The 70103-nt window shown below is 53.9% G+C and overlaps 2 protein-coding genes across 2 annotated transcripts; one reads left to right on the top strand and one right to left on the bottom strand.

Annotated features, from left to right (window-relative positions):
* Window positions 1-15959: 15959 nt before the first annotated feature.
* Window positions 15960-32208, bottom strand: CIMAP2 (ciliary microtubule associated protein 2). The gene is made up of 9 exons (XM_075539889.1): window positions 32159-32208; window positions 31283-31370; window positions 30630-30794; window positions 30312-30434; window positions 24611-24748; window positions 24334-24477; window positions 22707-22868; window positions 19813-19938; window positions 15960-16097 (listed from the first exon to the last, which is right to left on the bottom strand). Exons 1-9 carry the CDS (start codon window positions 32206-32208, stop codon window positions 15960-15962), a joined length of 1134 nt encoding a protein of 377 aa, XP_075396004.1.
* A 4925-nt stretch (window positions 32209-37133) lies between these two features.
* Window positions 37134-62481, top strand: TTC22 (tetratricopeptide repeat domain 22). The gene is made up of 7 exons (XM_075539882.1): window positions 37134-37700; window positions 53441-53496; window positions 53674-53789; window positions 55149-55267; window positions 56952-57113; window positions 61126-61278; window positions 61957-62481. Exons 1-7 carry the CDS (start codon window positions 37134-37136, stop codon window positions 62479-62481), a joined length of 1698 nt encoding a protein of 565 aa, XP_075395997.1.
* The last annotated feature ends 7622 nt before the right edge of the window (window positions 62482-70103 follow it).

The following is a 70103-nucleotide window of genomic DNA, read 5'->3' as shown; positions in this document are numbered from 1 at the left end:
ACAAAAAATACTAAAGACCTTTATAAGCATAATTATAAAACCCTATTACAGGAAACTAAAAGTGACCTTCACAAATGGATGAAGCTCCCCTGCTCATGGTTAGGTAGGCTGAACATAGTAAAGATGACAGTTCTTCCTAAAGCACTCTACAAGTTCAATGCTATACCAATCCAATTACCATCAACCTTCTTCAAAGAATTGGAAAAACTGACCACCAACTTCATATGGAGAGGGAAGAAACCCAGAATTAGCAGAGAACTCCTCAAGAAGAAGGACACAATTGGAGGACTCGCCCTACCTGATTTTAATGCCTACTACACAGCTACAGTGGTCAAAACAGCATGGTACTGGCACAATGATAGACACTCAGACCAGTGGAAAAGAATAGAAAGCCCAGGAGTAAAATCATCAGCATATAGACAACTGATCTTCGACAAGGGTCCCAAAAACGTCAAGTGGGAAGCAGATGCCCTCTTTAATAAGTGGTGCTGGAAACAATGGATATCCACATGTAGAAAGTTGAAACAAGATGTCTACCTCACCCCATGCACAAGAATACACTCAAGGTGGATCACAGATCTAGAAGTCAAACCCCAAACCATCAGGACCATTAAGGAGGGAATCGGGACTAATCTCAGAGCACTGGCCCAGGGAGCACATAGGCTCACTGCAACAGGGAAGGTGACACACACAGGTGATCTGGAAATCGACAAATGGGATCTAATAAGAATAAAACACCTGTGCACCTCGAAAGACTTTGCCAAGAGGGTGACAAGGCAACCCACAGACTGGGAGAAGATTTTTAGTAATGACACGTCAGACAAAGGGCTCATTACTAAAATCTATAACACCATCATGACCTGCAAAAAGAGGAAAACAGTTAACCCCCTAAGGAAGTGGGCAAAAGAAATGAGAAGAACTTTCACTAGAGAGGAGATCAATATGGCCAATAAATATATGAGAAAGTGCTCGAAGTCCCTTGCCATAAGAGAAATGCAAATCAAAACAACCATGAGATACCACCTAACACCCCTGAGGCTAGCCCAGATCAGTAAATCAGAGAGCAACAAGTGTTGGAGGGGCTGTGGTGAAGTAGGAACCCTCCTCCACTGCTGGTGGTCGTGCAGATTTGTACAGACACTGTGGAAAGCAATCTGGCGATACCTAAAGAAAATGGAAATTGATCTACCTTACGACCCAGCCATCCCTCTACTGGGCATATACCCGGTTGAAGCAGCAAATAAAACACGACCAGTCATATGCGCTCCAATGTTTATTGCGGCACAATTCACAATAGCAAAGACTTGGAAACAGCCTAAGTTTCCAACGATAGACGAGTGGATTAGCAAACTTTGGCACATACACACAATGGAGTATTATGCAGCACTAAAAAGCACCGATGAGCACATGAAACACGTTATTTCATGGGAAGAGCTGGAAGGAATTATGTTAAGCGAGGTAAGCCAGACCCAAAGAGACAGGTACAACATGAGTCCCCTGAGGTAAGTACAATCAGCATGACAGAAATGGGGCATTAATCCACCCAAGGGGAGGGTATGGTTTATATCTCCACAGGGAAAGTGGGACCAGACTTCAACCCAGTGTCGCAAGGTGTGAATGCAATATCCCGGCGTGGAGGAGGGAACCGGTGGAGAGGTCTGGGAGGCTGGCCCCAGCACCATAAATTAAGTGGATTCCTGCCCCTCCCCCGAAAAGAATTTGTTCCAAAGGACGACATTGACTCTGCAGCTATGGGAGATGGACATATTTGATCAGAGCACACGGGAGCAGATGAAGGGGCAGGAGGAGAGAGTGGAGCACAGCCTGGCCCACCAGGCCGTGATGATGATGTTCCTGAGTAGAGCAGCCAGTCCACAGAGAGAACAACATGGCTGGCCCCACTATGAGACATGATGCCCCTCCGTGACTAAGGGCGATACAGGGGACAGCACCGGAGACACAGTGTGGGAACTGCACCTGACCTGATCCCACCACACCGAGGCAAATCACTGGGGGAGTGCAGCGGAACAGCAAGGGAATGGAGTGGCAAGGTCCCCAGGGAATGCTGAAAGTGGACTTTGGGGCCAGGGCGTGGTGCCCCAACAGACTGGACTGGAAAACGCTCCTAAGGGCCAGCAAAGATCCCTGAACTAACTACAAGCTTTTCTCTTGTGAACTGTTTTGTTCTGTTCTTTTTCAGTGGTTTGTTTTGTTGTCTGGTTGTATACTGTTGCTTTGTGTTCCTCTGTCTAGTTTTCGTGCATGTTAGTGACTCCACAGGTCTGTCTGAATAGGACAGGCTGGATGAACTATCTGGATGAAAAACAACGGGACCGACAGTTCCGGGGGGACTTGGGGTGGGGGGTAGGGGGGGTAAGGAAGTGGTGTTAACAAACCCAGGGACAAGGGAAAAACATGGGACCCCAAATGGTAGAGAAGGGGGAGTGGCAGGCCTGGTGGGAAATGATCAAGGGTAAGGTTGCTTAGAGAAGAGGTATACTCTAGCCCAGGTGGCGATGAAGCATGGTAGTAGGGCAGGAGGAAGGTCAAGGGAGATGGAGGAAAGAGCTAGGAGTCAAAGGGCATTCATGGAGGTCTAGACAAAGACATGTACATGCAAATATATATAGGAGGTTGGGGAAATAGATCTTTGTGTCTATATTTATAGGTCAAGTATTAAGGTGGCGGAAGGACCTTGGGCCTCTACTCAAACACTCCCTCTATGCATGAATACCTTCTTTTATTAAATTGGAACTCTATGATGCTCACTCTCCCGACACAACAGCTGAAGCCAAAATGGGTGAACAAGTAAATGTGGTGAAGAAAGCTGATGGTGCCCGGCTATCAAAAGAGATAGTGACTGGGGTCTTAAAGGCTTGAAGATAAACAAGCGGCCATCTAGCTCAGAAGCAACAAAGTCCACATGGAAGAACACACCAGCCTGTGTGATCGAGTGGTCCCAAAGGGATCAGTTACCAGGCATCAAAGACCAAAAAATCATATCATTGACTGCACACCTCCATGATAGGATCGCTGAAGACAAATGGGTGCACAAGCAAATGTGGTGAAGAAAGCTGATGGTGCCCGGCTATCAAAAGAGATAGTGTCTGGGGTCTTAAAGGCTTGAAGGTGAACAAGCGGCCATCTAGCTCAGAAGCAAATAAGCCCACATGGAAGAAGCACACCGGCCAGTGCGATCACGAGGTGCCCAAGGGACCAGATACAAGGCATCATGCAAAAAAAAAAAAGATATAAGTGTGTGTATGTATGTGTATATATGTGTATATGTATATATGTATGTGTATATATATATTATATTAAATGAAGGGGGAAGTGCAGAGTGGAGACCCAAGGCCCAAGTGTCGGCCGATGGAGATCCCCTCATAGAGGGGCTTAGGAGAGGAGATGGGTAAATTAGGGTGTGAGGTAGTATCGATGAAGAACACAGCTTTCCCCCAGATCCTGGATGCTTCCTCCCCCCAACTACCATGATCCGAATTCTACCTTGCAGGGCTGGATAGGACAGAGGCTGTACACTGGTACATATGAGGGCTGGAGGTACAGGGAATCCAGGGTGGATGATACCTTCAGGACCAAGGGTGTGAGGGACGATGCTGGGAGAGTGGAGGGTGAGTGGGTTGGAAAGGGGGAACTGATTACAAGGATCCACATGTGACCTCTTCCCTGGGGGAGGGACAGCAGGGAAGGGGGGAAGGGAGACTCCGGATAGGGCAAGATATGACAAAATAACGAGGTATAAATTACCAAGGGCATATGAGGGAGGGGGGAAAGGGGAGGGAGGGGGGGAAAAAAAAGAGGACCTGATGCAAGGGGCTTAAGTGGAGAGCAAATCCCTTGAGAATGATTGGGGCAGGGAATGTATGGATGTGCTTTATACAATTGATGTATGTATATGTATGGATTGTGGTAAGAGTTGTTTGAGTCCCTAATAAAATGTAAAAGAAGAAAAGAGAAAAAAATGATTAGGGCAAAGACTGTACAGATGTGCTTTATACAATTGATGTATGTATATGTATGAACTGTGAAAAGAATTGTATCAGCCCCAATAAAATGTTTAAAAAAAAAAGAATGCAAAAAAAAACAAAAAAAAAGATTCTTGGTTGGCTATTTGTTCTTTCTTTCAAGGTTTTGTATATATTTTTCCATTTCATTCTTGCCTGCGTGGTTTTTCATTTAAAATCCAAGTCTATTCTTTTTGGTTTTTCTTTACAGGTAATTTTTTCTTTTTCCTCTTGAGTTGTTCTTGGGGTATTTTCTTTTCAACATTCTTACTGGCATATAATTCACACATCATATAATTCAATAGCTCACTCACATCAAAAAGAGTTGCACAATCATCACTACAATCAGTTTTATGACATTTCCTTCATTTTTGTACTCATTAGCTCCCTATTTCCCCCCAACCTTCTTTGCCACACCCCCAAGAAATCATTAATCCAGACTCTGTCTCTATAGATTTACCTAGCCTGGCATTCATATACAGGAAAACATTTTAAAAAACAAAACAAAAACAAACTAACATCAATAACAAAGTAAACGAGAATAAAACTTTGATCGTAAAGAAAGCAGAAAATATTTTTAAAAACTAGAAAAGAATTCATATGGATCATGAGAGTCTTTTTGCTGCTCCAGCAGCTGTCTTTGATGTTATCGCAGTTAATGTGTCCTGATTGTCACATCATCAGGTCTCCTTATATGAGAGAGAACTAAAAAGGCTAACTTTCCCATGTAGGAGTTAAAGTCCTCTTGGCTGGAAGCCCAGGATCCTTGTGGTTTGGCATGAAGCAAAAGGTAAGGCTTAGGGAGTGAGGGGTGAGAAAGATTAGCTGTAATTACATAATCCAGAAGGAGGCTTTGCAAGTTTCACACACATGCCCTCCCTCTTGTGCAAGGCAGACAGGACAGTGACACACTGTTCAAGGTGACTTGCATGTCGTAACTAGGGCCCCCTCCCAAACTGGATATGGAGGAGAGGTTGAAGTACAGGGCCAGCCCCAAGCCCCGGGTTTCTGATGCAAGCCTCAGGTGGGCACATGTAAAACAGGAAAGTAGCCGGCCAAATACACTTTCCATTTCTGCTGCACTTCTGGTTCCCCATGACCGGCCTGGGGTGGTGCTGTTGTTAGCTGGCCTCAAGTACTCTTTCGCATGCATGGGAGGCCATTGAAAAGGCCATGGCTGGGGTCAGGTGCACTTTTGTCCTCAAAGGAACAGCCTAGCCTTTCCACACTTTAAGAAGTCTTGTGCAGTGTGCTGCTAGATCTCTTGACCGCTGCTTCCACGGGCATTGATGGTGGATCCAGGAAAAACAAAGTCCTTGGCAACTTCCATTTTTTCCATCTCTTAGCTCCTGTGAATAGTGCAACAATGGACGCTGGTGAATACGCATGTTTTGAAGCCATTCTAAGAGTGGGATTGCTGAGTGTAGTTCAGTCTTATGGCTCTTCTCGGTGTAATCTTTACCACTGTCACCAAGAGACTGGGTTTAAAGCAACAACCAGCTGCCACCGAGTTGTTCTGACTCCTATAAACCCTGTAGGATAGAGCCGAACTGTCCCTTGGGGTTTCCTGGACTATTAATCTCTCTGGGAGCAGACCGTTTCATCGTTCTCCTAAGGAACACGTGGTGACTTGAACCACCAGCCCTTTGGTCAACAGCTCAACGCATAACTCCCCGCACCACCAGTGTTCCTTCGGGACTGGGTAGGACTCTGCAAATGTGAGGTGTTTGTGACCCTCCAGGGACGTAAATAGCTTGCTAATAATGTAAATAAGGTATACGGAACCCATGAAAGGTGGACTCATGCAAATGAGATAGATGGAACCATCAGGAGATGATTGGTCAGTTTTGCTATCCCATTAGGCTTAAAATGAGCTGTCCCTGAGGAGTGAATGGGTCTCTCGTGATCATGAAGAAGAAGAGTCAGCCCTTTGGGCTCTCTGAGCAGCACTATGGCGGCCGGTAGGAGCAAGAGGTGACAAAAGGTGGCCAACAAGGAGCCAAGAAGCAAGGGACGGATCTATTTTCTAGGAGACATTGGTAGCAGGTGGAAGCACCAGCTGTGTTCAGTGGAGCTGAAGGGAGTCCTGCTGATCTGCAGAATGAGGAAGCTGCATTCAGAAAACTCAAACTCATCACTGAGGATGTTCAAGACCAAAGCTGCCTGACCAACTTCAATGACATGGATCTCATGACTGACAAAATGTGCTTCATGCTAAAAAGAAAAAAGGCAGACCATGACTGAAGGTCATGTTGATGTCAAGACTATGGATGGCTATCTGCTCCACCTGTTCTGCGTTGGCTTTTCTAAAAAGCACAACACTTAGTTTCGGAAGACCTCTTATGCTCACACCGTGACCAGGTACGCCAAATCCAGATGAAAATGATGGACATTATGACCCGAGAGGTGCAGCAAAGACGCGAAAGAAGTGGTCAATAAATTGATCCCATGACGAGTTAGTTTGTCACCGAAATGAAAATGCCCAAGTTTGAATTGGGAGAACTCACGGAGGTGATGGTTCTGGAAAAGCTACTGGCGATGAGACAGGTGCGAATGTGGAACAAGCTGATGGCTGTGAGCCAGCAGTTCAAGAATGTGTTTAAAATGCAGGCTTTTAATGCTGATATATAAATGATCTTCTGGGACAGGGGAGAAGACCAGCCAGGAGGGGAGTGTGTCATTGGACCGTGAGATTCTTGTGCTGAACCTCTTCTACCAGGAGACAGAGAGCTGTGACCCCAGACACAGCGAGAGGCGGCAGAGAAGCAGAGGCAGCAGAAGTAGCAGAACCAAAAGGCCGAGGCCGAGCGGTGGCTTTCCCCAGTCACAGAGCAAGAAAGCTTTGTGCCTTTGGGCAGGAGGCTGCTGGCACGGTGGGTTACCTGCAGGCCCTTCATGGGATGGAGTAAACTTTGCCAATCCGTGGAGCCCGGGGTGAGCCCCTTTGGGCAAGGCTTCCTGGGAGAGTGGATGCTTAGTTGGCAGAGCTGCACTTGTCCAAGCAGAGCGGAGGCCAAGGGGCCATGGGACTGAGGGCTTTGTAACACTGGCACGGGGGGCTGGGGGGCAGGGGGCCGAGGGTCTGGCTGTCCCTGTGAGCATGAACAGAGCTGAGAGGTAGTTGGCCTGACCAAAGGACTGTATCCTAAGCATTCCTGATCTCTCGTTGTATGCAACCTGTTAACGTCACTCATAAACCCCACAATCCTGAGCACTGTCTGGGAGCTCTGCGTGGCCAAAGCCACCAGAGGAGGAGAAAATGCCATGAGAGGAACGGTCAGCATTGGTCAGTCTTCTGCTGAAGGTGCCTCTCCAAGCCCTGCCAACTTGTGACGCTCAGGAGGCTAGATGCTGTCCCGTGCCATTTTGCACTGGGTCCGAGAGTAATTGCTTGCATGTCGATCTTTTTCAGGAATGACCAAACTGTTGGTCCCAGAGGTTGCACCATTGCACATTCCCATCAGAAGTGCTTGAGAGTTCTAATTTCTCCATTTTAATTTAGAAATTATTATGAGCCTCCATCTGCGCCCATAAAGAAACCTTGTGAGGCAGCTCTACTCTGACCTAAGTGTGTCACTTAAGAGCTGGAATCGAGGTGATGGCGGGGAGTGGGGGCTTTGCCCACAAGGACAAAAAGAATAAAAGAAGCAAAAAGGAAATATATGTGTGTAGATATATATGTGTGTGTGTATATATATGTATGTGTGTACATATGTATGTGGGTATACATATGTATGTGTGTATATATATATATGTATATACGTTTGTGTGTGTGTGTGTGTGTGTGTGTGAATTTGAACTCCAAAGCGTTCTTGGGGCTGTGAATCTTTACAAGAGCAGACAGTCTTATTTTTCTCCTGTGGAGCAACTGTTGGCGGAGTAGCCTGACACTCCGCCCGCTGTGCCACCTCTGGAAACAGAAAGAAGAAAAGCAGGTAGGTGAATGGTAAATAACCCAAGGAAACTAAATGGCGAGTCAGTCAAAGGTAAAGCTAAGATAAAGGTAAGAAACCCTGAAGGGCTCAAGTAGAAGGCAAATGTTTTGAGAATGATGATGGCAACAAATGTACAAATGTGTTTGACACAATGGATAGATGTATGGATTGTGATAAGAATTGTACGAGTGTGGGTTGGAAAGGGGGAACTGATTACAGGGATCCACATGTGACCTCTTCCCTGGGAGAGGGACAGCAGAGAAGGGGGGAAGGGAGACTCCGGATAGGGCAAGATATGACAAAATAACGATGTATAAATTACCAAGGGCATATGAGGGAGGGGGGAATGGGGAGGGAGGGGGGGGGAAAGAGGACCTGATGCAAGGGGCTTAAGTGGAGAGCAAATCCCTTGAGAATGATTGGGGCAGGGAATGTATGGATGTGCTTTATACAATTGATGTATGTATATGTATGGATTGTGGTAAGAGTTGTTTGAGTCCCTAATAAAATGTAAAAGAAGAAAAGAGAAAAAAATGATTAGGGCAAAGACTGTACAGATGTGCTTTATACAATTGATGTATGTATATGTATGAACTGTGAAAAGAATTGTATCAGCCCCAATAAATTGTTAAAATAAAAAAATTTAAAAAAAAAAGAATTGTACGAGTGCCAATAAAATGATTTAAAAAGAAACTAGCCTTCCTCTCTCCACCACCAACTTGTAAGACCGAACACGCAGCAGCACCCAATTCACTCTGGAATTAGGCTTGAAGGTGGAACGGCAAACATATTGATCTGTTCAATATCAATTCCCCTCCTCACTCCCTGAGGCCAGATGAGTGTCCCTCATTCAGGCTCACAGACTGGAGGTGGATTTTCTGGAGACAGTGAAACAGGGTCTCTGTGCAGCTGCTATCATGACTCCCATACTGACAGTAGGGAACTAAACAAAAATTGAATCATGAAATACTGAAACCTTTAGTCTTTCACTCCATAGCTGGCAACCTGGCTTATGTGCCAAAGGTCAGAGATTGAATTGTGCAATCCCACCCCCACAAATGCGTCTCCATTTGGCTGGGTGATGGTTCTCTGGTTTGACTGTTATATAGTGATGCACTGTATCAATTATATAGTGATCTATTCAACCTCCGGAGTGTCCGACGTGGTCCATCGTGTCAATCCTAATACCAAATAAGGTGCTGAGTGGTTCAATTGTCTTCAGCACACTACAGCCCTGCTCTGAGGTGCAGGGGGCTCCCTGAGCTATGGCAGACAACACTTTTATCTTACAAGAGAAAGAAGTGTGCAGAATAAGAAGGACTGGCTTCTCCCAAGATTGGAGAGCCAAGGGCGGGAAACATCCTTTGGACCCAGGGTCCCTGCACTGAGAACCTCCTGGCACCAGGAGATGTACAGAAAGAAAGTCTTCTCCTAATGGCGACACTCTGAATTCAGACTCCGAAACCGTGGCAGGATAGATTTATTTCGTGTCGTCCATTTGTGGCATTTCGGCTACCACAGCACTAGATAACAAAAACACCCTAGAAGAACGCTCTGACCAAAGACAAGAGAAAAAAAATCTAATACTGGCATGGGCAGTGTCCCCAGTGAAGCCACTCAGCTCGATCATCATATGATGATGTCCATCGTCAACAGGTGCCCCGGCCCTTCAGCAGGACTTTGTTGCCCTCTCTCAAACATCAGCACATATTCAAGGAATGCTAAACATTGGGGGGCGGGGGGAGGTCCTCTGATATGGAAGACTGAGGCCAAAAGACACACACAGAGCAAAGGGGTCTGGGAAAAGGGAGAGGGGGCAGAACATGGGGGCAATCTCAGGCAAACATCTTAATCATTAATACCCTCAAAGAGAGAAAAGAGAAATTGCGTGTACACAATAAAAACATGTTGTTATGGAAAGTAACACTCAAGACATGGAAAGAACTCTTAGAAATGAAAAGCATGACAGCAGAAGTATATTCAGTGAGTCAAGGCGAGGACATTTCCAGCCACCTGCGAACGACCAGTCTGGACTCATCTTCTGACCCACCTTCTGGGCTTGGTAGCACAACCCTCCTCATCCAAGAGCCCACATGAGGCCAGGGCTTCAAGGGTGTTGCCACGCTGAGGGCCAGGGAGAGTCAGGTCCTGTCCTAGAAATCTGAGCCCGCGGGTCTTCCCATCAAGAGCACACAATGTCCCTGTAGGGTGTACATTATTCCCCTTCACAGATGGGAACAATTGAGGCTTGGAGGGCAAAAAATGGCGCTTGGCTGGAAACAGATCTTAAAGGGGGACTGTAATAAAATATGTAGTCTGTCTCAAATACTCTGTCTTCCTGTTACTTGCTTTTTTCTTAATGGCAAAAATAATGTTTATTTTGAAAAAATGCAAATGTTTCAGAAACAAAACAAACAAGGCAGACTGTGTAAAGCCACCCTTCTGTGGCAACCATGGTCAGTAGTCCGGGGCCGTGTCCTCTGCCTTGTTTCCTACGCCTATGGGTCAATTCTTCTGTTTCTTTACCTATCCGTATGTATTTACCCGTTCATATGAGCTTTATAATCCACTTATCCAGCCCCCTCACCAATCTCTTTAATATCCGGTAAAATATCCTTAAATGTGTGCGCTGTTGGTGGTTGCTATAGGTGCTGTCCAGTCGGTTCCATCACTTGACGATCCCATGAACGCGCCCGGCCTGGGCGTCATCACGACCCTTCCTCTCTTGGAGGCCCGGGGTCAGCCTGTCTTCTTGAGGGTCTTCCCCTTCCTGGATGACCTTAACCTTTACCAAACATGCTGTCCACTTCTAGGAACTGACAACGTGTACACAATGTGTGAGACAAACGCCTCACCGTTCTCGCTTCTAAGGAAGATTCTGGCTGCGCTTCATATAAGACAGACTTTCTTTTTCATTCTTTTGACAGCCCATCGGATAGTTAGTGTTTTCCTCCAACACCGTAATTCAATGGCATCAATTATTCCATCTTCCTTATTCACTGTCCAGTTTTCACATGCATATGAGGTGACTGAAAATACCATGCCTTATGCACCCATTTTGTCTTCAGCGATTGTGTCGGGAAGTTAAGTGTCAAAGAGTGCCAGGTTATTGGAACAAAGCGTTCTTGTGTTTAGGGAGACCTTGAGTAGAGGTCCCAAAATCCGTCTGCTATCTTAATACTTAATATATAAATATGTGTACATTGGCCTCTATCCCTTTCATTATAAATAAATATTTACATATCTACATGCCTATAGCTATCCCTCCATACATAGCTTTTGCCTCCTACTTCTTTCTTCTGTTTCCTTTCACCTTCCTTCTGTCTCATTATCATGCTCACCTCCATTCAGATCTCAGTAAATATGTATGTAAGCAAATGAGGTGAAGAAAGCTGATGGTGACCGGCTATCAAAAGACATAGTGTCTGGGGTCTTAAAGGCTTGAAGTTAAACAAGCGGCCATCTAGCAAGGAAGCAACAGAAGGGTTACAAGGAAGAGAGAATTCAACCAGGGTGCAGTATAGCACCAATGAAACACACATCATTCCTCTAGTTCCTGAATGCTTCCTCCATCCCCCACCTCCCCACTACCATGACCCAGTTCTCCTTTACAAATCCAGCGAGACCTGAGTACACACATTGGTACAGATCAGAGTTTTTGACACATGGAATTCAGGACAGAAAAAACCCTCAGGAACAGTAGTGAGAGTAGTGGTGACATGAGGATAGGCCCAGGGGATGGTGAGGGACAGAGAAAGGGGGACCCATCTTAAGGTTGGATGTATAGCCAACCCCACCCCCAGGGGAACGAATAACAGAAATGTGGGTGAAGGGAGACCTCAGACAGTGTAAGACACGAAATAACAACAATAATGTATAATTGATCTAGGATTCACGAAGGTGGGAGGGTGGGGGAGAAAGGGGAAAAAAAGAGGAGCTGATACCAAGGGTTCAAGTAGGAAGAAAATGTTTTGGAAATGTTGATTGTAGCATATATACAAGGGTGCTTAATGCAATTGAATGATGGGTTGTTTTAAGATTTGTAAGAGTCCCCAATAAAATGACTGATAATTATTAACAAATAATTAATAAGCAAAAAAAGAAAGCACCACGGCTTAGCACACGGTAGTCCTCAAGGTGACCCCTTTAAAGAGGTCTTTTGCACAATATAATAACTTGTTTGACTTCTCGCTTGCTGCTTCCACCAGTGTGTATTATAGATCCAAGAAAAGTGAAATTCTGGACCACTTCCATCTTTTCTCCATTTATCAGGATCTAATTGGAGCGATGGTGAGGACTGTGTTCATTTGTGATGAGGCTAGACAACACTGAGGGCTGTAGTACGAACTTGTGCGTTAATGGGGAAAATTAACATGTGTTTTCACCTAGGAATCTTCCCGTTCAGGAACATGATCCATAGACACGGTATTTTCTCCAGATAGTCGGTCCTTCTTAAGTCTCTTTTGACAAATGTTTATATTTGTCTCCATTTATGCCTTAAATATTCCTTATTAAGTTTAACCCAATATATTCTCCAGAAAATAGAATTATCTAGTTGGTTGTTTTCTCCTAAGAATGGGATCCTTTTGGGATTTTTCCCCTAAATTAAGTTTTCCATTTACTACAGGTAGGTACGACCGTTTGTCTGTCAGTTTGTCCTACCGTGGTGGCCTGTGTGTTGCTGGAAGCTATGTTACTAGTATTTCAAATGCCAGCAGGGTCACCCAAAGGGAACAGGTTTCAGTGGAGCTTCCAGACTAAGAATGGACAGCAAAGCAGGAATAAACTGTCCACTTCGGAGGAACTAGCCACTGACAACGTTGTCAGACACTGAACATTGTCAGAGATGGTGCCAGAAGATGAGCCCTCAGGTCAGAAGGACTCCACATGATGGAGGAAGAGCCGCCTTCTCAATGTAGAGACCATAATGAGGCGCGGGGGGCGAGGCCTTTGGTATCTTCATTTGCTGATGGGGCAGGACTCAACATGAGAGAAACAGCTGCGTGTTAGGGTTCTCTAGAGAGACAAACCCAGAATGCTAATAATTATATATATATTTATACAGATATACAGATATATAACACAAGAAATGAACAGTTAAATTATAAAGCAGTACAAATGGCTCAGTGCGACTCACTCCCGTGAGAGAGTTGTGAGACACTGGCAGTCCTTCAAGTCTTGAGGGCTGCCAGGTAGTCCTCTGTAGAGAGATTTAGGCTCTCCCGGCACAGGCAGCAACCAGGTCACCAACAGTCAGTCCCCAGCTCAAGAGATGTAAATTCCAATTGTGTGGCGAAGCAGGTCTTGAGGAACCTCAAATTACAGAGACACAGTCTCACAGGTTAGGTGTCCCACAGGTAGTGTAGCTTGCAAATTGAGGCACAGAACAAGCAAGACAGCCACACACTGGTCTGATGATCAAAGAGTGAGAGACAAGAAAGGTAAGGCTCACTGAGCCATTTATCTCTCTGCCCTTCAATTAACCCCACATGTGTTTATGGGGCCAGGTTGGCACAATAAACTACCTACCTCAAGCTGCAACCAACTGACACAATGGTGCTTGATGAACGTGAGGAGGACTTGAAGCACTTACTGATGAAGATCAAAGATTGCAGCCTTCAGGCTGGATGACCCCTCAATGTCAAGAAGACCCAGATCCTCGCCCTGGATGGGCTCAAATGCCCATTGATTTCCTCCCCCATATCTAGCACAACTTCTATCATAACAGAGGGGCTTACTTGGATCTTTGACAAGAACAAGTGAGTTTAAATAATTGCATTTTCTTTTCCTGGATGATCTGTATTTCAAGCCTCTGCAACAAACTTGGCCACGAAGGAGCCCTGGTGGTATAGTGGTTATGAATTGGGCTGCTAACCACCCACAAGGTCAGCCATTCAAACCTACCAGCTGCTCCGAGAGAGCAGCTGTAACAATTTACACTCTTGCTGTAACAAGTTACACTCTTGCTGTAAGACCCTGAGGGCAGCACAGCCCTGCCTTACAGTGTTGTTACGAGTTCGAGGTCACTCAAGGGCAGGGAAGGAGGGAAGGCCCCAGCAGGTTAAGAGAAGAAAAAGCTGGCCTGTACGACATACCTGTAAGTATCATCCACCAGGCAGGGCACATTCACATCCACTGAGTAAGGCACTTTGTATTTTTTAAAATAGAATGGTATAGATTTTTGCCCCATTGTTCAGATTGAGGAAAGTCTTTCTACAAGCAACTTGCCCTGGGCCCTACAGCACAGTGGTGGGAGATGGGACTGGTGAGGACGGCAGGCTGGAGGGGAAATCCTCTAAGTCCACAGGCCTGTGGTGGACGTGATGACAGCGAGTGAAGGAGTGTGGCCCAGCCGGAGGCCGGTGCTCAGGGCCCAGCCGGAAGGAGGCAGCCTTTCCTTCCATGGCGCCCTTTGCTGAGCCAACTGCGCCCCAGGCTGAGACTTTGCTGAAAGGTGACGGGAAGGGTTGGTCCTACACGAATCAGGGCATGGCCTTCTCCCGAGCACGCCAAGGGCTCATGTGGCCACTGGAGCATGGGAAGGACCCAGTTCTAGCATTCTCCAGCTGTGTGACCTTGGGCAAGTTGACCTGCAACATGACCTGGTCTAGAAAGGAAGAAATACTTTTGCACAGAAGTAATGTTCCACACGGATTAAAATCGAGTAAGGCAAATCTCAACTCCTCCTCGCCATCCACAGAGACAGGAAAGAGGGATATTTTGAAAACTGGTGACCCCAAGAATGGGGCAATCCCATTAGGGACAAGGGACATTTTGGTTCGTGGCCAAACACTTAGTAGCTCATCCTGGGTCCAGGGTTTCTGTTAGATCTGTTAGGACTTAGTGTCTAAAAACCAAACGGACTGTCTTTCATGCCGTCTAAGATGCGCACGCACTCACACCGTCAGAGCTCTGAGATGAAGATGCCATTGCATTTGGTGGCCTTAGGGTAGCACAGTGGTCCTTCATGGTGGCTAACTGAGAAGGTTGGCCGTTGAAGCCACCAGCTGTTCTCTCGGAGGACGGTGTGCACGTCTGCTTCTAGGGAGAGGGCAGCCTTGAAAGACACGCAGGGCTGTTCTCTTCTGTCTATAGGGCTGCTATGAATCAGAATCAGGACTAGAGGGCAATGGGTTTTTGTGTGGTGGGTGGGTTATTTTTGGGAGAGGGGGCCGGGGGGGGGGGTAAGTCAACCAAATACAATGGCAACAACCCCAAGCAAACCACCACCACTGCCCTCCTGCTGATCCCGACTCATAAAGACCCGACCCGGCAGAGTAGAAACACTTCCAAGGGTTTTCTGAGACTGTAAATCCGTATGGGAGTGGGCGGCCTCAACTTTCTCCTGCAGAGGAGCTGGTGGGATTGAACCATCAACCTTGCAGTTCAGCCCAATGCATAGCTTATCCCATAAGGGCTTCCTGAGACACAGAGCAGCAGCCAACTTTGGCTAACATTTGTTTAGCGTTAGGCTCGGTGTTTACCATGGTTAGTTCGTGTAAACACGTCTCAGAATGAGTTCTACCAAGCCCATTCCGTGGACCCAGAAACTGAGGATGGCCCAGGGCAGAGCCCAGTCCCCGTGGGTAGCTGGTGGATGATTTGGGGCTGGCAGAATGTCTTTCCCTGAAAAGAGCTTTAGGCGGGCCATCTCGTTTCGGACTCCTCGGTGGTCTGCACGTGGGAACAATTGTGAGGACGGCGCAGCACCGGGCAGTGCTTCGTGTTGTCACACGCGGGGTCGCCGTGAGTTTGAACCAACCCGACAGCCCCAAACAACAGCTGGGACGGATGGCGGCCAAGGAAAGCAAGGCTCCGAGAGGCGAGGCACCGGACCCCAGCCCACACAGCCAGCCAGGGCAGAGCCTGGTCTGAGCTCAGAGCCTCTCTCCGCTGCTCTGCTGTGTGGCTGGCATGAGGCACAGCTGTATTCCCGAGTGCCACGCATGAGAACCTCCACCCCCACCTCGCCAGGTTCCCGCCAGGCTCCCGCTCGCTCTACTCACTGCAGGAGTGTGTCCCAGGCGGGGTCCGAGGGGTAGCGCTTGGATTCACCCAGGTACAGAGACCGGTATCGCTGCCGTCTGTCCTTTGTCTCAAACAGCCAGGTGTTGAGGTAGCGGCCCACGCCGACGGGATTCTGTGCAGGACAGTAGCGTGGAGACCAGCTCTCAGTCCTGCTCTCCACTCCCTGCCACCCAGACCCCATTCCTGGCAAGCGGGCTCTGCAGAGAGGTCCCTAGAGGAGGCGAAGGTGACACGTTTCCAAGTTCACATGGCAAGGGCAAGATCAAGGCAGGATAGGAACCCAGCTTCTATGAAAGACCAGAGGGCAGACTGGGGCCGAGGTATGGTATACATGCGGGGAATGGGGAACGGGGCTGGGGGATGGAGGGTGGGGAGAAGCCAGCCAGCCTTCAGCCCAGGGTTAGTGAGAGCTTGCCCTCCACCAGGGACAGGCCTGCTGTGTGGATGCCCAGGCTGGCAGTGGGCAAGCCGAGCTCTTGGAACCTGAAGCTCACAGCAGCCTTGGCCACCCCCTCAGAGCACTGACCCCACCCAAGGCGGCAGCACAGCCAGCTGGCTCTTGTCGACACGTGGTACGTGAGGTCCCCCAGGGAGCCTCTTCCCTGCCGAGGTGAGGGCTGGAGGTGAGAGAGGGAAGGGTATGGAGGACCAGGCACCCAAGAAGCCAGGAGGAGCTGCTCACAGGTGGGGATGTGGGATGAGGCAGCAGGAGCAGCTGGGCAAGCAGATACCCAGGGAGTCCTTGAGAGAACTCACAAGCATCCAGCTATTCAAGTCCAGGCAAAGCTTCGAGATGAGCAGTCAGGACAAAGGTTCTCTGGATGGAGGGGTGTGTGGCGGGGGGTGGGGGTTGCCAAGGGGCTCCAGGGTGCTGGAGTGGCCAACATGGGTACCCAGGTGTGTCTTCAGGGGGACAAGTTAGGGAGCTGCTCACTCAGGACGCATGCCCCTTTCCGCGTGATGACCAGACTCTAAGACCACTGGTCTGTCAGTGTGTCCTACTGTGGTGGCTGTGAGCTGCTCCGATGTTGGAAGCTAGGTCAATGGTGTTTCAGATGCCAGCAGGGCAGAGCTTCCAGACTAAGATCAGACAACGAGTAGGGACTAGGTCCCCCCCCCCTTTGGAGGAAGAAGCCGCTGAAAACCTCCCTCAGAGCTTTAAAGCATTTCGGAACACTGAAGGCCTAAACAAAGACACAGAACATTGTTGGAGGGACTGCAGCAGACGGGCCCCTCATGTCTAGGGACACTCAAAAGGTGACTGACAGCTGATTTCTTGGAGGGGACTTGACCATGGTGATGTGAGTTGGGTGAGGCTGGTGGGAGTGGAGCCTGTGGGGTCTTCATTTGCTGATGGGACACACCTCAAGGTAAAGAGGCACCGCTGCAAACATCTTCTAATGTTTGATCTATGGATGTGCAAAGTATGCTTTTATGAAAACTGGGCGTGATAAAAAATGAATTTCAACCATGAGGATCAATATACCAGACACTCGTGAGCTGGAACGGGCTGGTATTGGCCATTGTGAATCAGAATCATGTGATTTACCACGCCAAGACTAATACAGTCAAGATGAATGGATTGGCATTCGTTGACAGAAAGGATCTTGCTAAATCCATCATGTAGTACAACGCTCTCTGTGAGAAGATTGTATCTGTCCACCTTCAAGGAGATCCAACCAATATAGCTATTAGTCAATATTAGGCACCAACGACAAAAGCTAGTGATGAAGACATGGAAGAATTCTACTAATAACTTCAGTCAGAAATTGATCAAACGTGCAATCCAGATACATCGATAGTTACTGGTGATCATAATGGAAAAGTTGGAAACAAAGAGGAAGGAACGGTAGTTGGAAACTATGGAGTTGGTGATAGAAATGATGCTGGAGATCCCATGATAGAATTTTGCAAACCCAACCATTTGTTCATAGCAAATACCTTTTCTCAGTAACATAAAAGGTGACTATATACATGGACTTCTCCAGATCGAATACACAGAAACCAAATTGACTACACACTGGAGAAGTTCAATATCAGTGGCTAAAACCAGACCAGGAGCCAACTGTGACACAGACCATCAATTGCTCTTATGTAAGTTCAGGATAAAGTTGAAGAACATTAAAACAAATCCACAAGAGTTAAAATATGTCCTTGAGTCTATCCCACCTGAATTTTGAGACCATCCAAGGACAGATCTGATGCACTGAACACGCAAAACAGAAGCCCGGATGAGCTGAGAGGACATCAAGACTGTTGGTCATGAAGAGACAAGCAGTCCTTGAAAAAGGAAGGAGAGGAAAGATCAAAGTGGGTGTCAGAAGAGTCTCTGAACTTGATCTTCATCATATAGGAGCTGAAGCAAATGGAAGAAAGGATGAAGTCAAGGAGCTGAATGGAAAATGTCAAAAGGCAGCTCAAGAAGACAAAGTCAAATATCATAACGACATGCGCAAGGACCAAGAGTTAGGAAACCAGAAGGAGCGTTAGAACCGATTGTGATGGTGTATACACACCGCTTTTTAAAGCGATGCAATGATCGAAGCGTGTGATATGTGAAGACTGTACCAGAAAAACGACTGGAAAAAAAACAACAAGAAACCCAACTTGCCCCATGGTTACAAGGATGAAGGAGGAAGATGCTTTACTCAGGGGTCCTTGAGCTTATGTTACCGGTGGTGGAATAATTTGGGAAAGATACCGATAATGACTGAGCAACAGGAATAGTATAATTATCCGTGTGGAAGTTGGGAGGAGAGAATGTTTTGTTGCGTATACTTTGCCACAATTAACAAAAATAATCACAGGAACGCCACTGAGCACAAGGCTGAAGACAGTGTTCTAGAACTGCTTGCGGTGAGGGTTGCACACCACGGAATTACTGAATTGCACGACGTGTGGCTGAAGAGCCAATAAAACTGTTTTAACAAAAAGGGGGGAGGGGAAGCCACCCCAAAGGGAATACCACGCTCAGCATATCTGAAACTGAAAGAAGTAGAGAAAAAACTCAAGCCTGCCCCCAGTGGCCTCGAGGAGACGTCACGCTGGATGGATACCTTGGCTGTGTCACTGGACACAGGCATGGGAACAAAGGTGAGGGTGGCGTTATGTGGTGCACAGGGTCGGAGCCGACTCGATGGCACCTCACAGCAGCAGCAGCAACAAGAAAAGGTGCGCTGTGTCAGAGTGAGGGACAGAATGGGGTGTCCATGTGCGCACATCAAGAAGCCTGAACAAAGCACAGGCGTGTGCATTATTTCTCACACATGCCAACACACACACACACACACACGTGGAAGTGACTGTCTTGGGTGAGAGACAAGAGAGAAAGAGTGTGTATGGGAAGGGGACCGGGCAATGAAACAAGGGAAAAAGGAAGTAGTTTGCTCAATCGGGGATGTGCAATGGTCCTTTTCTACCAGCAGCCCCCCGGGGCCCAAGACAGAAGCCACGTGAGAAGGAAGGGAGATTATCCCCAGGGAAAGTGGAGCTGATGCCAGGCACCATGTGCCTCTCAAGAAGCAGGCCCGGGCACAGCCGCAGCACCACCAGCTGGTCCCAGGCTCCACGCCTGCCCGCGGCATCGGAAGCTCCTGGGCCAGCCATCTGTGTCTCAACAAACCTCTCGGGAGGCACTGCCTTGGAGAAATAAATGAGTGAAGGCAGGGGGTCAGCTGCCTTGGGGGAAAAGACAGGATCCAGGCTTACGCTGAGCATCAGTTTCAGGAAGGCAAGAAGGGGTCGGGGCTGTCTGTAGACAGGGGAGTAGAACCCCTTTCTACCACCGTGTACCCGCTGCCCTTCCCCACCTGGGCAGCACCACTCACCCAGCTCCCCATAAGGATCTGGTAGGACTTAGTGCCCATCCGCTTCGAGGACATCAGGAATGGTGGCCTGTTGACATGTTTCTGCTCTGCCTCTTGCTGAACCCAGGTTCCGGGACCAGATGTGGCCTAGGAGAAAGTGTAGCTGCTGAAGTCTAGAGGAATGGGGGGTGGCCAGCCCCACCTGGAGCCAGAACAAGTGATGGGGGCTCTTGGCAGCAGACCTCACCCATTTGGCAGCCCTAGACCTGGCCCCAGGGGTGGTGGGAGGTGCCCAGCTATCTCCCAGGCATCCTTCCCTGGTGAAGGAGCCCTGTAAGGCCACCCATTCTAACACTGACTCATCATCCTGATCTCCCACCAGGTTCCCCAGCCTCCTCCTGGGCTGGCAGGGCCTGGAGAGATGCTCCACCCTCCAGTCTGAGTGGAGGGCACACTGGCTTTGAAGCTGGATGTGCAGCTTCTCTACCCCCTGCTGGGAAGCCAGGGAAAACGACGGCCCATCTCTGCATCGTGTGCTTTTTAAACTTTCTTTTCTGTTTTTGTAAGCCCCAATTGGGTACTTTTATTTGCCTTCTATTTTATTTTTAAGCAGCTTTATTAGCATACAATAGTCCAGTATTATTAGCAATTCAATAGTCCAGTCTATCGGGAAGAGTTATACAATCACCACCACAATTTTAGAACACGCTCCCTTCTTGAATCGTCGTTCTTAGCTCCCCAATGCCCCTCAATCTCCCCTGCCGTACCCCCAAGAAACCATTAAATCCAGTTCCAGGCTCCATACATTGACCTATCCTGGATTTCAGACAGGAAAATATACCCCTCCCCTCAAAAGAAATTGACAGAGTAAAACGTTTCAAAGTAAAACCGAGAAAAGCCACATTCAAAAAGAAAGCAGAAACAAAGGAGAACAACCTTAACATGGGTCAAAAAGAGAGATCAAGTGACAGGGTCTTAAGTAAAGTTTAACCTGCCTGGGGCTGCAATCCTCCACTCTCCACACATTAGGAAATACGAGGGCTAACTCGGCCTTCGCAGGTTTGGAAGGTGCTATGAAGAAACGGTGGCGCTCCCCGCGCCACGGGCCTTCCTCACCCCGGAGAGGGGCAGAGAACCAGAGAAAGGTCCTCGAGGGGCTGGATGCCACAGTGGGCTCTGGCTCAGGGACACCGGGGAGGACGGCGCAGGACCAGGCAGTGGTTCTGTCTGTGGTGCACAGGGTCACTCTGAGTCGGGACTGACACCGCCTGCGGCACCTAGTCACAATGGCTCAGTCCTGAGTCCCCAGCTGTGCCCTCCCTTGGGAAGCTGCTAGAAGCCACAGCCTACCACGCAGACCCCTGGCTGCCACCACCTCCTTCCTGGGAGTCCCTGGGGCCTGAAGCCACGTCACGGCCCCTGGAACAGAGCAGACAGATGGCCAGTTCCTCGGTTGGGGTGGGCTCCCTCACCCAGTTTTCCCAGTGCCCTTTCTCCAGTGCTCCTCCGGGAGGGGTGGTGTGTGTGAGGTGAGGTGGGGAGACAGGGTGGGGGGCAGGGGAGGGTATGGATAACAGCGCTGGCTGAGCACTTCCTGGATCGCAGGCACTTTCCTGAGATGATGCAAGCTTCAAGAGCATCACATCTGTCACTATGGCACCGAGTCCAGTCACAGGGACCCAGGTGGGTCACAAGTATGTCACCTGAGCTCCATAAGGTTTCCAAGGCCTGAGGAGGTACGTCCGGAAGTACGAGGGTAGGTCACAAAGCAGTGTCACCAGATCATAGAGCCTTATTAAGCAGAAACATCAATGTGTGGTGCTCATAGGTAGCGTGGTAGGTACGCATTGGGTTTTAACCACAGGGTCGGCAGTTCGAAACCACCAGCCACTCAGTGGGAGGAAGAGGAGGCTTTCTACCCTAAAGAGCTCGTCTCAGAAACTCACAGGGGCAGTTCTACCCTGTCCTACAGGGCTGTTCCGAGTCAGCCTTGACTCGAGGACATTGAGTTTGCTTTTGAGACTAAAGGGCAGAGCTCGTTTTTTCTCGACAAACCCTCCATCCAGGTTCTACGTGCCTCTGAAGGCCGTGTCTCACGGCACCAACCCTTCCCTGAAGGCACCCTGGGAACCTAGCTCGCGTTCCTTTCTAAATTGTTTTGGGTTAGGGAAAGAAAGAGAAGTCTGAGTGGGTAAGCTCAGGGCTGGAGGGTGGATGGGGGAGGTTCCCCCACAAAACACTGAAGGAATTCCCTGCTCCCCGGGGGGGAATGCGTGGGGCATTGTTGTGGTGGGGAAATCCCTCAGTGGGACTTTCCTGGTCTCGGGCTCACGATGGCCATTTTCAACTTTCTTAAAACTTCGTCATAAGAAGCCCCCGTGATGGTCCTGGGTGCTTTGAGAAAACACTACCAAGACCATCCCTTAGGACTCCATGAGACAGACGCCATTGCCTTCTCAGCTGGCCCCTGTGCCTGGCGTCGAAGTGGCGCAGCGGAGACCGCTGGAGACGGCTGTGTGGAGTGGACCTGTGCTTCTGAAAGCAGCCACTTGGCGAAGAGGACACGCACATCACTGGGAGGACCGGCCTGCGGAGAGGTGGCCAAGCACAGCGTGCTGGGAGTGAGCCCGGGCGAGTTTGAAGTGGGGCCCTCGAAACCATACTTCCTCCCTCACCCCACAGCTCGCCCAAGCCTTCCTCCAAGGCTATCCCTCGGAAAGCGAGAGTCAATATCCCCAGGCAGCTCAAGTTTAGCCAGGGCGGCTGGTAAATGCAAGACCAGGCCTGGAAACCAGGTGAATCTGATTCCTACTCCCCCTAAGGACCTCCCCAACACACGCACGCACGCACACAGACACACGTGCGCGCAAAAGAGCACCTTCCAAGAGAGGAGGCAGGCGGTGGGGAAGACTGACCAGTGTTCGGGGGCACTGGCTAAGGGTAGACCAGTAAATCCTCTCCGAAGGCATTTTGGGGTTCCGGGGAAGTTTTGAAAACACGCCGCGCTTCTTATTGTGGTGTGAGTTCAAGTCTTCCACGAAGCTCTTGAAATGTGCCAGCTCCCTGGGCTTTTTTTTCTGAAAAGCAGGCAGAGAGAAAGAGCTCTGTCCAGCCAGGAAAGCCAGGAGCCCACGCACTTGACCCCACAGCAACCAGGGAACAGCGAGAAGGGGCTCCCGACCACCCCCCCTGAGCTGGGCTGGCATCCGGCCTACCGGACGGCTCTGGGGTACAGGACCAGCTGCCTTCACACCGACTCTCTCACGGGAGGGCTCCCCACACCCCAGCAGCACAGCGACCTCCCATGGGGTTTTCAAAGCTGTGACCTTTGCAAAGCAGCCCCCAGGCCTGTCTCCCAAGGCACCCCTCCAAGGATTCAGACCACCAACCTCTAGGTTAGTCACCCTGGTCGTGAGCTTGACCTTGGAGGAGAGCGGAAGGGTGGCGTCCAGCCTGTCAGCCAGGTCTTACCTGATGATGCCTCTTGGGGAGAGACACAAGGGACCCCTCCTCTCTGCGGCCTCCCCCCTTCATCCTGGCGGGAACTCTGGGTCTGCCTGCAGGAGTGGCCCCCTGTGGGCTGCCGACCCTGGGGACCAACCTGGGAGCTATCGTCACCCTGCTGCGTTCCCTCCAACCTCAGGTCCACGTGACTCCGCACCCACCGGCCTGTGGTCTTCCTGCTCCCGGCTCACCGTCCCGCCTCATTGGCCTGCAGCTGTGTGAGTCTCAGGAGGGTCTCAGACTTAGGGACTTGAGGTGGAATGTGCGGGTGCCACCTTCTTGATATAAAGCTCTTTCTTCCACAGAGACGAGCGTCACTGGATTTGTTTCTCTAGACACCCAGCACAGTAGGCCTACCATTGACTGTCCGTGCCGCCTCAGGCACAGTAGAGACGGAGAGAACCCTAACTTTGTCTTAGACAAGTAATTGGGTCTAACGACAGTGAGCGGGAAGAAGGCAGAGCCCAGGGAGTTGGTAGGGCTCCCATAGCCGTGTCACTCTCCCGACCAGCATCGCTGGGCTCAGGATGCCCGGGCAGAGCTGCTCTGTCGAAGTCCCCACAGGCCTCGAGGCTGGTCCCCGGGCAGCCCTGCCACCATGGGTGAGTGGGGTCTGCATAGTGGACGCTCATCACAGGAGAGGTGTCTACTGGGAAGTCAGACACTTTCCAGCCAACCACCCCCTGGCCCAGAGTCCATTCAGACCCACAGCCACCCTGCAGGGCAGAGGAGAATTGCTCCCGGGGGTCCTGCGGCTGAAAGGCTAATGAAAGCAGACAGCCCATCGTTCTTCCGCTGAGCAGCTAGTGGGTTCGAACCACTGATCTTTTGGCTAATCAGCCAACGCTTAACCTCTGCACTCCCAGGGCTCCCTTCAGACAGACTTGCCAGGGTTCAAATCCCAACTCTGCCTATGACCAACAATGTGGCCTGCCTCCGTTTCCCTACAATGGGGAGAATCGGTACATTCCAAATCTTCTCAGCAGCGTCATTCTGCTGGGGAAGGGCCCCTCTCACCCCCCTGGCCCCAGGACCCACCTGCACAGAGTAATGTCCATAAGGTGGCGGCTTGGCCCGGTCGCCAGAGAAGGTGTCATAAGGGCCGCGGGCACTGACTTTGTGTGCCAGGTACGTCTCAATGCCACTTTTGAGGAAGTACGTCCCTGGTGCCAGACCACTTCCCTAGGGAACAGCAGAGATGACCGCGCCTGCAGGGAGAGCTGCTGGGAGGAGCTCAGAGCCCTCTTGGGGGTCCTGGTTTCCCCGTTGGCCTTGGGAAGATGGCCAAGGCTTTTCAAGGGTGGGGGTGGGGTACCTGATTCTCCAGGGGCCGTGGCTTGTTGGACATCCTGCACATGAGACCCTCAGAATGGCCTCGGTTCCACGCACTCTCCTCCAGCTTCTTGTACGGGTTGCCCCTCTCTCCATAATTCCCAGGGCCTGGGTAGTAGTTCTGGAGAGGGAGGGGGACAGAAAGGTCATTAGTCCCATCCCTGGAACCAATGGCAAGTGAGGGAGAGATACCTGGATGCCTGGCCTGGGAGGGGAGCAAGCAGGTGTCTGCACACTGTCTCCCAGTGCAAGGCACTGTGGGCTGTGAGCCTCCAGTGTGGCCCTGGCCATGGGTTCCCAGCTCAGCCTCCTCACCGGGGCCAGGGGTGGGGCCAGTGAAGCTCCTACAGCTCCCTTCTTCCATGCTACCCTTCGGCCAGAGTGGGCTCCTCCCTGTCCCCAAACCAGGCAATTCTGTCCAGCCTCCTTGCCTTCCTATGCTTCTGCCGCTCCTGTCGGCAGGGCCTTCCCGCTATCACAGACCTTGGGGATGTCACAAACCCTGCAGTGTCAGCTCAAAGAAGGCTTCGTTCCTGACCCCCCTCCCCCAGGGGCCATGCCAGCCTTCGGGCCCCACATCCAGGTCCTGCTCTCCCACAAGTGGCTCTCTCCCTATGCTGTGGACCGTGCTGGGAACCAGGAAGCTGTGGGGTCCTGGGTGTCAGGCCTGACTCTGCACATCAGGACTCTTTCTGCGTCTGTGGTCTGCATGCTAACGTGGGCATTGTAATACTTCCCTGCGGGGTCATGAGGGTGAAATTAAACATTGTCGTTCGATGCCATCGAGTCGGTTCTGACCCCTAGTGATTGTGTTAGTCAGGGTGAACCAGAGAAACAAATCCACAGACACTCGCATGTGTATGAGAAAGAGCTGTACATACAAGAGCAGCTGAATTTTGAGAAAACATCCCAGGCCAGTCCAGATCAAGTCCATAAGTCCAATGTTAGCTCATATGTCCATGACCAGGTGATAAATTCTTCTTCAGACTCACGCAGGACATGCAACGATACCCAATGCAGGAAGAAAGATCACAGGCAAGTGGGTAGAAAGTCTTGTGGATCTAGTGGCAGTGGGAGCATCTCAATGCTGGCAGGGGTCTCCATGTGGCTCCTCTAGCTCCAGGGCTCTAGCCTAGCTCCATGAGTCTTGTCAGCAGGAAGATGAAGCAGAGTCTCTGTATATCTGGCCTCCAGTGAGCTATTTATTTCCGTGATGCCTCCAAATGAGCTCACCAAGCTGCGACCTGATTGACAGGCTAGACTCCATTCCTTCACAAGTGGACACCAGACTATGGAACTGCCACAGTGACCCTGTGCACAGCAGGATGAAACACTGCCCGGTACTGCACCGTCCACCCTATCGTCCCCATGCCTTGTGGCAGTCACAGTGCCCATCCTTGAAGATCCTCCTCTACTTTTCTGCCCCTCCCCTTGACCAAGCATGATGTCCTTCTCCAGGGACTGGTCTCTCCTGACAGCATGTCCTAAGTATGTAAGACGAAGTCTCACCATCCTTGCCTCTAAGGAGCACTCTGGCCTGACTTCTTCCAAGACAGACCTGTTTGTCCTTTTAGCAGTCCATAGTACTTCCAATGTTCTTCTCCAGCACCACAGTACAAACATATCGATTCTTCTTTGTTCAGTGTCCAGCTTTCACACGCGTAGGAGGCAATGGAGAAGAGCGTGGCTTGGGTCAGGCGCACCTTAGTCCTCAAAGGAACACTCAAAAGAGGTCTTGTAAATATCAAATCTTCCTAGCATCTAACAGTGAGGCTTGTCATGAAGTTAAATAATATATGCAAGTTCCCCTGCACAGTGCCTGGCAACAACAACAACAAAGCAACAAACCCTACTGCCAACAAGTCACTGCAGACTCACGGATACCTTGGGACAGAGAGGGACATCCCCCCGGGACCCCAAGGCCATCAATCTTCACAGAATCAAACTGCCCCGTCTTGTTCCCTCAGCAGCTGGAGGGTCCAGCAGGGAGGGTGGCCTTTTGGTTAGCAGCCAGGTGTGTTAACCAGTGCACACCAGGGGTCCTATGGGGTGGCTGGCTGACCGGGGAGTGGGCCAGGAGGACTGTGGCTAGAATCACCCCCGGGCCTCGACTGCTATAGGGTCAGAAGTGTGTTCTTCTACAGGGCGAAAGAAGAGCTACCAGGCAATGTAGATGAGTGAGGAGAGACCCCAGCGAAGGACCCCTGCTGTAGATGTCCTGCACCTCGTAGCCACACGAGGGCGCTGCCGCTCCGCGGATGGCTCAGTCTGAGCACAGGGTGCTGCTGGGGAAGCAGCCTAAAGACCCAGCCTGGAACTGGATAAGACTGGAACAGGGGTCCTCAAACTTTTTAAACAGGGGGCCAGTTCACTGTCCCTCAGACCCGTTGGAGGGCCAGACAATAGTTAAAAAAATTAAAACTATGAACAAATTCCTATGCACATTGCACATATCTTATTTTAAAGTAAAAAATCAAACGGGGCAAAAACACTCGGCAGGCCAGATAAATGTCCTTAGCCGGCCGCATGTGGGTGCCTGGTTGGAAGCTCTGCAGGGAGGGGTCCCCTCTGGGAGAAAAGGCTCTTCCAGGACTTGGGGGTTGCAGGGGGGGCTAAGAGCAGTTTGAGAAGGTGTGTCCTCACTCTGTACAGCTACTCCAAAGCCAGGAAGTCGGCACCGAGTGGCCAAGTTGGTCTAGCTCCTGGCAACCCCTGTGTTCCACAGGCTTTTCAGTGGCATGCCAGGCCTTTCGGCACAGGCACCCCTGAGTGAAGGGGACCTCCTCCCCTCTGGTTACATAGCTCTGGCAAAGGCATCAACCATTCGGGCCACCCAGGCGCACCCACTTAAGAGATTGGGACACCGATTCACAGAGCGGTAAACTGAGAGGCCAAAATCCCACCTCTGGAAAAGGGGGCAGCACTAGGCCACCACACCAAAGACCCCCGTCCTTCTGGATTCTCCATTGTGCTGCTAACCGAAAAGTCGGCAGTTCAAACCCACCAGCCACTCCACCGGCCAAAGATGGGGTTGTCTGGTCCTGTACAGATGAACCAGAACCCAAACCAAACCCACTGCCATCAAGTGGATTCCCACTCACAGCAGCCCTGTAGGACAGGGTAGAACTACCCCTGTGGGTTTCCAAGACTGTCACTCTATGGGAACAGAAGGCCTCAGGCAGTCTCAGAAACCCTAAGAGACAATCAAACTGTGCCCTAGGCATGATGCAGGCACTGGGGTGAGAGAGCAATGATGAGTGCCAGGCAGGGCCCTCAGCCTGCAGGGTTGGAGAGAGGCTGATAACAAAGGGGCAAGAGCAGCTGCTTTAGGTTTGGGGAGCTCAAAGCCTGTAACCCAATGCTTTGTCCAAATACTCGCATTTCTTCTACAAAACCTTCTGGTTTGGTAGCACAGGGGGCTCATGGGAAAGCCTGCTATGTTGGCCAGAATGTTAAGCTCGACGCTGTGGGGATGCAGAAGAGTGGTCAATTCTGGAGGGAGGGTGAGAATGGAGGGATCATGATTCATAAGTTTCTTTTTTTTTTTTTAATTGGGCCTTGGAAAGTGAGAAGGAGCTAGGGATGGGTGTGGGGAGGGTGGCCCGGTGGGTAGAGACAAGCTGGGCTGGGCCAGACAGAGGTGTGATGGCAGGAACCAAAGGCTGGCTGAAGGGGTTAGCCCCATTCTGAGCCATGTGCACCAGATCCACCTGGCTGGGCAAGAGTGGTGGGCAGGGGGCATGGCTTGGAAACCAAAGGGCTGGCATTGCCTTCTGTCAGAGGCTATTGGGATTCAGGGTCACTGAGGGGTGGAGAAGCCAGTGCTCTCTGGGAAAGGACTCTTGGAACCTGAGGCACCAGAGGCTATGGGGTGGTCCTGAGTATGTCCCCTGGAAATGCCCCAGGGGGCATTTCCTGACCTACAGTAGTGCATTAGCTTCCCAGCCCAGGTCTCAGGACGAGATGACAATAGAGAAAAGCAGACCTTGGACTGTGAGCACCCACCACCCACCCCCAGGGCTGCCTTCTGCACCCTCTGTGCTTCCTTGATCTGTTTAGCCCTGAGCCCAGGACAGGGGCCCAGATGAGGTCACTGCAGGAGCAGGTGTGGGGACAGGAGGAGAGGCAGCCAGGAGAGAGAAACAAGCCCTGGCAGTGTTCAGGCCTGCCCTTCACCACCAACTGTTCCCTGCATGCATTCAGCAAACACTCCCAGATGCCCAGGGCTGGATGGCGGGCACACAAGAGGACAACAGGCAGCTTCAACTTGTCCTCCCTGCCTCTGCCATTAGATGCTGGCCTGAGCCCCGACCTTCGATCCTGGCCTCTACACGCTGCAAAAGAACAAAATCCAAAAACAGTCCTTGGGTTCAGATCCTGCTTCTGCCACGCAATCGCTCTGTGACCACGAGTGAGCACCGACTTAACCTTGTTCTTCGCCAATGACTTCAGTGTGGCTTGGACTTCTTCTTTCAATACCATCAGTGCTTGGTCAGGTGATAACCTCTTGAAATGACTGGATGTCAACCAATTCTTTTTGGTCCAGTGACTGCATATTCTTTCCATCTTCCGTTGATGGTCAAGGATCCTTCAATATTGAAACCCAAGACTTAATTTCTTTTCCCCTTTTTCAGTTCTTTCAGCTCGAGAAATGCAAGGCCCTGAGAATTCTGTAGTTAGGGGGCCAGGCAGATGGTTGTGCTCAGGAGCTGATGTACCCTGTGGAAGCAGGACTACTTACACTCCCACAGGAAGGATTCCTGGGAAGGGGAGGTGTTACCCTGCAGGAGGTCAGGAAGGGTTCCTGGAGGGAGGGACCTTGGAGCTGGGAGTTTAGAAATGAATGTGAGTTCCCTTTGAAGGAGGGGGCTGCCGGAGTAAAGCCAGACTCCAGAGCGCATGATGCATAGAGGAGTGGGGGAGGACAGAGTGCAAGCTGCAGAGTGCTTGAGGAAAGAGGAGGTGGGTGAAGGCAAGAGAGGAGGAGGGCACAGCTCGCTTGGGTGTGGGCGTGGCTCCTGCTATCTCTATAATGACCTCATGCGTTTGACCTCAGCATCCTCCCCACGAGGGGCACTCATTCCCACCACAGCGCTTCCCCTGCAGCCTCCTACTGCCATCCAGCCTACTGGCCTGCACCTCTACAACCAGGGTGTTCTAAAACTGTAAAGTGAGTCCTCCACTTGTCAAGCCCCACCCCCTTAAGCCCTGATTTAGTGACAAGATCCTCATGACTCCTCTCAACCACTCCCTCCTCTCCAGCCACACTGCCTCCTGCCTATTGGTCTAACCCTTGCTCAGCCTGCTGCCTGGAATTCTCCCCCAGCAGTCCACACCACAAGCCTGCAGAGCCCTATGCTACGTGTCTTTGTTCAAATGCCACCTCCCCAAGGAAGCCTTCCCAGACCACTCTCTATGGATTGCTGTCATCTCCCTATCCCTTGTCTCCTCTCTCCTCACAGCCCTGGTTACTGTGCCTTCAGTTCCGAACACTCTCGCCTGGATCACAAGGATGCCCGCTGGCTCCAGAGAGGCAGAGACCTTATCCTCATCCTGTTGGACCCCAGGTGAAGTGAGGGCCCGGAAGACAGCCTGTGCAGGTCTGGAGAGGAGAGCAAGCCAAGAAAAAGCCCCGCCCGGGAGATCTGCCCCGCAGAGTGGCGGCTGGTGGGGACCACACGTACCCCAATGAATCCTCGGAAGCGGGCCTCCCCGGAGCTGAGCAGCCCCCGGTTACTGCTGGGCTTCTGCTGCAGCTCTTCCAAGAAGTCTGTGAAGTTGTAGGAGCCGGGCCCCAGCTTTTTCTCCTGTCCCCAAGAGAAGAGAGGTCATGTTGAGGCATGTTGAGAGGTCAGCACAGGGAAGACGCGGGAGGAGGATGATACTCCCCCAAGGATGAGCCCCACCTGGACTGGAGGCCCCGGAAGGCCACACTGGAAACAACTCCAACCAGAGAGGAACCTGACCTCTGGAGGGGGAGGGAAGCGGCCCCGGGGCCTCACCTGTAGCTGCTTCTCTCTCATGATGGCCTGGTACTGGAAGTGGGGGAGCTGGGTCAGCCGGGTGGCTTCCTGGGCCTTGGCCCAGCCTGTGCCCACCTCCCTGCTCAGCTTCTTCTTGCTGAAGCAGGTCTCCTTGGAGCCGTAGGTGCCAGGTCCTATGTGGGACTGAGCCAATGCACTGTGAGGACCGCATCAGCCACACCACACCCACCTAGTCCACCCACACAGCAAGTCGCCCCTAGCTGCCTCCCCCATCCGGAGGTACAGGAACAGCGTCCCCTGCTGTCCCCGACCTCAGGCCTGGCCCCAAGGGGCTTAGTGGGAAATGTCTCTCATAGTAGCAACTGCTATGCAGTGCTAGGCTCCCTTAGTTCTACTCCTGCGGCTTCCCTGGGGCATCTCCCTTGCTCATCACACCTCGGGCACTCGGGAAACTTGCTCAAGAGCCCAGCTGGTGGGTGGAAGAGCTAGGAGCAGAACCCGGGTCTAACGGCCACCTCGTGTGTAAAGAGCCAGAGGGCAGCCAATCACGGGGTCTTTCTTCCAAGGCAGTGCTCTGGTCCTGCACTTAGGAAACACGCTCTGACTAAGGGTGCCCACCGGGGTGGGGAGACACATGGGGACCAGGGTCCAGGCCCCCCATGCAGACTCACCTTGTCCACAGAATGAAGCCTGGAGGGTGCAGCCTGCGTGAAGGTCGTAGACTTCTTCCTATTGGAGTTCACAGCACAGGCATCGAACCTACGCAGAAAAGAAGGGCCCATGAGCATCCACTGCTGCCCCCCAGTGCACCCCGGACCCTGGCGTGGGCAGTTCTGGGGAGGGGGAGAGTTGGTTGCTCAGGGGTAGGGGACTTGGCATCAGGGCCCCAAAAAGATGACGGAGTTTTCATTGTGAATCTTTCCTAGGGTGTCCCCCCTTCAAGGCGGTGGTCCCTGCCAGTTCCCCTAATTAGATATTCCTACCTGGACCGGCCCACCCTACCCCCTAAGCTTTTGCTCAAAAGTCACCCTCCTCAGGACAGTCCCTTCCCACTCCAGCACTCAGACAGCCCTGGCTCCCAAGGGCCCTTGTCAGAACTAGGCATTCCCTTTGTTCCTGGTCTGCCTGTGTCCTACCCTGACTCACTTCCTCGCAGGAGTGCAGACGCCCAAGGCCAAGGACAGAGTTCTGCTGTTCAGTCACTGTTGTCCCCCAGACCCTAGAACTGTCCCACACACAGTAGGCTTTCCGCTCCCCACTCCTCTCCCCTGTGCCCTTAGCTTGTGGACCCAGGACCTCTGGACCTCTCCCGGACCAGCCCACAGCATGTGCTCTGGCAATGGCTTTACATGAAGGACTCCGAAAAAAAACCACTTCTCTGTGTGTCACGCCCCACCCCCACCCCTCGCCCCCTTGCGGGCTCCAGCCCCAAGTGGGTTATCTGAGCTTGGGCGGAGCTTGCGCCAGAGGTGAGGGAGGGCCCAGAGGTAGTGGAGCTCTCAGGACCCAGCCCAGCGCCTAGTCCCCAGCCCCGGGCCCAGCCCCACCTGGCGCTCTGTACCCCGAAGGGTGCTCCGCTAAACCACTTGGTGGCCATCGCGAGACCCCACTCCAGTCCCTGAGGGCCCGAGGGAGCGCCGCCTCGCTCCCCGTCCCACGCCCAGGCTCCAGCCTGGACCCTCCGCTGGTCGCCACCGCGCTGCCAGGCAACGGGGTCTTGTGATCCGCTGGCCCCCCAGAACAGTGCGCCCCGCCTTAGGGCTTGTAGACCTCAGTGCGCGGGGCGGGTGGCGGCGGCAGGCTCGGCCTCTCAGCTGGTCCTTCGGCTGATTTTGTCAGTTTTCCTCGCACATTTTCAGTGCTGCCTGACCACAGAAGCCCCACCCATTCCCGACCCCTGCACACGGGGTTTCATAGGGATGCCATGTGGTCTGCAGACCCCTTTGTTGAGCCGGGTAGATTCCTCTCTTCAACCCAGCGCCCAACGTGGGGCCTGGTGGGACCCAGGGCCAGCAAATGCTTCTCCGGGTCCACCTTATACTGATGGGGAAGCAGGCACACAGAGAGGGCAGACTTGCTCTCTGAAAAAGAGGGCTTCAGGAAGCCTCCACTTTGGGGAGTGAGTTTGGAAGAGCAGAGGCTAGTGAGAAGGAGGGGGCAGGCTCCAGAGATGGAGTTTGTGTTCGTCTGGGCAGACTAGAGAAACAAATCCAAGGAGGCTCGTGTGTGAGAGAGAGAACTTTATATCAAGGAGCAATTGTATCGTAAGAAAACATCCCAGCCCAGTCCAGATCAAGTCAATCAGTCCAATATTAACCCATAAGTCCAATACCAGTCTATCAATTCCTCTTCAGACTCACAACAAATGCAATGACGCCAATTGTAGGAAGCTCACAGGCCAGTGGGTGGAAAGTCTTGTGGATCCAGTGGCAGTGGAAGCATCTCAGTGCTAGTGTGGGTCTTCATGTGACTCCTCCAGCTCCAGGGCTCTGGCTCTATCAGCCTCTCTCCCTGTGTCTTCTCCACAGGGATGTCTCACAGGGAGTGTGTAGAGAGAGAGAGTGTGTGTCTCTTGCCCCCAGGGAGAAAAGCAGGAGTTCCCAGAAACCTCAGAAGGCCATGCCCACACAGAGGCCTCACTGGCTATGACCTGATTGACAGGCTAGACTCCACCCCTTCACTCAAGTAGTCAGGAAATTATGTACCTGCTACAGAGTCTCATTCATCCTGTAGGCACCCTTTGCACCCCTACCCCCTGCATTCATTCTCTCTCTCTCTCTCTGGGCAGCCCTGTGTGGAGTGACTGGGACTCGGATGTGGCTCCGGCCCTGAGGTCTAAATGGCAGAAGCAATGACCACAGACTGTGAACAGGCCTATGAGAGCGGCCTCTGACCCAGCCGGTTCCAGCTCACAGCAATCCTGTGAACAACAGAGAGAAAAGCTGCCGGGCCCTGCGCCACCCCAAATGCCACATTGCCGCCAGTGGACTTTGAAGGCATATACCCTACAGGGCCATGCTCAGCTCTCTGACACCTTTACCTTTTGCTCCCTCCCGCCCGCCCCCCCCGCCCCCCCCCCTGTGCTGTCCTGCTACGAGATCATCTAATAGCTCCGTGGCCTCCTTTGGTCTTCTCCAGGGCCTTATGATGGCATTGCTGCGTGCCCTCGGTGTGCCCCATCGTTGGGACCTTACAGCGTTTGCACTGCGGCAGCCCGGGAAGCAAACAGACTGCCCCGTGCACGCCATCCTCCCCTGACGCCGTAGGTGAGTTTGAGCGGAAACCTTTGGGTTAACAGCAGTGCCCTTAACCACGGTGCTATCTGGGATCCTTACAGGGGGTCTGCAGAGGGCCTCACCCCACTTGGTGGTGACAAGACTCAAGTCAGAGAGAGGCGAGGCTTGCCTGGGGTCCTGCATCCAGTCAGTCCTGGAGGTGGACCAGGAGGACAGGGAGGCTCCTTCCAACTGCTCCTCCCCCGCCGACTCCCAGAAATACCCTGCTGAGAAGACAGACCCAGCACAATGGGAGCTCTACTCCCGGACTCTAGATCTGGTGGGCGCACGAATGGCAGAGAGGCACCACTAATCGGGTGGTCAGAGGGGGCAGTCCTCGGGGACTCACACAGAAAGGAATCCGCAGTTATCCAAACTGAGGTGCTGCCCTTTCTCCGAGTCTATGGAGCTCAGGATTCCAGTTCTGCAGTTTACTGTGAGGATTAAGTGAGATCACTTAGGTCAGGTGCTTGGGGCAACACAGTAAGTGCTCATTAAGAAGCCATTCCTGACCCTTGGAGAGGGATCTGCTAGAACACGGGAGAGTAGAGCTTAAGTCTAATTTGCTTGTGTGTGTGTGTGTGTGTGTGTGTGTGTGTGTGTGTCCCTAGGGCAGCGGTTCTCAACCTGTGGCTCACGACCCCTTTAGGGGTTGAAGGACCCTTTCACAGGGTTGCCTGATTCATAAGAGTGGCAAAATTACAGTTATTAAATAGCAACGAAAATAAGTTTATGGTTGGGGGTTCACCACAACATGAGGAACTGTATGAAAGGGTCGAGGCATTAGGAAGGGTGAGAACCACTGCCCTAGGGTCTGGTACTCAATAAATACTTGCTGAATTAGTCGAATGACTCAAGAAACTCAAGCTCTCTGCCATCGAGCCAACACTAATTCATCTAGCGACCCCACAGGGCAGAATCGAAGTGCCCCGTGACTTCCTAAGACTGTCACTGTTGAAGGGGGTAGAAAATCCTATCTATCGCAAGGAGTCACTGGGGGGTTCCAACTACCCACCTTGCAGATCACAACCCACGCATAACCCCTACATCACAAGGGCTCCCTAGTTGAACGCCAGGGGCATCCATTAGTTCATCTAGTCCAGTGTACCAGCAATGCATAAAGTCTCAGAGGGACTCACCTTTGAATCCTGACTCAGTTGCTTCTCCCAGGTGGCCTTAGACACATTACCTACCTGCTTCGGCCTTCAGTGTCCTCATCTGTGACAGGCACTGTGGCTTCCTGGAGGAGCTGGTTTAAGGTGTTGGGGAGGCACGGGTGTGTGCACTATGAACTCCTAAGTCCTGGGGAGGGAAACCCTGAGAGCAGCCCGGGGTCTGTACAGGCAGCCCACGCCTTCCTGGGGCTACTTTGCTTCTTTCCTCCACCTGAGCCCTTTGGCTCCAGGGCTGTTGGAGGAGTGACCAGGGGGTGTAGGCCAAGGTGCTCAGGGCTGGGTGTTGTGACTGTCAGACCGGCCAGAGCAGGACAGAGTGAGTCAGCTTGGCAGCAAGGCAGCCTGTCCTGCCCCAAACCTCCCTCTCACAGCAACTTCTTTCTCTCCTGGAGGGATGCTGGTGACCCCTTGATTTAGCCGGCACCTCTACTCCATTCTATAGCGTCACTATGAGCAGGCATTGACCTGAGGGCAGTGAATTTGGTAATTTGGGTTTTGTTTATATTCGCTGTGTGGCCCTAGACTTCATACTGGGGCCAGGATAAGTAGCCTTCCCTGTCTGAGACTTAGTTTTCTCTTCTGTAGAGTGGACAGGGTAGAACTGCCCCTGTGCGTTACTGAGACGGTAACTCTGTATGGGGAGTAGAAAGCCCATCTAACTCCTCCGGAGCTTCGAACTGCTCACCTTGTGGATTGTAACCGATATGGCACCATGAATACAAGACTTGTAATTAAGTTTGAGAGCTCTGTGGGGCAAGCGTACCCGCCCCATCCACTCTGAAACCACCTGTTAAATCAAGGGAGCCAGGATTCCGGCCTTACCCTGCCCTCATCTCCTACCACCTGGTCCTCATGCTCGGTCACCTCCAGACCCACAGGGCTGCTCCGTCCCCAGGACAAACCTTTCATGGGTCAACCTCCAGGCCTTTTCAGATGCAGTTCCCTTTGCTGGAATGCCACCCAATAGCCCGCCCACTCAACTCCTCCTCATCTGAGAGATGATCAAAAGCCAGCCCTTCTGGTAACCCATCCCGTTCCCCCCAAGCACAGAAACACCTCATCACTGCCAGCCAGGTATCCTGAGGATTTTTCATTGGAAAATTATTCAATGTTTTTAAATGGACAGGTGTATGTGTGTGGGGTGGGTACCAGAGTATTGCGCGAATTTACATTTTCACTACTAAAGTTAAATATTTTCCCAAGCAGACTAATTGGTTATATTTCCTCTTTTGAAGATGACAGTCTTTCCCCGAGAAGACGGAAGCAGCCGGCAGGCATCTCAGGAGCCCCAGCCCCAGGTGGAATGAAGAGCGGAAGGGATTGGGCAGGGAGACCTGCTACAAACCCCACATCTAGAGGATCAAGCAGCCCCGCAGCAGGAAGGGCGGGCCAGCCTCCTCGCGGGAAGGGAGGCTAAGTCCAGCCTCAGAGAAGAGCGGCAAACATCAGAAAAGGAGGACCGAGGGGTAGTGTCCGGGTGGGATGGGGCCCAAGGGAGAGGAGGTGAGCCACCCCACCCCATACTTATCAGGGTCACCCTATTATCTCCCGGGGCCCTGAGGGAGAATCGCCGTGCGGAGGAAGGAGGCTGCGGGTCCAGTTCAGGGGAAAGGATGGCCAGACCCCAGCGGCAGCAATGCTGGCAGGACTAGCCCTGGCTCTCCCAGTCAGCACCCTGCGCAGTGGGGTGGCGTCCACCGAAGAGGAACTGGCTGCGGGTTCGCGGCCTGGCTCGGCACGCCCCAGACGCGGTCAGCACCTTTCTCTTCGGAGAACCGCAGTTTCCTTGTTTGCTGGGCAGGGAGAGTGAAAACACGCCTTTCGAGCTGCGCCCGGCTTCGCGCCACAGTGTGTCAACGCACCTGTTTTTCTGGAGTGCCTGGTTGCGCGACGCCACGCAGGCATCTCAAGGCCTCGGAGCAGCGAAAGCGGAAACACCCATTGGGCGCTCGGACCCACCCGCCCTCGGGAGGGGCCACGGAGCCGAAGGACGCCCCAGCATAGGCCCGCGAGCTCCAGCTGGGCTCCCGGGGGCCCCCCACCCACTGCCTTCCCGCGGCCTCCAGGGCAGCATGGCGGAACCCGAGCCTGCGGCCGCCGACCTGGACGCCCTGGTCGATGACTTGGACTACCTCCCGGGCCACTTCCACCTGGCCCTGCAGCTGAATTTCGAGCCACGCTCGCCGGCCCCGCTCCGCGCCCGGGACCTGAAGCTGCAGCGGGAGGGCGTGCGCCAGGAGCTGGAGCTGGCGAGCGCCCCGCAGCGCCCAGCCGTGCTCCACCTCCTGGGCGCCTTCGCCTTCTACCTGGAGGAGCTGGACGAGGCCCGCGCGCGCTTCCTCCAGGTGGCCCGCGACGACCCGGGCAACCTCAACGCCTGGGCCAATTTGGCGCACGTCTACGGGCGGCTGGGGCGAGAGCAGCAGGAAGAGGAGTGCGCCGGCCAGCTGGCCGCTCTCATGGGCCTGCAGGCCGACCCGGAGGCGCCCGGGGACCCCGAGCTCCGCGCGGCGCGCTGCCTGGCGGAGCAGGGCTACGCGCACGGCTTCGACGTGGGCTGCGCCAACCCGGAGGAGCGCGCGCAGGGACTGGCCGCGGGCATCGCCCTCTACGACAAGGCGCTGAGCTATGCGCGGCAGGTGGGTGACTGACTCTGGCCTGGGGTCCTCTGGGTCCCTTTCAGTCTGCAGGTTCTCCCCCTCCCCCAGTATATCCCTGCACTCAGACTCTGCCCAAATGCTAACCCTTCGTGCTCCCCCCCCCACCTCAACACCTTTGCAAAGAAAATGCCTCTCCTCTTCACGCCTGTCCCTGACCAGGTCTGTGTACTTTCGGTTTCCTCGGCTAACCAGTGACCCCGGCCTCCTAGTGCATCTGCCTCCTAGTCTCTCTTCTGGCACCATTTCAAGCTTGCCCTGCCCAGCCTATACCCGTCCATGGCGCCTGCACCCGCTCCTAGTGAGAAGCACAACCACACGACATAGCCACGGAAACCAGCAACCCTTCCTTACACCCGCATCTCGTTCCCTCCCCCTCCTCCTAGCTGATCAGACCCCACATCTCAGCCATGTCACCCCCTCTTATCTGCAAAGCCCATCGACTCTGCAGCCTTCCTCTGCTAGCCCGCCTGGTCATTTCTTCCCGGGGCCTGTGTCTCCTCTTCCTCCCGGGATTCCTGCGCTCCAACTCGACCTTCCACGTTATCTTCTACTCGCTGCCATTGTCTGGGTGCAGTCTTGCCAGCAATGCCCCTCCATGGCCTATAGCCCTCATCGGCTCCCTCAGGCCCTGCAGATCAGCCCCAGGCGTTCTGTGCACATGTGATGGACCTGTGTGCCCCCCCTGTGCCAGGTTCCCTTCTCACCAGCGAGCTTTGTGCCACATTCTGCCTCTCCTTGTCCCTCATGTAGGAGCAGTCCCCTCAGTCTGCCTTGGCCTTTTTCTCGACTGATTCCTAAGGTGCTGTCGTATCCTTCTGTTCCGTGGTGGTCTGGAAGGCTCTCCTGCTTTGTCTCAGGTGGCCTCTCCGCTGGGGAGCCTCTGCTGACTTCTCCAGCCTGAGCAGAGCTCCCCGCCACTGCTCACACGGCCCCTTGGAAGTCGGCCTCCCCAGCTCCACCTGGGAGGTCTTTGAGCGTGGGGACAGCCCTCCTCTGGTTTGCACCACGCCACACAGTGGCCCTCTGTGGATGTATCTTGAACGACTGTGTGCACAGCAGAGGGCCTGGCACCAAACAGGTAGGCGACATTGGTCAACGACTGCTGCCTAACAGCCCTGCCCCGACTGCCAGACTCAGCACTTACTCTCCCACAGTCTCTATGCGCCAGGAACCTGGGCACAGCCTGCCAGGGGGGCATGGGGGCTGCTCTGGGCTGCACTCTCATCCGAAGGCTGGCTTGGCTAGGGAAGGCTCTGTTTCCAAGATCCCTCCCTTAGATGGGTCAGTTCCTCACTGACCCTCAGCTGCTATGTCTGAGGGCAGCTCACACGCCTCGTCTCATACGGTGGAAGGAGGTAATGGGAAAGTGGTGGCTGCTTCTGAGAGGCTGATGTTCTGAACCCCCAGCTGCCACTCTATGAGAGAAAGGCACAGCAGCCCGTTCCCTTGGGGATTGCAGTCTTGGGTCGCCCAGGGGTAGTTCTCCCCTGTCCTACGGGGCCACTAAGACTCCAAGGGAGTGGGTTTGGTATCCTGGTTGTGGTTAGGGGCTGTTGATTTTCAACAACCCCATGGGACAAGGCAGAACTGTTGCCTTGGGTCGTCTAGGCTGTAAGCTTCATGGGAGCAGGCCGCCAGGTCTGACTTCAACCTCTTAGCCAGTGCTTAACAATGGTGCCACCAGGGCTCCTTGCCCTTATCCCTACGCGTTAGTGCTGGTAAAATATCTCAAATGTGACCTTCCCCAGAGATGAGCAGGCTCAGAATCCAGGCTTATCCTCCTGGGCAGTGAGCTCCTCCGCAGTGGGGCCTGGGAGAGTCTCCTCTGTCCCCTAGCTGGGTGTGGCCCCCATGTGGGACCAATAGTCAGGGGCCTGGCACTCACAGCCCAGAATGCCAGACTGGCCTCAGCGGAAGACTGAATGTGCTGAAGGTGGCCACAGCAGCAGAGGGGGCCTAAAGAGCCCAGGTCCCCACCTGCTGCAGCCTCCTGCTCTCTGGGATGAGGTTCCCAATCTCAAGGTGTGGGTGGGAGGGTGTCCTCCAAAGGGAGGGAGGGTCACTGGGGAAATCTTCCTGGAGGGGGTGAGCAGGAAGCAGAGTTTTTGGCTGTGGAGACCTGACCGTGTTCACTTCCTTCCTGAACACCATATGGCACAGCAACAGGGGGTGGTGCCCAGCGAGTAGACACCCAGCTGAGAGAGTGCTGGGCAGGACCTAGCCTGATGCCCCACAGAGGCTGGGTGATGGGACTTCGCTGCTCTCTCTGCTGCATCTGAGAGCCTCTCCCTGGTTCTGGACAGAGCAGAGTTCACACACACACACCCCACTGGAGAAAGTAATGGCGTGGTGTGTTGATCAAAGATGAGCCCCTGCTTTTCTAGAATACCTGGCACAAAGCAGGTGCTCAAGAAACAGTCGTCCCGATCCAGACAGTGATGACGACTTGGTTTTAGGTAGAGGCAGGCACGAGGGTTTGACTCTGCTGTTCTCTGCTGTGGGCTTTGGGCACAGCACTCTTCGTCTCCGAGTCGCAGTGTCTGCCTCGCAAACATGAAATAATAATCATGGCTTAAGAAGCCCAGGTGGTGTAGTGGTTATGAGTTGGGTTGTTAACAGCAAGGTCAGCAGTTCAAAACCACCAGCCATTCCAGGGGAGAAAGATAGGGCTTTCTGTTCCTGTAGAGAGCTACAGTCTTAAAACTGCTCAATTCTGGACATCAGTGGCATCAAGAAGATTCGTGTCACCAGGTGGTAACTCGTGATGTCACCCTCCCACACCAGACCATTCAGAATCCTTTGTAATGTTTATTGCCCATTTTCATCAAGAATAATGGGTGGTATCAGTATAAATTGCTCAGCCGTATTGTTTCTTAGATTATATGATTACCAACAACAAATTGTTTCATATATTCTGCATTGAATTACTAAATTACTAGTTCCACGTTAGTAATTAGCAGAGACCTTTTGCAATTTGTCTCCTTTTCCTTTAATTACCACATCATCCTCAGAAACCCCCTTGGTACAGGCTCACAAATACTAATCACCACACTGTGGCAGCTGAAACCCCAACAAAACCAGGAACCATGACAACACGGGCAGCGACATTGGGTACCAACGACAGCTCTGGCCACAGGGCCTTCGAAGGCCCACAGAGTAAACTAGCATAGAGATTTAGCCCTGTACCTGCTCTGACACGCGTGAGCTGGGCTTGCAGAAAGGTTTTTGTTGTTACAACCACAAGATTATTGTCATGAGAACGAAGAAACTTCTGCTGAAACGCTGTACCAAAATGTTGCGGTCATTTTGTAACTTTTCCACCCTGACCATGTCAGAGGCACCCCGCCCCCACCCCCTTCCTAGTGACGCTTTTGAGGGGCACGTCGGAGAGCCATCGATGCAGCAGCCTAACATTTACTGAGCACTGACTGTGTGCCAGGCCCTGTCTTTAAGAAGTCCGTGCCTTCAGAAAACCCACGGGCAATGGGAGAAGCAAACCCTTTGCTGTTCCTCATTAGCTAGCCTTGCCCGAGCCTCTTGTCTGGAAGCAGGAGACGGGCTTACAGCTGACCAAGGCTGCAGATACTCACGGCGTGGCCCGTGCGGCGAGATGCTCAGCTCCACGTGCTGGGAGCCCACCTTTGCTAAACCTCAGCCAGGGTCCCAGGGCTTGACGATGGGACCTCCTTCTGGGGACAAGACCCGCATCCCGACTCATGGCCCGCCCAGCCATGCAAAGGAAAACTGCCCCCAAGAGCGTGCAAGGCTGTGGCCTCGAAGACACCTCTGGGTGGCTCTGCCACTGACTTTTAGACTCCTAGTCGGGAGGAGGGAAAGGGAGGGGGACGCAGGCAGGGCCAGCAAGAAGAGGTGAGACAGGCGGGCAGGCCACTGCCATGGGACCCCTGCTGGAGAGGACAGCCAGTCCCAGGAGCAGGGCAGCAGGATGGCCCTGGGCTGCAGCCCTCCTGGACTGCCTGCTGCTGCCCCAGGCGGGGAGGAGCCCTTGGCAGCAAAGGCTAAAGAGCTGCTGAAGAGCTGGGTACACTCTCCCTCTCTCCCCCTCTTTCCCTCTCTCTCGGTGGTAAGTCTCAAGGGTTAATAAGCATTAAGAGCATAAACTTTAGAAGGCAGACAGATTTCCCATCATCAGGAGGCTGCAGGCAGGTGCCTGTCTTTCTCTGAGCCTGGCTTTTCTTGCCTGTGAAATAAGCTTCCAGCCCCTATCACACAGGCCCCAGGCAGGGCACAGGCCTGGCAGGCAGGCATTCACTGCAGGTAGCCCTTCTCCCCACACCCTGCAGGGCACTTGATTCTGTGACAGCCATTCTCTTGCAGCCTCTGAGGGTGAGTTCTCTGTCATGGGTCACACACACACCCCCACGTGCCCAGTGCTGACCAGCTAGACACCCCAACAAGCTCTTAGAGCCACTGTCACATGCTAGTTGAGTCACTGAACTTTAAGACTTCAGATTCTGTACTTCTGATTTGCATGGGGTGAAGGCCTGGCCGGCCCTTTCCGTGGAGTTCACAGGCAAGGACCCCCTGGGGGCATTCTACTCTGTAACCCCTGGGGTCATCTCACAACAGCAACTTTCTCTGCAGCAGAAGCTCTCCATCCTCAGATAACCACCTATTTCACTTTCCTTCCCTTGGCCCCCGAACTCACTCGCCTGGCACACTCACACGGACACATAGGTGCACACATGTACATACACAAGCACAGAGTTCTTTATCGCCGCTCATGGCCAAAGCCACCGCCACCAAGGGCCTTCCATGCCGCCCCTGGGCGCCAGGCTCGGGGCTCAGAATCATGCCTGTCATGCACCTGAGCTTTATCTCAATCTCAGCAGCGCAGGGTGTGGTGAGCCAGGTCTGGCCAGGAAGTCACTGAGGCTCAGAGAGGCCTGGCAGCTTGTCCAAGATCAGCCAGCATACCCTAAGGGCTGAGTCAGTCAAGGCCGGCCCAGGGAGCGGGCAGTGCTGGCGGGTCAGCCAGCACCTCACAAACAACAGTGTGGGCATTCTGCTAGCCGGCCATGCCCAGCAGAGCACTGGCCAACCAGTCCGGAGTCTCTAGCACACTACACTCACACATGCACACACACACACACACACAGCGGGAGATGCCAGCTCCAGGGTCCTGCCCTCAAGGACCAGTCCTTCCTGCGCTCCCTGACCCAAATCCCCCATGCCATTCCCCCCTCAGTCCTTCCTCACCCTCCCCTCCTCCCCTTAGAAGTAGAGCTGCCTCAAGGTCCTGGACTGGCTTACACTGCCGTACAGACAGCCTCGGTCTAGCAGCCCTCAGAGGGTGGGTGTCAGGTGGCAGTGGGGGGTGACTGTAGCGCCCACAGGCTGGGTGGCCCGGGTAAGCTAGCTAACCTCTCCCAGTGTCTGAGTGTCCCTACTTTCCTCCAAGAAATGCAGCCGGTGGTAGCAGCCCTGCCCACCCCAGTGGGCACTGAAGAGTAAAACCTACCGGTTGGAGGGTCAACCATATGGGGGGGGCCCAAAAATGCTCCTAAATGTTTCCCCACCCCATCTCTCTTGCTCACTCCTGCCCCTTTCTGCCATCTCCCCTCCCTTGGCCCAGGACCAGCCCAGGCTAAAGAGCAACGACACCAGACACTGCAGAGACCCATTCAGAGTCAGGAGCCAGGGGATTGGGGTTTGGCCCCAGCCCTGTTCCCGCCTCACTGGGACAGCTGGTGAGCAGGGCACCTCACTCTTCAAGCCCCATTTCTGCTCTGTTAAGTGATGGGACTAGGGGAGGTGGAGTCAGGGACAGGAAGGCACTGGAGCAGTGGGGATGGAAGGAGCTGGAAGGGGCCTCGGGCTGGAGGCAGTGCGTACGCATGCACGCATGCACGCATGCACGCATGCACGTGGAGGTGGGGAGTCACCTGCTGACTACCAAGGACACGGTTGCAAGAACTTGAGACTGGTCTGCAAACTGACTTGCAAAGCTTGGGTTTGAGGGGAAAGGGCAGGATGGTGGACCTACAGACATGAACCCACACCCACCCTGACATTTGCCTGTCACCACTGCATCAAGTGGCGTGTGTGTGTGTGTGTGTGTGTGTGTGTGTGTGTGTGTGCTCCAGAGTAGAACTACCATGCAGAGTTTTCTTGGCTGGGATCCTTTTTGTTTGTTTGTGTGACTGTGAGTCGGGTGACAGCTCATGTTGTAAATCAGCTTTCCATCTAGAAGTTCCTACACACGTGGCTCCGTGTCTGTATTAGACAGGGTTCTCTAGAGAGATAAAACCAGATTGCTGATAATTTTATATATATATTTATAAAGATAGTTAGATATATAACACAAGAAATGAACTGTTAAATTATAGATAGATAATACAAGAAATGAAAGTTAAATTATAAAGCAGTACAATGGCTCAATACGACTCACTCCCGTGAGAGAGTAGTGAGACACTGGCAGTCCTTCAAGTCTTGAGGGCCGTCAGGTAGTCCTCTGTAGAGAGAGAGAGCTAGGCTATCCCAGCACAGGCAGCAAACAGCAAGGCAGGTCACCAACTGTCAGCCAGGTCACCAACTGTCAGTCCCCAGCTCCAGAGATGTACATTCCAATTGTGTGGTCTTAAAGGGACCTCAACTTACAGAGACACAGTTCACAGGCTAGGTGTCCCACAGGTAGTGAAGCCTGTACATTGAGGCACAGAACAAGCAAGGCAGCCGCACACTGGTCCGATGATCAAAGAGCGAGAGACAAGAAAGGCAAGGCTCACCGAGCCATTTATCTCTCCACCCTTCAATTAATCCCACTTGTGTTCATTGGCCAGGCTGGCACAATAAACTGTCTCAGTGTCCTTGGTTAGAATGCCCATAGTGCACCTTTTCTCGCTCACTGCCTCCCCGCTTCTCTGCTTCCCTTTTCCCCTCCCTTCCTCCCTCCTCTAAGCTGCTCCTGGAGTAGAGGCTGCCTCCTCGTCTCAAATGGCCTGTGATTCTAAGGTGTGACCACCTCACTCGGGTTGCTCCCCTTGCAGACCTGTCTTCTGTTTGGCTGACGGCTGAGCCTCGGCAGTGAGCTCTCTTCGGGACCTCAGGGCTGACCAAGGGCTGTAGTCTCAGAGCTCTGTCTGTCTCTAGCCCACAGCAAGCCTGGGATGCTTTGGGATGCTGAGCGTGGCTCCAGGTGTCCTCACAGCCATGCAGGTGGAGGTGTGCTTGTGTGCGGAGCGGGCAGGGCGGGCAGGGGGGCTCTGTCGAAGCAGATCACTGGGTCTTCGTGTGGGGCCCTGGGTGGGTTTGAAGTGCCAACCTTTCAGTTAGTCGTCCATGGCAGGGGCAAACTTTTGAGACAAAAGAGCCGATCCTGTCGCTCCCAACAATTAAAAAATTATCCGAGCGCCCTCAGTGCCTCTGTACAAACACGTGAAATCCATCCCCGTGATCTGAAAAAGAAACGGTGACAGATATGTCTTCAGCTTCCACGTTACTTCCAAGCCGAATCCGGGCCAGGGCGCACTGTCTGCATCACCCTGTAGCATCATCTGCACCCACCACTTCTGGAGAAAAGAGCTTTTCAGTTGAGGGCGGGAACCATGGTGGTGCCATGGTTACGCTCTTGGCTGATAACCAGCAGGCTCCCGGTTTGAGCCACCCAGACACTCTATGGGAGAAAAGCTCCAATAAGCTGTGGGCATCATTAGACAAGCCCAGAAACTGTGTGGGGCACACATAGACACACACACACACACACACACACGTGGGGGGGGGCAGGGGAGAGTTAAGAACCGCCTGGAAGATGCAGAAGAACAACAGGCTGAGGGCTCAGCATTCCAACCCCCGCCCCCCGCCCCAAGAGGAGCTGGACAGATGCACAGGGCAAGAGGTTTCCTCAGTCCCACCCAGCCGCTCTGCTGGGTTTGAACCCAGGACCGGACAGAGAGCTGTCTTCTCCAGGGAGGACAGTGGCATAGGACAGGGGTTCAGGTGGCCCCCCGGAGACATCACCAATCTTGGGCACCCGCACAAAACACAAAACGAAAATGACCCATAGGGCCTGCCTGGAGCAGGACGGGAGGGTGACCACGGGCGAGCTACCGGCAGCCTGCTCAGAGCTGAAAGCCCACAGGGCACCCAAGACCGAGACTCAGGGGGGATTCACTGCAGAACACCAACCTAGTCCTGCAGGACACAGTGGTTTGCCCTCCATGACGAACCCAAAGGGGGCAGTTCAAACCCAGCTCCCAGACCTCAGAAGAGCCACCTGGCATGGGAATGGACTTACCTCCCACCCCCACCCCCACCAACACAACCTGTGACCCAGGCAGGCCTGGTGGGGTCATCTGTTTATGGAGGCTCAGACAGGACACCTTCCCCCTCCCCCGGGGAGTCAGAGGTCCAGTGGGACTCCAGTCCCATCACTGTGTTCTCTCTACACCCAGCGACGCAGGCCTGTGCGCCGTTTCTGTGCGGGAGGGGCCGGGGGAGGGTGCTCTGGGCACAGAGGGGAGACCTGCTGTGTTGCCCCAGAGAACATCCCGGTTATGCAGGAAGCGCACAGTCCCTGAGGCCTGCCACCTTTCGACTTCTGCTTCTGCAGCGTCAGCCTTCTCGAGGGCCGTGGGCGAAGGGAGGAGCAGGCCCGTGGCAGGGAGACTGATCTGGTCTTCACTGGAGCTGGGCCCGGGCTTTTTCTCCATCTCTGTTTCCTCGCCTGTAAAGGGAGGAAGGTGCGGCCTGCCTCCGTCCCCGGCTGCCGTGAGAGCCCAGTGCCAGGCTGCAGATAACCATTCTCGGTCCCCTTTGTCACGCCCTCCGGCAAGGAAGTTAGTCAGCTGTCACGAACAGGCGCTGAAATGTGAAGCCCAGGGACAAAGTTCAAACCACAGGCAAGCCTCGTCCGGAAGAGTCACCGGGGCTCTGGGCCAGCCCGCCTGATGTGGTCACAGAAAGCCAAACCTGCTGTCCTCAGGTCCATTCCAACGGTGGTGCCCCCACGGGTTAGAGAGGAGAACTCCACGGGGCCTGCTTGGCTGTCCCCCTGACGGAAGCAGACCACCAGGCCTTTCTTCCATGTCTCCCACAGAGGCGCTGGGTGGTATCCAACCACCGACCTCTAAGGAAGTAGTGGAGCACACACCCTCCACACCACACAAGGACCTACGTAGATTTGTAACTGTCGGTCTAGTCCGGGGGCTCGCAAACTGCGGCTGCCAAGCCATGTGGGCCTCTGCTGGTACGTAGTCTGACGCCAAATGAAAACAAAACTCAGAGTTGCCTGCGCAGGATATTATTCAGCGAATGGTGATTCCGTTTGTCTGAAAATAGAGTTATGGCTCTCGAATCATTTTTAAGTCGTGAGGGATCGGCTTTTCTGTCTCAAAAGCTTGCCGGCGCTGGTTTAGCAGAAGTTATGGAAATCCCTTACGGTCGCCATATTCCCCCCACCAGATTGCTTTCTTTGGGGGTCCCCACTGGAAGCAAGTGGAAAAGTTTGATCCACTCGTGTACCTGCCCAGCTCGACACCAACCTACCCCTGTCCTGGTTTGCTCGAATCCTAGTGTGCATGGCCTGTGTGTGTGGCACTTCCCCACGCAGCTGCAAAGCCTCCAGTCTTCAGGCTTCCCTGCGGATCATAATGCCTAACCCTCCCACCTACTGAACGATACATCTGCCAGCCCCTCCTCCCTCCACTCTCAGTGGGGTGGTCCTGCAGAGGGAGGGCTTAATGCTGTGGCTGGCTAACTTCGAGGTGCATTTAGAGAGCTGGTAAGGCTCAGATTGGTGGACCCACTCCAAAAGCTTCCCTGACTCAGTGGGTCTTAGCACTTAGCTACGCAGTGCTCTCAGCTCCCCAAAGAGCCCTGGTGGTGTAGCGGTCATATGCTGGGCTGTGATCCTCATGGCGAGCAGTTTGAAACCACCAGCTGCTCCTCCCGCCCACAGTCTTGGAAACGTACAGGTGGGTCACTATGAGTCAGCATCGACTCCATGGCAGGGAGTTAATGGGCTTCCCAAGGAGCACTGGTGGTGTGGGTTGCTACCCACAAGGCCAGTAGTTCAAAACCACCAGCCACCCGTCTGCTTTCTACTCCCATATAGAGTTCCGGTCTCAGAAACCCACAAGGACTGTTCTGCCCTGTCCTATAGGGTTGCTATGGGTCGGAATTGACTGGATGGGAGTGATCAGCTTCCCAGGGGATGCCATGCTGCAGGATCAGGGGCCAACTTTGAGGCCCCCTGGATGAGCAGAATGAGGAAAGGGGAGTCTGGCACTAAGCCGCTGGGTCCTGAGTTCTACTGCTCTCTGGCCATGCTCGTCTGGGCATGTCTCTCACCCTCTCTGTCACCAGAGCCTTGTTGGTAAAGGCAGGGATCACACTAGTCTCTGTCTTACGGGTTGTTTGGCTGGTCGGATGGGTTCACATGTGTCACTGTGGGCTGGGTGCTTAGTAAGTGCTTAGGACGAGTCACTGTTGCTGGTACCACCAGTGGCCCGCCAGGCTGCAGCTCGGGCTTATGTAGCCATGTGACATAGAGGACATGGCCGGCCCTCAAAAAGGGAGGAGAGACCCACGTCACATGCTCACAGGGCCTCTGTGACAACTGTTTGTGGGAAAGGACTCTGTGTGGGGGGGATGCTGGACAAGGCCAGCTCTTTTCAATGAGTTGTGGGAAGTATGTGACCTGCCCGCCAGTATTTTATTATGTAAGCAAACATCTTTACTTCTCTGAGCCTCGGTTTCTCCAACTCTAAAATAATGGCGAGGGCCTCCATGAGGCTGGGCTCTATTTGGAGAACCCTTTGCCTAAGTTCTGCCCATCGCTCTCAACCAGGATCAGAGTCCCCAGCAGGGGCTGACTTCTGCTTACTTACTAATCTGTAGTGAACAGTGTCACATGGCTTCGAAGATGGAATGGGAAAACAAAAAACACGTGAAGCTATTGACTGCTGAAGTAAGCACAGGTAAGCCCATGCTTACTCCAGCCCTGTCAAGAACTGTGCATTGGAAAAGAGGCTTTGATTCTATAGGAAGATGCCGTGGGGTGGGAGAGAGACCTCGGAGCAGGACCTTGGATAGGATGAAAACAATGAAATGGTTCACTGCAGATTAATAAGGTAAGCACATGCTTGCTTTGCTTATTGGGTAACCCAACACTGCATCCTCACCTTTAGCTTGTTCCAGAGTCTGGGTTTCAGGTAGGGTCAGCACTGATGAATGGCCGGGCACAGAACAGCAGCCTCATTAGAGGGCCCTCCCGCTTGAAGCCTGCGCCAGCTTCCCAAGCCGACCAGTCGCCTCTCCTAGACTCCAGGCTCCTCCCGCCTACAGGGGTGTGATGAGGATTAAACAGGAGAAGTGGTGGGGTGTCCTGGCCAGATCCTTGCCAGGCAGTGGCCCTCAGGAGAGGTGTCTCTGCTCCTGGCGGAAGCCCTCGGAGCCCCCTCCCGGGCTGCCTTCAGGCATCTGGCCTCTGGGAGCCATAAACTCTGTAACTGAATTCCTTGCAGCCATAAGAGGTTTCGAAGCAACTTTATTCTCCAGGAGAGAGGTGGAACAGCCCCTCCTTTCTTCAGGAGGGGAGGGGGCAGTTAAAGGCCTGTTTAATTTAATTTAACGCAAGGTGGCTTGCCAGGTTGCCCCTGGTAACAGCTTCAGCTGCTGCTTCACCTGCAACCAGAAGGATTTTAAAGAGGCAGCCCATGTTAGGGCCAGAATTACAGTCTCCAGCAGCTTCACCACGGGGAGAGAGGAGAAACGCCCAGGTGCTCTGTGCATGCCATTCACACCATGCCATCTCCACTGCCGTCACGGGCAACTCCGTAAGATGCCCTGCAAATGTTACTCGTCAGTGGGTTTGATGAGGATAGTGGTTGGGATTGGTCCACAGTTGTCACTTGGCTTTTTTTGTTTTTTAATGCAGTATCAGTCTTCAAGGTGAGAGGAAGCAGAGCCGGCATGCTTAGGAGTTGTCCCTGCAATTCAGACATGCTGCCACCAGGTGGTAGTATTGTGTGCTTAGTGCAGACTAACCAGGCGCTTAGGGAAATCAGGATCTTGAAATTACCCAGTGTTCCGCTTTGACCTGGAGGAATTCACTGCACCCCTCTAGTGATTAGTCTCAGTGTCCTCAGATAGGTTCAAGGGATCCGTCTGAGTGCTGGGTCAGTCCTGCCCTAAGAGTTTACCTCTCGGTCCTGCCCTGTGCTACTAACGTGGGGTTTGGAGCTGTGGTTTAATCTCTCACGGGCGGGGCGGGGGAGGGGGGGTTGTAAACTTCCGAGCCAGGGAGAGCCTTGAGAGCAACTTGTTGTTCTCCGATGCTGGAGCGCCATGGAGCGGGAAAAGGCTCCAGGCCCCCCAGGAGTGGATGGTGGGTTCTCTGGGGCCTCAGCCTCATAAGAAACTGAAGTGGGGGCAGTACTGGGCCCTTCGCGCTTAGCTGGAACCCAAAGTAGAAGGAAAGGGCCAGGTGTTGGGGAAGCGTGTGTCCTGGCCAGGAGCTGCCCTCCCAAGTCCTGAGAGGCCAACACCGCCACCCCACTTTGCGGTAAGGCCACAGCCTCGCCTGCAGGTTTGCCCACTTCACCGGGCCAGGCCCATGGGACACAAGCCTTGTGCTTTGCACTGAAGCATCCTCTACACAGCCCAGCACCCCCCACACATCCCAGCATCCCCTACACAGCCCAGCATCCCCTACACAGGCCCGCACTCGAGACTCCGCCTTGCCAAGGGCTTGAAAGGTTCTCCCCACCAGCCCACACTCTTGCCAGCCCCCCAAACAGGCATGGACTGGAGGTCATGAGGTGGTTCCTATGAGCCGCCAGGGAGCCTGTGGCTAACATTACGTAGAGGCCTTTAGCCAGCGGGTTCCCGAGTTGGTGCTTCATTCTGTCCACAGCTCCTTCCTACCACCCACCCCAGCCTTCTGTTATGTCACTGCTTCTCCAGGATGCTCTGAGGCCCTGGGGACCTGCTTTCTCCTCTTCCACATTCAGCCCCAGCACACAAACCCGCCCACCTAAGGCACTGGGTGACCCCTTCAAGGTGACGTGAATGTCAAAGCAACCATCAGATGTTGGCACCCCACACCTCTATGTCCTCGTCTGTCTCCCCTCAGCCCACGCAGGAGGTACAGGCCCTGGGCTGGCGCTCTGGGTCCACTGCTGATCTGCCCCGGTTGGCCCCCAACCCCTGCCCTCTAAACTGGTGTCCCAGTTACTGTCTCTCACCTGCTCACTCAGCACCGTGGTCCCCCTGCCCCACCCATCTCCATCAGCCCCTTGAACACTCCCTCCCCTGGGAGCTGTGGGGATGTTCCTTGTGAGGCGGGGCAGCTCCCTTCGCCCCACCCCGGTGTTCCCTAGAGGCAAGCCTGCCTGATTTCTCTCTTGCCCCATTGCCCAGCCAGAGCCACACAGAGGAGCCCTGGTGAAGACTGGCTGAGAAATGGGATGGAGCTGGGGGGTGGGGGTGGGAGAAAGGGGCTCCCTGGGCATCTGACTCAGACCCGGGCTCTAGTCCCCACCCCACAGACTGTCCAGTGCCCCCCCACCAGTGGCCCGGGACTCCGACCCCTGTCTCCACCGAGCCTGTGCTCAGCCCGCTTGCTGCTGGCCTGAGCTCCTGCCACAGGCTCCCCTAGGCTCACCCCTCCAGACCCACCGTAAGTGCCACCCCCCCTCTGAGGCTACCCGTTCTCTGCTCTGCCCTCTCGGCCTTGCTCACACTCTGTCTCCCGGCTATGGCTCTTGGCAGGAGTCTTTGGTGACATGGACAGTTAGGCACACCAGGGCTAGTTGAAAGGTTGGTGGTTCGAACCCACCCCAGGGCATCTTGTAAGACAGGCCTGGTGATCTGCTTCCAAGAGGTCACCACATTGAAGACCTTGTGGGGTGGTTCTGCTCCGCACACGTGGGTGGCCACGAGTCCACATCCACGGGACCCTGGCACGGCAAGGAAGCAGGGTTGACACGTGAGGTCGTGTGACCTTGGGCAGGTCACTTCTCCTCACCAAGCTCACCTGGGAAATGGGGAGAGTGCCTACTTGTAGGCCTGCTGTGAGATGGTGATGTCAAGACCTGGGCGCACGGCAGGCACCTGGGCAGGTCTTAGTAGCTAAGCCTGATTTAAGAATCCGTTAGACCAGTGGTTCTCAACCTGTGGGTCACGACCCCTTTGTGAGCAAGCCCCTTTCCCAGGGGTCAGCCAATTCATAACAGTAGCAAAATGACAGTGATGAAGTAGCAATGAAAATAGTTTTCTGGTTGGGGGTCACCACCACCTGAGGAACTGTATTAAGGGTCGTGGCATCAGGAAGTTGAGAGCCACTGAGATGAAGGCTCACCATCCTTGCATGTAATACAAGGAGTGCTCTGAGGTACGGATGGAGAGCCTGCGGCTCACTCACCTGGGATATGCTGTCAGGAAAGGCCAGTCCCTGGAGAGGGACGTCGTGTTGGTAAAGTGGAGGGGCAGTGTAAGAGGCAGGCCCTCGACGAGACGGAGGGGCACAATGGCTGCATGAATGGGCTCAGGCATGGAAACACGTGAGAGGACGGCGCGGGACTGGGCAGTGTTTCGTTCTGCTGTGCACAGGGTCGCTATGGGTCAGAACAGACTTCACTGGTACCTAGCAACAGCAACCACATGAGCCCGATTGGGCCAGGGAGCAAGTCCATTCATCTCCACCTCCCCACAGCACCCTTCACAGGCCCAGGGTCTCACACAATCATGAAACCCAAAACTCAACGCCATCAAGCAGATTCTGACTCACGGTGACACCAATGGACAACACAGAACTGCCCCTGTGAGACTGCGACTCTTTCTTCCGTGGAGCGGCAGGAGGTTTTGAACTGCTGACCTTGAGGTTAGCCGCCCAGCGGCTAAGCATTGGGCCACCAGGGCTCCTCTCTCACACAGTAGGTGCTCAGAGATGCGGGTGGATCCACCGGGCAGGGGTGAGAGGGTGAAGGGAGGGGGGCCGGGACTGGGGGAGGGGCACACGGTGAGTGCAGAGCCTGGAGATGAGTGACAGGAGAGTCAGGCAGAGGGAGGGGAGTCCCAGGCAGAGCTGCTGATATGCACTAGGGGTTTTATTGGTTTTCATTAAAATTCCTTCCTGAGGCAGGAGCAGCTACTCCCATAAATAACGGCATAAATATTTCATCTGGTTCCCAAGTCGGTCTAAATGCAGAGCAAGGTTGGCAAGAATCATAGCGGGAAACAGTTCAGGGGGCGGGGTGGGTGGGGGTGGGGTGGGATGGGGCCCAGGATCCAGCTACACTGAACTCACTTAGCATGCCCTGAGGGGCTCTCTCAGAAAGGCTGAGGAGGGGCCGAGGCTGGCGTTTGGACTGCCTGGCAGAGAGAGGGCAACCTGTGCTGGTGGCACAGAGGCAGGGGTGTCCAGAGTGCAGGTGGGGAGCCAGGTAGAGGAAGCAGAGCTTGGTCAGTGGGACAGGTGGGGCAGGATTCACAGGAAATGCACTTTAGACCCGCTCTGTGAGGAGATTTCACACCCCCAGCGAGGAGATTTCACACCCATCATTACCCATCATTACCACCAAGTGCAGTGACGTGCCCAAGGTCTCCCAGACAGGACTAGGGTCAGGGGTGCTGAAGGCCAAGCCCTTCCACGACCCTGGCTGTCTGCCTCTTGGAATTGGGGGTGGCATGCGGATCTGGGAGGGGTGCTCTGCATGCCCTAATGACAGCAGCTCAGTGGTCCTCTGCCTCCTCAGGTCCCCATGGAGGAGAAGAGGGGCTGGTACTTCACCATGGCGACGCTCTTCATCAGGTCAGGCTGCATGGTGGGGGGGGGGGGGCAGGCCGTGGGGGGAGGGGAGAGGAAGCTGAACCTAGCTCCACCAGGCTGAAGGACTTCCCTGCCGTCAGCTCGGGGAGGGCCTTGAAGCAGCCTGTGGGCAACCGGGAGGGGGTGTAGGCCAGCCACATGTGCCCTTCTTGATCCCAGGCTAGATGGCATCTCCCTGGAGCTGGGCAGCGAGGAGCAGAAGCGACTGCCCGCCTTCAACCGCACGCTGACCCTGCTCCGGCAAGTCCTCAAGTCCTCGGACCCCCACCATCGAGGTAAAGGCTGGCGGGAGGGGCGGCAGGGGCAAGGGGTGGGCAGCCTGTGCCTGACTGTCCTGTATGGGTCACAACCTGCCGTCCTCACCTCCAGCGCTGTCTCCCTCTCTGGGACCTTGGCACCCATTCTTCCACCCCCTGTCTCATGTTGGTTTGCTCAGTGCAGTTACAGGAGGCCCGACCCCCCTCTGTGGCTAGGGAAAGCGGGGCTCTGTTGGAGACAGGCCCAGTCTGTTTTCCACAAGGACCAGGGCTCCCGGATGGAGCTGGGGAAGAGGGGCATCTCAAGAGATCCCTGTGCCTTCGATGAGGCCACCGAGTGACATGCTAAACACTGAAAAGTCACACTAAAGAGGCGTCCGTTCGTTCATTCATTCATTCATTCATTCATCACTTGCATGTCCCCACTCCCCATCTCCCTCTATCTCTCTCCCTGTTCCCGGGCCACTCTGGGATTTCATGTCACTCTCCCTGCAGATAAGGAGCCCTGGCAGCATAGGGGCTATCAGTGGGGCTGCTAACCGCTTGGTCAGCAGTTCGAACCCACCGGTTGCTCTGAGGGGGAGAGAGGAGGCTCCCTGCTCCTGTAGAGATAGTCTCCCACTGCACAGAGGCAGATCTGGTCAGTCCTGTAGGGTCGCTCTGACTGGAATCACCGCCAGCACTGAGCTATGTCAGTTCAGATCCGGTTCCTCTAAGGCGGTGGTTCTCAACCTGTGGGTCGCGACCCCTTTGGGGGTCGCAAGCCCCTTTCACAGGGGTCGCCCAATTCAGAACAGTAGCAAGCTTACAGTTATGAAGTAGTACAAAAATAATGTTATCGTTGGGGGGTCACCACCACATGAGGAACTGTGCTGTTTAAGCACTCCATTTGCCAGCTGAAGGTTTGAGGTTCAAACCCACGGGTTGTCCTGTGGGAGAAACATGAGGCAGTCTGCTTCCATAGTAAAGATCACAGCCAAAAGGGGGGTGGGGGGAGGGATGAGCTGACATCAGGGCTCAAGTAGAAAGAAAATGTTTTGAAAGTGATGATGGTGACAAATGTACCAGTGTGCTTGGCACAATGGATGGATGTATGGATTATGATAAGAGCTGTATGAGGTCCCAGTAAAATGACTTTTAAAAAAGCTCACAGCCCTGGGCACCCTAGTCTAAGACGGCTCTTTTCTGACCTGCAGGATGGCTGTGAGTCAGAATGGATTCGGCCATGGCTATGGATTTTTTCTGGGTGTGGGGAGGAACCCCCTTGGTCAACATGGAGACTGACAGTCTGGAGTGGGGCTGGCTCACCCCCCATGCTGCTCCCCTCCCTCTCTCACTGCCCCCTGAGACCTCTCTTCTTTTTCCCTTCCCCCCCAGCTCTGGCCTGGTGCTACCTCGGGATCCTCCTGGAGAGAAAGGACACCTTCTCCACCACCCCCCTGGGCGTTCACGACTGCGGGTTCTCAGGGACCGACCCCCTGGACTGCTTCGGCAAGGTACAAGCCCCAACCATACCCACTCCCCATAGGAGAAGGGGCCTGACCCCTCACCCCACGGCTCCCCAGTGTGCCCCACCCAGGAAGGAAGGACCCTTCTCTGGAATGCCTCCTTGACTAGGAATAAGACACCCCCCGCCCCCCACGGCTAGCCCCGCCCGGCCCATGCCCAGGCCTCAGCCATTCAGTTTCCAAATACACCCCTGACCTTCTCCTGTAGCCTTCTGTCTGCAAGGAGTTCCCTCCCTCCCCCACTGGCAGAGTGGAAAGAAGGCGGGTTCAGTTGGGGCCCCATGCCCCTTGCCAGCTCTGCCCAGTTCTAGGGCAGCACTTCAGGCAAGCCACTGAGCGCTCAGCGCCTCGGCTTTCTTTGACACTCATTGCTGGTTGGTCTGCCTGTCGGTTACTCAGCGGCTCTGAGTAGACAGTGGCAGAGCTGTCCACTGTAAACTGCAGGGTGCGGCCCAAGCCTCCCTGCGGCCACTTTGGTTTGGCAGGCAGACTCGTGTCTGGAGCGAGTCTTCCCGAGAAGCCCAGGGCCCCCATGGTACTCTCTCCACTGTGAGCTGTCCGCAGCAGCCCCTCCCTGGTTGAGGAAGAAGCTGCTTCTCCGGGAAGACCATAGATCAGAGCAGAACAGGAGCTGGCGGCCTGGCTCAGCAGCGTTCTGAGAGCTGCTTCCAATGCAGCAAATGCTCACCCTCCTTGGGAACCCCCTGCATGGCTGTGCTGGGAAGGACTGGCAGGGGCCCTGCCCCACAGGGACCCACCTTCTCACGGGCAAGGCACCGGAGACCGACCAGGCAGCCCCGCTGAGAAGTGCTGTGTCCCAAGTGGAAGCTGGGGACTGCCTCTGGGTGGGGGAGGGTCCTAGCCCCCCCTCCCCCTGCAGATACAGGGAGGGGTCTGCCTGGGTGATCCTGGCAGTGAGTCGGACTCTGGGGAATTGAGTGCCACTGGGCTGTATCCCCAGTGTTGTGGTCCACGATGCATCTGAACTTACTGGCAGGTGGCTTTGGGGTGACAGGGCTTCCTCAGAGATGGGGACCCGTTGGCGAGGCACACGTAGCTGGTCCTGGGGGTGGGGTGGGTTGCAGTTGGGCTGCTGGCCACAGGTTAGTAGTTCAAATCCACCAGCTTCTCCATGGGGGAAGATGAGGCTATCGGCTCCGTAAACCCTGGACACGGGCACCAGGAGTCGGAATCTGCTGGACAACAGTGAGTTTTGAGTTCGGCTCTCGGGCTACCCACAGACAGAGGATGCTCTTCTCACACACAAAGAATCCAGGAACTGGAATGGGAGTGGCAAAACCAGGAGGGCAGGGGAAGGAAGGTGGGGAGAGGAGGGGAGGAAGGGAGAACTAATTGCGATGATCGACACAGCCGCAACGCCCCCCCCCCCCGCAGGGGGACAAACAACAGAAGAAACATGGGGGAAGGGAGACAGCAGTCGGTGTAAGATATGAAAATAATAATCATTTATCAAGGGATCATGAGTTGGAGTGGGGAGGGAAAAAGGAGGAGCTGATGCCAAGGGCTCAGTAGAAAGTAAATGTCCAGAAAAGAGTAACAGCAACATATGTACAAACATGCTGGATACAGTTGATGAATGGATCAATTGTATGATGTAAAAAAATTAATTTTTTTTAAAAAGCATCTGCTCTTCCCCTTGTCCCCTCCCCAGGCCATAGAGATTGCCAGGGGCCAGCCCCCGGTGCTGAACCGCCTGGCCAAAATCTTCCACTTCCTGGGGAAGCAGGACATGGCCACTGGGACCTGCAACATGGCGCTGGACGTTCTCCCGGATCCGGAGCACAACTGGCAGGCCTACTGCACACGGGCCAAGGTACCACACCGGCCACTGCACCCCCGCTCCACCCCCACCCCCATCCATCCTAGCCACACACCAGCTCCCAGAGCCCAAAGGTTATGGACGATTGGTGGTGGCCAATTTGTGATCTAAAAGGCTGGTGGATGAATGAAGGGGCCCTCGCCACACGGCAAGAAATCCTCCACAATACCTGAATCTGGGACCCTACAGCTCCTGCTTGACCAGCACCCAGACTGTCCTAGGTCCCTGTCTGGCCCTTCCATTGATTGGTCAGGACAAGTGGCAAGCCACTTACCATTCTCAACCTCCAGTGCCCAAACTATAGGGTTTGGGTGACAACCCACTGCCATCGAGTGGATTCCGACTCACAGTGACTCAGTGGGATGGTACAGAACAGCCCTGTGGGTCTGAGACTGCAACTCTTCCCGGGAGTAGAAAGCTGGTCTTTCTCCCAAAGAACAGCTGGTGGTTGGCAACCCACCATGCAACTGCCACACCGTCAGGGCTTCAACACGGGGTCTCTGAGACTGGAACCCTTTATGGGAGCCGCCAGCCTCATCCTGCTCCCACAGGGTGACTAGCGGGTTTGAACTACCAACCTTGTGGTTAGCAGCAGCTCAATGCCTAACCCATAGCCACCAGAGCTCCGTAAGGTATGGTTAACACCACCTCTTTGCAAAGGCTGCCAGAAGTCAAATCTAAAGCCTGTTTCCTGGAGTGCAGGTGGTGGCATTGAAAGGCAGTAAGGAGACTTGGTAGTACAAAGGTTAAGCTCTCAGCTGCTCGCTGAAAGGTTCGTGGTCCAGGCCCACGCTGCGGTTTCACAGGGAAAAGACCTGCCAGTCCACTTCTCTCAAGGACGTCAGTTGTTGTCCCTTCCGACTCATCAGGGCCCGAAGTACAACAGAACCGAACACATCCTGGTCCCGCGCCATCCTCACGATCATTCCTGTGCCCGAGCCCACTGATGCCGCCATGGTGTCAGTCCGTCTCATCAAGGACCGTCCTCTTTTTCTCTGCCCCTGCACTTTGCCAAACACGACGTCCTTCTCTACCAACTGGTCTCCCCTGACAACAGGTCCAAAGCACGAGAGACAAAATCTAGCCATCCTTGCCTCTATGGAGCACTCTGGCTGTACTTCTTCCAAGCAGACTTGTTTGTTCTTTGGGCAGCCCATGGTACTGTCAGTATTCTTCGCCAGCATCATAATTCAAATACATCCATTCTTCTTTGGTCTTCCTCCTGGATTGCTCACACAAGAACCCACACTCTGGATTGACGTCCCTCCAAGCTCCCCTGTCCTCTCCAGTACCTTTGCTGGGCCCTGGTAGCCGGTCTCCTCCCTGTCTTGCTATTGTGACATCACCATTGTGCCCACAGAAGGCAGGGAATCCCTTCCTTGTAGCTAGGGTGGGTATGAGTCTCAATAATTCTAACAGGAAGTTGGAGGCACTTCTGTGACAGTCTGTGTTCGCCAAGGGCTTTCCTGTCCATGGATCTATGTCATCCTCACAAGAACCCTCTGAAAGACCGGCATGTCCTTCTACAGAGGAAGCAGTTTAAGCTCAAAGAGGTAGCAAACTCACCAATGTCCTGCACTCAAGTCGTTAGATTCAACCTAGACTCTCCTGCTGTTCTCTTTACCGCAGACCTGACTTCTGTCTTCCCAGCATGCTTGCTACCTCCCAGCAACTCCAAAGGGCACACTTCTGGCTCAGATGACCAGACTCGCAGCAGGCTGGGGCGAGGAGGGGAGGAGAGGGGGGAGAACTGCATTAGCTTCATCCGCGCTGTGACCATCAGCTCCAAAGAGACGTGCTCTCATGACCTCTCCAGCCTCCTCTCCCTCTGCCTCCCTCTTGCTCACTCCCTTCTAGCCACTCTGGCCCCTTCTTGTCCCTTCACCTGTGAGACTGGGTCTTGCCTTAAGTCTGACTTCCAGCAGACTTCCTCCCTCACTTCCTATAGGTCTTGACACCGTAGACCTACTTCTAGTGGTCAACTTACTTACAAGGTCAACCCTTTGCCTGTACTTAGGTCGGCCTTGCCAGACAGATGTTTTCTTAGCACTTGTTACTCCTTAGTATAGGATGTACTTATCTCTTTACTCGTTACTTAGCGACCAGAACAGTAGCTAACAGAGAGTAAGCTCTGGATGAAGGAACTGAACACCTGCTATAAGCTATGAGCCCTGCTGCCGTAGTGGTTACTCTTTGGGCTGCTGACCTCAAGTTTAGCAGTTCGAAATCACCTGACACTATGGAAGAAAGACAGGGCTTTCTACTCCTGTAAAAAGTTAGTCTTAGAAACCCACCAAGGCAGTTTTTTTTAATAAATCATTTTATTTGGGCTCATACAACTCTTATCACAGTCCATACATGCATCCATTGTGTCAAGTCCATTTGTACATTTGTTGCCGTCATTTTCAAAACAACTTTTCCTACCTGACTTTTTTTTTAAATCACTTTATTGGGGGCTTTGTACAGCTCTTATCACAACCCATCCATCCATCCATTGTGTTAAGCACATTTGTGTATTTGTTGCTATCATCATTCTCAAAACATTTGCTTTCTACTTGAGCCCTTTGTTCCCCTCCCTTCCTCACCCTCCCTCCCTCACAGACCCTTGATAATCTAGAGATTTTTTTCTCATGTCCCACACTGACCAATGTCTGCCTTTACCCACTTTTCTGTTGTCCATGCCCCTGGGAGGAGGCTATAGGTAGATCATTGTGATCAGTTCCCCCTTCTCCCCACACCTTCCCCTTACCCTCTTGGTATGGCTACTCTTATTATTGGTCCTGAGGGTTTATCTGTCCTAGATTCCTTGTGTTTCCAGCTCTTATCTGTAGCAGTATACATGCTCTGGTCTAGCTGGATTTGTAAGGTGGAATTGAGGTCATGATAGAGGGGGGGGGTGAGGAAGCATTAAAGCACTAGAGGAAAGTAGCATGTTTCATCGGTGCTATACTGCACCCTGAATGGCTCTTCTCCCACTGGGGCAGTTCTACCCTGTCCTCATACCCTGTTCTATGAATTGGAATCCACTCAGTGGCAGTGAACTAGGCTATGGCTTTTCAGTAGCCATGGTAACCCCCAGGGAGGACATTAGTGTATTCGTTTTTTTCAGAGGGGGTGAAATATAGCTTACAAAACATCTTTCAGGTCGCATGGCTAATGAGGGGTGGGGAGAGCCAAAGTTCTAAGACAAGTCCAGCTGACCCCAAAGCCCAGGCTTCCCCAGCCCACGGTGCTGTCTTACAGCCTGAACCCACCCCGGTGGCTGTAAAGCACGGATACCGCTCACAACAGCCCCCTCCGCTTCCTTATTTCCTCCTGCTGGAATCTCTAGCTGTTCTCAACGTGCTGGTGTGGCAGCAGGGAGGTAGACAGGAAGCAGGGAGGAAATGGGAGGGGTCTGGAGTCCTTGGTAATTCCACATGTGTAAATCTAAGCCTGTTCTGTCCAAACTGCTGGCTCACAGTGGTGACAGGATGGAACAGTGCCCAGGATGGAACAGTGAGTGCCCAGTCCTGTGCCACCTGAGTGATCGCGGTGGTTTGAGTGCACTGTCGTGACGAGGGTCTCCTTAAGGGTGTTCATAGTGGCCACCTCTCCACGTCCCCTCTATCCCAGTGCCCTGTGTCTTTTCTCTCCGAGGGGGTCTCACCACAGGCAGTAGCTTTGTCTGCTTGTTGTTTACAATGCGCTTGCCTGCTAGAACGTGAAGCCCCGCCAGGCAGGCTTCTTCTGTCATGTTGCCGCTGATCCCCCTGCCACACGGAGGGCCCACGCCCCTGGGGAATGAACGAATGAATGACTGAAAGAGCTCCTCCACTGTGGTATCCTCACTGTACCACTGGGAAAACTATGGTCCAGAGGGGGGTAGCGGCTCGTCCACGTTGACACAGAGGAGCACTGACTCCCGGCTCCTGGCTGCCCCAAGTTACCGCTGGGAGAAGGGGCAGCAAGGAGGACGGGGTCCTTGCCTGGAGATGCTCCCTGAGTGGACTCTGTCTGTCTGCAGATCCACATCAAAACTTACCTGCATGACCTGGAGCGGGCCAAGATGGGACTCGGGGGCATGCCTGACAGGAACCACCTGGCCTGCGCCAAGGCTGACCTTGAGGAAGTGGTCAAGGTGTGCCCAGGCATCAAGACCTACCTGGACATCAGCCAGGTAAGGCAGGCTCTTAGCTTAGCTCTGGTCATGCCTAACCAAGAGCGTACTTCATGCCTAAGGAGCCCTGGGGGTGCTGCTGGGCTGATAGCCACAAGGTTGATGGTTCAAACCCACCAGCTGCTCCACAGGAAGAAGAGGTGCCTGCTCCCATAAAGATGTATAGCCCTGTGTAGGGTCACTGCGAGTGGCAATCAGCTCTAGAGCAGTGGGTTTGGGGAGTTCGGTTGGGTCTGGCCACTAAGGAAAGAGTGGGAGTTAAGTCACACCTCCCTTGTCCCAGTCCCCCCCTCTCAACCATGCTGATGGACAGCGTGAAGGGCAGGACCTGGCACTCTCTACACACTGACTATGCATTCAATAAGAAAAGCCGTCTGTGCCTGGGGGCTGCCAAGGTGGCTGCCAAGGTGGCCATCATGGCCGCTTTCCCAGGGGAGAGTGAGAGCGGAGGGGCAGGAACTGACAACCGAGAACGGTCTCTCTTTCCCACCCGAGGATCCTGCAAGGAGGGAGGGGGACACCATTTGTGATTGCTAGCTGTCCGGGGAGTGGGGGGTGGGGGGGCATGTGGAGAAGACTGGATGAATGGATGATGACTGGTTGATGACCGACCGGATGTATGAATGAACAGATGAACGGATGGAAGGAGGAAAGCTCACCCCTCTGCCCCCGCCACAGGTGTACTACTACATGGGCGTGGACGCGGTGCAGGAGCTGATGGCCGTGGACGAGGCGGCGCTGAACCAGGCCCTGGTCTTCCTGGCCAAGGCCAGTGAGTGCGAGGTGGGCGCCACGCTGCCAGAGCTGCAGCTGCTTCGCGGCAAATGTCTGCGCATCAAGGGCGAGGAGGCCAACGCTGCGGCCTGCTTCAAGCGCGCGGTCGAGCTGGACGACGCGGGCTCCTGCCACGCCGAGGGCTTCGGCTGCCTGCTGGAGGCGCTGCTGGCGCAGCGGAGCCAGGAGCTGCTGAGTGACAGCGAGCTGGGCGGCGAGGTGGACGTGTGGCTGCGCCGCGCCCAGGACAAGTACCCGGCGGGGCGGCTGCGCCAGGAGCTACAGCGCGTGTGGCGCGGCCACACGGACGAGGTGCTGGGGCTGGCCCGCGCCTTGGTGGCCCAGGGCCGGCTGGCGCTGGTGCGGCTGCTCTTTGAGGCCATGGAGCTGGAGGGCGAGGGCGCCGCGGACCGGGCGCTGGCCTTCTGAGAAGCCTGCGCCCCGGCCCAGCTGATTGGACCAGGCCTGGGCACCGGGAGCAGAGCACAGCCAATCAGCTTCCCTCTGGAGAACTTTGAAAGGAGACTTTGAGCCTCTAGGGCAGTTGGAGGCCTGAGAGGCGGGGCCCAGTTTTATTAGGGGGCTGGGGGAGGCCCAGAGGCCTGTCAGCATCCCTATGGAAGTGGCTGCTTGAAGGACAAGAACGTGCCAACCTGCCAAAGAGAGAAGGTGGGTCTCAGGCGACAGCGATAGCTGCTTCAGCGAGGGCCGTGTCCTAGTCCCGGCTCAATCCCCCGGGGCCAGTGTGTGTCTTTGGAGTCCAGGAAGCACACGTTGGCCCTATGGCAACTCCCTTGCGACTTACGTGGGTTTGCCGTCAGCGACGGCCCTAGCGTTGGTTGTTCGAATCCCGAGGTTGTGCTGCAGAAGAAAGGCTTGCTGGCCTGCATCTCTAGAGTGTCCCGAGCAAACCCTTCTAGCAGGTGCACCCGGAGTCGGAATCAGCTCAAAGTCCCATGCTGTGCTGCTGCTTGTCCTGTTTCCTTTGGCCTCCGGCCCACCGGCGGGGCTGCGGGTGGAGGAGGAGAGAACCCATCCTAGCCTCCAGAGTGCAGTCGCTTACTTCCTATACTGTGCCCCTTTCCAGAAAGGAAGAAAAGTACTCCGAGCCTCCCTGACCACGAAAAGCTTTAGTCCTCTAGCCCATTATCCAGGATACATGTAGGGGAGCTCTCTGATTGTGCAGCCCCCCTGGTTGTTCAAGTGCCCACCAGGGGGACGGTACGGCCCGCATTGGGAACACTGGCCTACGCCATGCTGAATGGCCTAGGGAAGACATGGGGGCCCATAGGGAGGCACTTTGGGAGACCAAGGGGAAGCTATCGAGAGGCGTTGGCTGGCTGTGGGGGCGGCCTCTGCCCCTCCACACCAGCCAGACACATCCTGCGTGAATTACCTTTCCTCAGTCCCCTGGAGAGGAGCGCCTGACCAGCCCTGGACCATAAACTCTGGCCCTTGGCCACCTCTCTGCAACGAGCCAACTGCTCAGGCCAGGCGGGGCAGTCTCCCAGGACGGAGGAGGACTCCAGCGGGTGGGGGGAGGCCCAGTGGGTGGGTGATCTTTATTTAATTACAGTGTTGAGCCCTGCAGGACACCACTTCCCACTGGGCTGCTGGGAGGACCACTGTCAGCAGGGCGGAAGCAGGAGGTGTTCCGCAGGGAGCACTCCAGAGTGAAAGCCTTAATAGCCCATAATCAGAGTCATGAAGATGAATCACACCTGTGTGTCTGCCCACTCCTTCCCGTGGGCCCAGCAGCCACCATCAGGCAGCCCAAAACGCATTTAGCCGGGATGAGCAGAGCCTCTTACAGATCATGAAGATGGCGGTATCTCTCAGCCAGAATCTCCAGCTGGAAAGAACCCTAGCCACCCAGTACTTCTCCCGGCCTCCTCATCTCACCTAGAGCAGCGAGGGTGCTGAGAGGTGCTTTTAAGCTACATGTAGGCCGTTCTTTATCTGGGGAAGGAATTGATCCATGCTGGGGATGGTAGTGGGGGTGGGGGTGGGGTCCCGTTTCTTGTGGGTTAGGTGAGAGCTTGCGGAGCAAATCCGTTCCCCATTGAGCAATGGTGTTCTGTGACATTGGTTGCAGTCCCCACGATGTGCCAGCACTCTCCACACATCCGCCTTGGGCTCCCTGTGCCCATTCTGCCATCTCTTCCATCCTCCTCCTGCCTTCTTTGTTCTGCATTTGGGCAAGCGCTGCCCTTGTGGTGGAATTCATCCATTTTTGAACAGGCCTGGTGCCCCTGAGAAGCACCCATGGTCTGCTATGGGCTGCTAAAGTGAAGGCTAGCAGTTGGGATCCACCCCACAGTGCCACGGCAGCAAGGCCTGGTGACCTGCTTCCATACGTTGACAGCCAAGCAAACCCTGAGGAGCAGTCATACTCTGACCCACAAGGTCACCATGAGTCGGCTGAAACTCAAAGGCAGCAGGTTCGGGTTTTTAAGCTTCTGAGTCTGTCATTCTATTAAGTGGGAGCCTTCCCTGTCATGCTTGGTTCAAGCTCACTCACTGGGTTTGCAAAGAGCAAACCTTACAAGCAGGAGGATCTTCTCTCTCTGCTGTGGCACCAGGGGCCAGGCTGGGCTCTGACAGGAACGCCAGCCTGCAGTCTGCAGGGAGTGGGTGCTCGCAGCTGGAAGCAGAGGCGAACAGGGGCTTCTCCCCATCCTTAATCAGGTCCCCGGGAGCACCCTGTGTGCATGCGAGTGGCTGGATGCCAAGTGACGTGAAATATCTCCTTTTCCCAGGCTGTTAACTTTTTTCCTTGTTTAAGGAATGGGAGGATAATGACATTTAGCACTTTACAACTCAGCAGGACAATGAGCAGATGGAAAGAGATCCTGGGCTTCCAAGCGAGAGATCCTCCCCAGCTCCACGGGACCAAAGGCGCCGGCAGAGCCGGCAGGGCTTGCTCATGGAGGGAGAGACCAGCCAGCCTCCACCTCTCCCCCACTTCAGACTGCACACCTGACTCCCCACTGGCCCCACCCCATACTTCCCCGCCCCTGCTCAGCCTGCCTTCCTGTCCTAGAGCACCCTCCCCACCGCTAGTTCCTGCTGAACGGAGCCCAGTTCACATGCTGGCTGCTCACCGGAAGGTTGGGAGCTGGAGCCCTCGGAAGAAAAGCCTGGTGATCTCCTTCAGAAAACCCACGGCACCTGTCTGATCACCGAGCAATGGTAGCAGAAAAGCCCCCCCCCACACACACACACACCACCCAGTTTAACACTGCTGTAGCTGGTGGTCACTGGGGCAGCTCCACTCACAGAGACCCCACGTCCTTGCGTGCAAGCCCCTCGTGGCAGCCACTGTAGTGCCAATCCGTCTCTCACGGAAGATCGTCCTCTTCCTCTTTGTACATGGGATGGAGCGTCCCACCCTTGTCCCTACAGCGCACCCGAGCTGCCCCTCCTCCGAGGCAGACGCAGGTGGCCGTCTGGCAGGCTGCGGCACTGTCCATGCTTGCCACCCATGCCAGGAGGCAAAGGCGCCCATTCCTCTCCAGTTGCTTTCACACCACGCAGACGAGGCCGTTGAGAATGCCATGGCTGGGTCAGGAGCGCCTGCGTCCTCCAAGTGGCCTCTTGGCTTTTGGACACACGGAAGGGGCCTTTTGCAGCAGATGTGCCCGATGCCAGACCTGCGTCCTTCGGTCTCCTGACAGCTGCTTCCATGAGTGCTGACCGTGGGCCCAAGTAAGATGACATCCTGGACACTTTCAGCACGCTCTCCATTCCTCCTGCCGCTGTCGGTTAGTCCCCTGGGAGGGTGCTGCTTTCATTTCGTGCCAGGGGCGGTGGGGGGGAGGTGAAGGATGGGGTGTTTCACACCAGGCAGCAGCCCTTGGTTTCCCTTGGTAAGTGCTTCAAGCCTTCTTTGCTGTCCGGTCCCACAATGAGGTTCTAGAACATCGCCATCCTATCATCACCTTCAAAACTACCAGCCGAGCGCTGGCCTTTGAGCCAGTCACCGTTCCTGGTGTCTCCCAAACTCCATGTCACCGTCACAAACCCATGAGCACCCATCAGGCCCCTCCCCACTGACAGGCGGGTCCCGAGGCTCAGCATTTCCCCGAAGCCCCCACGGGGCCGCCTTGAAGGACAGGCAGGCTAAGAAGCCTTCAGGGATGGCTCTCTCCCCCGTTGGAGTTCAAATGACTTTCCCTCCTCTCACATATGCTGCTTGATAAACTGAACACTTGGACAATCCTAATGGATTGTTCATGTTTCTATTTTCAAACCACTCGCCAGCTCTGCACTAGGATCGGGTCTGTTTGGCATGTAAACGGTCTCATTAAGCTGCAGCTCCTCGGAGGGCGGTGTTCATCACCCACAAAGTCAAAGATAGAAACGAAAGAGCCCACCCAGCCCCTCCTTCCTGGGCAGGAAGAGCACGTGCCTGCTTGGTGAAGTGGGTGCCCCACTGAAGGTGGCCTCGGTGGTGAAGCGCCGGCCTGCGACTAACAGAAGCACAACTGGCCCCCAACCGCCAGGAGCACCCCAGGGGAAAGACCTGGTGCCTTTCCAATAGGTCAAGCACCAAACCCAAACCACATCATGTCAGTTCGGACTCATGGCGACCCTGGCTAGAATTTCGGAGATCATGAACCTTCATGGAAGCAGCCAGCCAGGTTGTTCTCCGGAAGGGCGGCCGGGGGACTTCAATCGCCAGCCTGCAGTGAGCAGTCTACCGCGTATCCCATAGGCCACCTCTCAGCCAGTGCGCCTCCCAAGGGGCCTGGTTCTACTCCGGAGCTGGAACCAGCAGGACAGCCGCTGGTTTGTTTTGATTTTCTGTGGGAGGCCCCAAATGCTCCTCCTCTCACGCCAAGGGGTCACCAGAACTGGCAATCATAATCTCCCGCCTCTCTGAGCATAAGGGTGGCCATGTGACTCAACGTGAGCCAATAAGAAACCTTCCTGTAGAGTTCCGACACTGGATCCAAGAGGAAGAACATATTCTTGCCTCTCTGCTGGCCCAGCTACAAGCAACGCGTGCTCCCAACCATATCCGCGAGGAGGAGGCTGAGCAATGAGCATCAGAAACCAACCAACCAAATGCTGCTATCAGCTCGATGCCGCTCAGTGGGACCCTATAGGACAGGGTAGAACTGCCCCCTTGAGCTACTGAGACTGTTTACGAGAGGAGAAAGCCCTGTCTTTCTCCCAATGAGAGGCTGGTGATTTCGAACTGCCAACCTTCTGGATGGCAGCCCAACTTGTAACCATTACATCACCAGGGCTCCAAAGAGGACCAAAGACCTAGAAAACGGGATCTTAAGCCAGATGCTTGTTTTTCCTGCAAAGCCAGCTCAAGTGTCACTTCAGTAGCTGGAGCAATTCCTTTGCCCCTAACTCCCTGGAGTTCCGGTAGTGTAGTGGTGACGCCGTGGGCTGCTAACCGTAAGGTGGCGGTTCGAAACCACCAGCTGCTCCCTAAGAAAGTCTTGTCTCTCTACTCCCTTAAAGAGTTATGGGACTTGGAAATCCACCGGTGTCCTCCGACCCTGTCCTCTAAGGTCACCATGAGTCAGCCTTGATTGGCTGGCAGGGAGGGGAGAAGAAACCCTGGTTGTGCAGTGGTTAGGCACTCAGCCCCTAAGCCAAGGTCAGCGGCACAGACCCACCAGCAGCTCCACCGGAGGAGAAGTGGGGTCGACTTCTGAAAAGACGACAGCTGTACCAAGGTATGAGTTGCCTCACAATAGGTAGCTTTGCTGCAGTGGACTTCAGACATCACGGAGGCCCTCTTCTTGCTAACCGTTCCATAAAACTTAAACTACTAAAAGGAACTTGTACACCTTCTTTGTTAACTATTCTTATGCCATTTTCATTGCAAGCCCTCGTATAAGGTAAATCAGGGCCAGGAACTCTATTTCTCTTTGGGTTATTTCCTGGAGGGGGATGCCGTATTCTGCCCCCTATGTGGTAACCAAGATAAGGAAAGAAAAAAACCGTGGGAAGAGGATGATAAACTTTTTTAGAATCTTGCACAAAAGCACTCCAAATAATTATGGCAAGGCCAATCAAACAAGTCCAAATACATGTCGAGAGCGGGTTTGGGCACCCCCCTAGTGTGTCGATGTCCATCACCAACCAGAAAGGCCACTTGAAATTCAGCGTCCAGAGATTCTATTAGGGCTCCATCACTGACTCATTAGCCTTGTGATTGCTCTCGGTCTCCAGGGCCTCTCAGGCTGATGTCTCGCCAGTTATCTGGTGAGATGAACTGTCAGGAGTGGCCCTGGGCTCACTGTGACTAACAGACACTCTGGCCACTTCAGAAACCCCCAGGGCTTAAGGGTACCTAAAGAGCCCTGGTTGCTCGGTGGTTAAAGCACTCGGCTGCTAGCCGAAGGTTGGCAACTTGTCCCCACCCACACCTCCGCCAGAGCAAGGTGGGGCAGTCTGCTTATGTCAAGATTGCAGCCTTTCAAACAGCACTGGCTTTGTTGTTTGTTTGGGGGGGTGGGGAGGTGTTTTCGGTAGGGATTGTTACTTCTTAGGAACCGGGCACAAAGACCAAATTCCCAGATTAAAGTAAGTTTTCACCTGACATCCACCGTATCCCCTCTGCATTCACCTGTGTGGCATGCACAAAGGTGCCCTGCTGCTGCCCGGCCTGTTCTTGACCAAAGGGGTCTCTCTCAACCCAGGGCAGGGCACACTGGGAGCACTGCGTGGCAATGTCCGCTGAAGCGGTCTTCCATTGGCGACTGAAAGCTGGAGGATTATTACTGTGGCCCCCTAAGCCCTGGGGACTGGAGAATTCTAAGGCACATTCCATAATGTCCCCAGAAGTCTCCACTGGGTCAGCCTCAGTTGCCCACAGCAGTAACCTACCTGTCCATTCTACCTCCCCATTATTTCTTTCAGGTCCCTTCCCCACTGCATTCCCCAAGTCCCTGGTTGCTGCTTCCTGGTGTTGTTTCCTAAATTAGCCAGGTACCCTTGAAGGCTTGTCTGTGCTGAGATGCTTTGAAACCCTCCCTCATTCCAGCAGGGGTCTCTGCCACCTCAATGCTCCTCCTGCGCTCTCTGTACCCACAATACCCATAGCTTATCTTGTCACACAGCCATCCCCACTGCCGTCAAGTCTATTCCGAATCATAGCGACCTTACACAGGGTCACCGAGACGAAGTCTTCATGGGAGCAGGCAGTCTCCTCTCTCCACCAAGTACAAAGGGGGCAGGACTGTGTACTTCCCGCACACCAGCTGTGTCTCTCCTGAGCGTTGTGCAGGCGCCTTGTGGTCACTTATTCACTACTAAGTCCTATTTACTGAGCCTTTAAGAGGCACAAGGCAACTGTTCAGGCTCGAGGCGGGCCAAGCACGGGGCATGTGGGGCAAGTTAGGCCTACCATCTGCTTTCATTCATAAAGGCTTACTGGAACACAGTCGTGTCCAGTTATTTACACATTCTGTCTGTGGTACTGGCCAGGAAAGGACCACAGACAGACAGCCAAAAAACACACAACTCTGTCTCAGCAGCAGCACAGCCAGAGGGCTCCTTAGAGGCAACGATGGCGAGACCTCATCTCACGTACTTTGGACATGTTGCCCGGAGAGCGCGGTCCCTGGGGAAGGACGCCACACTTGGTCAAGCAGAGGGGCAGTGAAAAAGAGGCGGTGCCTCGACAAGCTGGGGGGACACAGGGGCGGCTCCAACGGGCTCCAACATAAGAACGTTTGGGCAGAAGGACTGGCAGCGTCTCCTGCTGTCGCTGAGTCACAGCTGCTTAGATGGCACCGGCAGCAGCCACCATGATGACTGGCTTCCCTTATGCCACCGCAGTCGAGCTAAGTAACGTGACGGAGGCCCAACGTCCAACCAGCCTCAGTCATTTCTACTTGTTCTTTGACACAAATCCAAAAGAAAACACACACCATGGTCTAAGCACAAAGGATACTTCCGTGAGTCAAACAGACCAAAGCTTCTACCAAGTGTGTGGGGAGGATCGGTGGAGAGATACAAATCAGCAACATCTCAAAGCGTAGCTGTGATATTTGGTATAGTAAATTGCCGGGGTCCAGCCG

Source organism: Tenrec ecaudatus, chromosome 1, assembly GCF_050624435.1.
Source record: "Tenrec ecaudatus isolate mTenEca1 chromosome 1, mTenEca1.hap1, whole genome shotgun sequence".
In the NCBI taxonomy this organism is placed as follows: domain Eukaryota; kingdom Metazoa; phylum Chordata; class Mammalia; order Afrosoricida; family Tenrecidae; genus Tenrec; species Tenrec ecaudatus.
Note: the sequence above shows the minus strand (reverse complement) of the source record. Positions and strands in the feature narration are given on the sequence as shown.

Coding starts and splice junctions, on each gene's coding strand:
- CIMAP2 (XM_075539889.1), bottom strand. CDS start 32,208: ATGGCCACCAAGTGGTTTAGCGGAGCACCCTTCGGGGTACAGAGCGCC. Junction 30,435..30,629: donor TGAGAGAGAAGCAGCTACAG/GTGAGGCCCCGG, acceptor TCTTGGGGACAG/GAGAAAAAGCTGGGGCCCGG. Junction 24,749..30,311: donor GCTTCCGAGGATTCATTGGG/GTACGTGTGGTC, acceptor CTCCCTCTCCAG/AACTACTACCCAGGCCCTGG.
- TTC22 (XM_075539882.1), top strand. CDS start 37,134: ATGGCGGAACCCGAGCCTGCGGCCGCCGACCTGGACGCCCTGGTCGAT. Junction 37,701..53,440: donor CGCTGAGCTATGCGCGGCAG/GTGGGTGACTGA, acceptor CTGCCTCCTCAG/GTCCCCATGGAGGAGAAGAG. Junction 61,279..61,956: donor CCTACCTGGACATCAGCCAG/GTAAGGCAGGCT, acceptor CCCCCGCCACAG/GTGTACTACTACATGGGCGT.